This window comes from Adiantum capillus-veneris, chromosome 18, assembly GCF_014529385.1.
Source record: "Adiantum capillus-veneris isolate H3 chromosome 18, ASM1452938v2, whole genome shotgun sequence".
Lineage (NCBI taxonomy): Eukaryota > Viridiplantae > Streptophyta > Polypodiopsida > Polypodiales > Pteridaceae > Adiantum > Adiantum capillus-veneris.
Window position 1 is genome coordinate 104,882,681 of NC_140948.1, and position 72,089 is coordinate 104,954,769.

The 72,089-nt window shown below is 42.2% G+C and overlaps 2 protein-coding genes across 2 annotated transcripts; both read left to right on the plus strand.

Annotated features, from left to right (window-relative positions):
- Positions 1–13,902: 13,902 nt before the first annotated feature.
- On the plus strand, positions 13,903–17,496 carry LOC147436134 (cyclin-dependent kinase B1-1-like). Its single transcript, XM_086489042.1, has 8 exons — positions 13,903–14,267; positions 15,373–15,523; positions 15,633–15,694; positions 15,775–15,886; positions 15,985–16,078; positions 16,158–16,227; positions 16,305–16,443; positions 17,155–17,496. Exons 1-8 carry the CDS (start codon positions 14,071–14,073, stop codon positions 17,245–17,247), a joined length of 918 nt encoding a protein of 305 aa, XP_086345168.1. The 5' UTR covers positions 13,903–14,070; the 3' UTR covers positions 17,248–17,496.
- A 3,118-nt stretch (positions 17,497–20,614) lies between these two features.
- Positions 20,615–58,793, plus strand: LOC147436135 (uncharacterized). The gene is made up of 2 exons (XM_086487829.1): positions 20,615–21,975; positions 58,658–58,793. Exons 1-2 carry the CDS (start codon positions 20,615–20,617, stop codon positions 58,791–58,793), a joined length of 1,497 nt encoding a protein of 498 aa, XP_086343955.1.
- Positions 58,794–72,089: the final 13,296 nt, after the last annotated feature.

Consider the following 72,089-nt stretch of genomic DNA (forward strand, 5'->3'; position numbering starts at 1 on the left):
TGAGAAACCTGAGATTATTGAGAAACCTAATGGAGATGCTAATCACACTAGCATACAAATCCATAGCAATAAACCTAGCTAGCATACCATAGCTCTGATACCACTTGATGGGAATGGGATCGTGCTAGCTAAGGTAAATGATAGACAAACATCGTGCACACAAGCGAGTGTGTGTAGGCTATTGTTGTTCAAGGAAATTAGGTTCCAAGATAGATTAACTTGACTCATAAACATGATCTTGAGTAGTTGGCTAACCCATCACAAGCTCACCATAAACAAGAGAACTGTAATGAAAACTTGGAATGGTTGTTTATTCATGAAAGGAGCTTTAAGTAGCTCTACAACCTTACACCATTACGTGTGGGATAATTCCACCTCTTCTTTCATTCACCCATACTCTAGTGACTCTAGGACAAAGATCATACCTGACACTAGGGCCCTAGGGACCCTCAAAAAGAGTGGCCACAAGGGCGCACAAAACTGTCAAACAAGAACCCCTGTTGTCTGGCCAGATGGCGCTCCCTTGTGGCCCCTCTTGTTGAGGGCCCCTAGGGCCCATTTTTTCTTCTTTAGCACAAAAAAATCTTCTTTAACCACCATGAATCAATTCAAGAACCATTCACCAACTTCTAAGAGATTACAGTACAGAAGTAAAAAAAATTCATAATAAATTCATGATAGATATGGGAGCCAAGTTTATGAATTTTAAAAAAAGGGTCCTAAGACCATGCTAGGGCCCTAGGGACCCTCAACTAGAGTGGCCACAAGGGTCTCAAAATTGTCAAACAGGATCCCCTATTTGGCCCGATGGAGCTCCCTTGTGGCCCCTCTTTTTGAGGGCCCCTAGGGACTTAGCATGGTCCTAGGTGTCCTTTTTTTCCTAGAATTCATGGACAAAATAAACAACACTTGAAGCCAAAGTTGTGCTTCTGAAGACCATTTGAAAATTATACCTCGAGAAGTCTATGCTAGAAGAGCTTGAAAATGCAGCATACACAAGATTGGGATACTTCAACTCACCCCTAAGGTCTTTGGAAACATCCAAGAATGATAAATTTAGGGATTACTTATCAAAATATTGAATCTTACTTTATCTTAGCACAAGTTGTTGCTTTCTTGTTTTCAAAGAGTACATAATTGGGTAGAGCCTCACCTCAAGATCAATTTTGAGAAGATTAGTTCATTAAAGCTTCTATTTTATTTTATCTTCCTATGTGCCAAATCTGAATCCTGTTAGAGTCCACCAACTTGTAAGAGACTCAAATATATAGACCGGCTTGTAGATCTCTCTCTCTCTCTCTCTCTCTCTCTTGCTCTCTAAGAAGGAATCAAGTACTAACACAAGGAAATTCTCCTTGATCTGTAATCAAGCAACACAATTGTATTAATAAATCTTAAGTTTTGGATGGCACAAGTGCATGGTGGGAATTCTGCCAAGGTTTATTGCTCAGATATAATTTAGAGATTGGAATCTACTCTATTATAACTTTTTATGTACAAAATAGCCAAAGCAAGAAGCAATTTGTACTTAAAATGTTACAAATCTAATTTAAGTTCTTGACAAACTCAAAATATGGTAGAGATAGTGTGCTCTTGCACAACAACAAAAACAATAGACTTTAAATTGCTTATAATTAATCTTTATCAAGGTCTGGTCATGAAGAGTATATAAGGGGTAGTGTAGTCATAGTTATTGCATCGATTCCATGACATAGTGTAAAGAATTTCTTGCTCAGGGAAAGCTTTCTTATTTCCCTGCTAAGGTTCCCTCCATGTTAATATAATGGTTGTTGTGGTGGGAGCAACATTAAATTATACAATGAAATTGCTTGAGGAGAGCTTTGTGCCACCAAACGTGAGTCATATTATGCCAGCAGCTTGAGCCATTGTCACAAAGACCACCACTCAACTAACATAGTAAGAGGTCATCTTGTACCATGATGGTTTAGAGACCTGCTCAAACAAAAAAACACATGAGTTCTACAACACACTTTTTGGCTCGAGACTGGGTTTGAAATTTTGGTTTTTTGACGAGTGATTTTTCTCATGCAGGATGGCTTCTCCTCATAACACAGGCCTTACAAATGTGCGTTTTTTAAAAGAAAAATTATAAGGGATAAATCAGGCTCCATACTTAACAATCTTCCACTTGGAGAGATTGATCTCCACACCAAACCTGTGATTGCTTTCCATCATGTCTACTTATCCTTGAATTCCAATTGAAGATGAGCAAAAGCTCAACTTCTTTTTGTTAACCACTTTTGTTAACATGTCTACAGGATTCTCGCTTGTGTGCACCTTTCCAAGCTTTAGCTATCCCACTTCCAAAAGAGTACGTATGAAGTGGTATCTCACTTTGATGTGCTTTGTCCTTAAGTGAAAGGCTGAATTCTTTGCAAGATGAATAGTGGAAGGAGAGAGTTCTAGATAGTGGTAAATGTCTAGTAAAATCATTATCCGTGTACTGGTTCAATCTGTTCAATAAAGCCATCGACGTATTTAAGGTGGCCCTTGTAGTTGTATGTACCCCCACCCCCTTATGTATATGGTATGAGTATGAAATAATGAGGGGCTACCCCTATTGTATACGCTTATGTACAAAATCCATAACCTCCCCTCTTGTACACTCACGTGGTACTGTATGAAAAAATAGGGTGAATCGCCTGGGATCTTACCTCCACATCCACCTTCTCCTCTACTCCCACCTTCTCCTCCACTTCCACCTTCTACATCAGGTATTCCCTTTCCTTTGTTAACTTTTTTGCACTTCTTAAGATCTTCAATGAGCTATCAGCAGCGTAGGTAAGCGAAGCTTGTTCCTTCAATCTCTACTTGTATCCTTCCATCTTTGTTATAGAATCAAAACTGCTATGATACCACTTGTGATGCAACATGGGAGAAAAAAATAGATTGAGAAAAAAAATTTGAGAGAGTACGTAGAATAAATGGGACAAAATAGAGAATCTGCATTGATAGTTGGTAACTACAGAAGAAGATTAGCTCATATCATAACCTCTCGACCATCCCCGAGCTATCTCACTCTCACTCACATCTCATTCTCACTCAATCCCAATCTCACACACACTCGCAATCACAATCATGATCGCTCTCTCAATCACAATCACAATTGTGTAGCCTTCTCTGATGATAGAGGCCGTATCCTAGAATAGCTAGTCAAAAAGTGGCTATTTTCGTAGTCAACTCCAATCTTTTAGTAAAGTAAGGCAAAAAAAAATAAAAATCAAAAGGAGGCATCCTGCACACAACCACAAAAAAGACACTAAAAATATTCAATTTGTACAAATTTGGCAAAATACTTCAAAATTTAAGGCCGTTTTCAACAGCTCATAGGTCCCAATTGGCTTCAAATTTGTTCGAGATCATCTCACATTAAATTTTTCACCTTATTGTGCTCTTTGTTTGTTGTGTGACATTGAAAACTCACATCTTATTGGATTTTCTAAAGGCCAATGTGCAGGTTAATAATTTTTATAAAGCAATGCAAAATGGACAATTTTTACTTTTTTCTTAATCTATGGGCTTCAACAAGCACCAAAACCATGGAATCTAAAAATACTCTAAGAACTGTTGGAATTAGGGTTGCAAGGAAACACACACAGCTTGGAGAAGACGAAGGAAGCTCAAGGAACAAAATAGAGAGTGATTACTTAGTGTGCAATGGAAAGATAGATAGCCCTAGAGAGAATGGGCGTACATACAATGCAGAGGGGAAAAAACCTCCGAGAGAGGGAAAAAATGCCCCATTGGTCCTAACTGTGTTCATAGACATCACTACCACATGTATATAGTAACAAATCCCCCTTGGAGTGATGCGGTGAACGAGAGCTGGCACATGAGTAAAGGGCAGTGCCATGCCCTGAGGACATGATTAGTCCACAAAGGGGACTAAGCCCAAAGCTTTACAAAAAGCTTCGAACTTCTCACAAGACGATTCCTTTGTGAGAAGATCTGCAAGATTGTCCTATGTTGGCAAAGCCAAGATGATCTCTCTTGCTGAGAGCCTCTCCCTGACATAGTGGTAATGCACCTCAATGCGCTTTGTGCGAGCATGAAAAATTGGGTTCCTTGCACAACTGCCAATGCGCTCTGATTGTCAGTGTAGATAGTGTTGGCAGTGTCATGTCCAACACCCAAATCAACCATAAGGTGTCTGAGCCATACACACTCAACTGTAGCTGTGAAGATTGCCTTGTACTTAGCCTCACAACTAGAAGTGGCCACAATAGGTTGCTTCTTGCTCAACCATGATATACATGAATTGCCAATCATGAAACAAAAACCACTTGTGGACACTCGAGTGTCAAAACACCCAGCCCAATCTGAGTCTGAAAAAGCATGTAAGTTTGGCGGCAATGATCCCCCCTTGGGAGAAAACAAGCCAGGATGTAAAGTACCACTCAAGTAGAGGAAAATCCTCTTGACAGCTTGCCAATGCTTAGACCTTGGGCTATGCATAAATTTGCTGACCTATGAGACTGCAAACTGAATATCCGGTCTTGTGTTGCATACATAAATGAGGTAGCCAACAGTAATTTGGTAAAGAGTGACATCAGCAGGATCACCAACATCATGTAGATTGCAATAGGTTTGCAATCTTCAAGTCCAAACTTACATAGCATGATCTACAATAGATCTCTACTTCAAATTTTTTGTTAAGTTTTCTAACAAAATGTTTCAACTTTGACAATTATCTCATGAATTTTTACGTTATTTTGGTAATTTCTTCTTTTAATTTAGTATAAAAAATAGAGAATTTTGATCCTAATAATTATATAGACTATTTATATGATTAATATATTTTGTTCTAACTTCTTAGCTATCAAGGCTATTTATTAACTTTGAAAAATCTCATTGTTTTTTAAGTTTTTTTTTAAATCTTCTATTTTACTATCAAAATCAAAGAGTTTTAGTCCTAATAATTATATAAATAAAATATCTAATTATGATATTTTGTTTAGATTTTTAATAATTCCTTTTAGCTCTAAAAATTATCTCAAGAGGTATTAAGCTATTTTTTTAGCTTCTCTTTTTATTTTAATATTAAAAACAAAGAATTTTGACCCTAATAATTATCTAAATTAAATATGTCATTAAGATATTTTTATCTTAACTTCTTTATAGTGCATTTCATCTTTGAAAATTATATCATGAGTTTTTAAGTTATTTTCCTAATTCTAGTTTATTTTATTATAAAAATAGAGAATTTTGGCCCTTATAATTATCTGCAAAACTATAAATATAATTTTGATTTGATTTTAATGGTTTGCTAATAGTGTTTGAAAACTTTAAAAGTTATCTCATGACTTTCTAAACTATTTTGCTATGTTTTCTCTTAAGTTTAAAGCTAAAATCAAACAATTTTAGCTATAATAAATCTCAAATTATGAAAATAAATCTGATGTAACTTAGATAGGTTATTCATAGTATGCAAAAGCTCTAAAAATTATCTCATAACTTTTTTAATTATTTTAACATTGTTTCATTTTTATTTAAGCTATAATCATATAATTAATATTCCTAATTAGAGAAATAATACTTCAATAGTTCAAGTATATAAAATGAAGCCTATATATGATTTAAAAGAAGCATAATCCTTCTTAATTTTTAATATAAAAATAGACCTAAATTAATTGCCTTTGACTAATTCGAGTGCTTCAAGGTTTATCAATTTGCTTAGATCGCTAAAGTTTTGCTCATGTAGTGAATTTGAGGAGACTCTCTAGAGCTAGAGGATTTTTGACAGCGTCTTCAAGAATGAAGGAAATTGTGAGAAGCACTACACCTTTTGTAAACTTTGTCGGCAATGTTGGAATTAGGGTTGCAGAGAAACGCACACAGCTTGGAGAAGATGAAGGAAGCTCAAGGCACACAATAGAGAGTGTGTTACTTGGTGTGTAATGGAAAGATACATAGCCCTAGAGTGATGGGCGTATATACAATGCACGGGGGAAAAAACCTCCTAAAGAGGGAAAAAATGCCCCGGCGGTCCTACTGTGTTCACACACATCACTACCACATGTATATGGTAACAAATCCCCCCTGGAGTGATGCAGTGAACGAGAGCTGGCACATGAGTAAAGGGAAGTGCCATGCCTTGAGGACATGATCAGTCCACAAAGGGGAGTAAGCCCAAAGCTTTGCGGAAAGCTTCGAGCTTCTCACGAGACAATGCCTTTGTGAAAATATCTACAAGGTTGTACTGTGTTGGCACATAAGCCAAGTTGATCTCTCCTGTTGAGAGCCTCTCCCTGACATAGTGGTAATGCACCTCAATGTGCTTTGTGCGAGCATGAAAAACTAGGTTCCTCGCAACTGGCAATGCGCTCTGACTGTCAGTGTAGATAGTGTTGGCAGTGTCCTGTCCAACACCCAAATCAGCCATAAGGCGTCTGAGCCATACACACTCAATCGTAGCTGTGAAGACTGCCCTGTACTCATCCTTACAACTCAAAGTGGCAATAGTAGGTTGCTTCTTGCTCAACCATGATATACATGAATTGCCAAGCATGAAACAAAAACTACTTGTGGACACTCGCCTATCAAAACAACCAGCCCAATCTGAGTCTGAAAAAGCATGTAAATCTGGCGGCAATGATCCCCCCTTGAGATAAAAAAAGCCAAGATGTAAAGTGCCACTAAGGTAGAGAAAAATCCTCTTGACAGCCTACCAATTCTTAGACCCTAGGCTATGCATAATCTGCTGACCTGTGAGACCACAAACTAAATATCTGGCCTCATGCTGCATATATAAATGAGGTAGCCAACAATAGTTTGGTAAAGAGTGACATCAGCAGGATCGCCAGCATCATGTAGACTGAACTTCAAACCTATTTCCATGGGAGTGGCAATAGGTTTGCAATCCTCAAGTCCAAACTTACATAGCAATGTCTCTATGTAACTTTTCTGACACAAGTCAATACCACCATCACACCGCTTAAATTGTATGCCCAAATAATGATGCAACAATATGTTTGATAGCCTTATCATCCAATTTTTTGTGCTATGTTCGTGGCACCAAAGAATATGCCAAACAACCAAAAACACGCATGTGCTCAAAAGAAGGCTTTCTATCATGCCATGCTTCATATGGAGTAATAGACTGCAAAGCTTTCGTAGGGCATCTGTTTAGTACATAAGTGGCACACATGATGGCCTCAAGCCAAAAGAATGCGGCAAAGCTTGGCTTTTGACCATACATCGTGCCATTTCCGCGAGTGACCTGTTTTTCCTCTTAGCAACACCATTTTGCTGAGGTGTATAAGGCAGTATACATTGGTGTTTTATCCCACGATTATCCAAAAATGCATTGAATTCACGAGACATATACTCCCCCCCTCGATCGGAACGGAGGGTGCCCATAGTACATTTCGAGACATTTTTAGCCATAGCCAGAAATTGTTTGAAGCACATAAAAACTTCGGACTTCGCTTTAAGCGGAAATACCCATGCATGCCTGGAGTAATCATCAATGAAAGTCCCGAAGTACACATAATTGCCCAAGGACGGAGTTTGCATGGGCCCACAAACATCACTATACACAAGCTGCAACTTGCATGTGGCTCGAACTGAACCATCCTTTGGAAACTTAGAACGCTGCATCTTACCCAAAATACAGCCTTCACAAACATGTTTGACAGGTGCTTCAAGAGGCGGCCAGGAAGCAACCATATCAGATTTCTCCAAACGCAGCAAACTGGCAAAATTCAGATGACCAAAACGTGCATGCCAAAGTTTTGCATCTGAAATAGCCCTTGAATCTGCAACAACATTTGCAAAATTTTGTCCACACTTGTCATACAAAGTGAGCTTATACAGCCCACGGCACAAAAGCCCAGATGCAACAATTTCATCACCAAAACTGAGATCATGAACTGTACATCTGTCATCCACAAATTTGACTACAAGTCCAAGTCTAGCAAGCGCAGATACAGACAAAAGATTCTTCTTGACCCCAGGTACATAAAGTGCATCAACAAGTGTGAAAGAACTGCCATTAGCAGCATTAAGCACAATCTTTTCAACTCCCTGAACCGGATAAGAGGCATTGTTGGCACAAGTGACTGAATTCCCATGAGGGACAGACTCGAGAGAGGTGAGCAATTCACGATGTGAGGTAATGTGCTTTGTAGCACCACTGTCGAAATACCACATATGTGAATCTACAACAATTGTCATGCATGCATCATGGACAGCGGGATTGTAAGTGCACTCTGCACTAAAAGCCCATTATGCATCAACATCAGCATTACAATCTCCTTTTACAGAAGACTCAACAATGGCTGCATTTGTAGTGGAACCAGCATTTGCAATGGAACCACCCTCTTGCTTCTTAGCCTCTTTTGCCTTTAACTTACGACACTACTTGATCAAGTGATCATTAGCTTTACAATAATGGAAACACATCTTCTTTTTGCCCTTATCACCAAAATTGCTAGACGACGTGCTGCCAGCAGAAGCATTGGGAACAGAAGTTTTGCCACGCGGCGCAGAACCATAAGAAGTGGCTGCATTGCTGTTACCACCCTTTCTTTGAGAAGCAATAAAAGCCTGCTCAACTGCACGCTGTCTAGTCTTGTTTTTTTTGAAAAGTGACTCTTGCAACAGCAATGTGCATAATGCATCAAACTTAACAACTTCAGGATTTCCTTGGGTCATAAGTCTCCAAGTACTAGCAAAAGTCTGGTAAGAATCTGGTAAGGCATCAAGAACAGTTTGCACAAGGGAACTGTCTGAAATGACTTCACCAACAAAAATAAGTTGCTCATTGATATCCTTGACACTAGCAAGAAAAGTGTCCATATCATCTTCCTCATGCATAATCTTCGACTCTAGCTCTTTACACAACAAAGCAATTTTAGCCTCATCGCGGCTTGCGTAAAGACCAGCCAAAATATCCCAAGCCTGTTTTGCAGATTTTGCTGAATGGATGTGAGGAACAATGGTGCACTTCACAAACAACGCAATCAATGCATGAGCATGCGCATCCTTTACATCCCAATGAGCTTGTTCTGCCATAGGCAAAACAACTCTAATAGAAGCAATCCTTGCAGCAAGACCTGCAACATCCTCGACATCGCCTACATCCTCATAAGCAGGACATACATCAATGCCCTGCACAATATTCCATACGCCCTTTGACACAAGAACGTGTTGCATCATATAAGCCCACATAGGGTAATTTTCCCCATCCAACCTGGCAACATCAAACATCTTGAAGACATCTGTGTTGTTGTCAGCCATGGTAAATGTTGCACTTGATGTGAAAACTGTTCGAAAATAGGAGAAACGGAGCGGGAACAACACGTGCTATATAGCACAAACCATAGAAGACCGTAAGGCACTTGTTATGCAGAAAACAACACTGACGAAAATTCTACACAAAATGACAAAATTGCATGTGTAGACCTCACTAAAATTGGAGAAAGTGAGCAGGCGTGTGCTGGAGCAGCTGGCGACTAAGCCCGGGAGGACGCAACCTGCTCTGATACCAATTGTTGGAATTAGGGTTGCAGAGAAACGCACACAGCTTGGAGAAGACGAAGGAAGCTCAAGGCACACAATAGAGAGTGTGTTACTTGGTGTGCAATGGAAAGATAGATAGCCCTAGAGTGATGGGTGTATATATAATGCACGGGGAAAAAACCTCCTAAAGAGGGAAAAAATGCCCTGTCGGTTCTAGGGTGTTCACACACATCACTACCACATGTATATGGTAACATGCAAGCTATGAGTGAGCTTTAACAGTCCCCACGTTCCCCAGGCACCCCCTACTACTAAACTTGTCTCTGACATAACCAAATATTATTTTCCAGCTTGAAAATGAAGTTCTACTAACTTGGTCGCATTCCCTGCTTTAACTAGAAATATATGTCCATGTGGTCAGTCCATGTAGACAAAAAATCTATTAGGCCATGTGATATAATATCTATTACGGTCTTCGATGATTTATTAGATTTAAATAATTGTGCACTCTTTCAGAGGTGATTTGCAGGCCATATTACATTCAAATTCGATTCAATAAATTCCTCACTGAAGTAATGCCTCGTGTAATGCTATGCTAAAGATTCTAAAAATACCAAGAACTAGTCCTTTTTTATAAGAAGTCACCGATTTTTGTATCTAGTATTCTCAATTAGGATAAAGAGACATTTTGTTTATTCTCTAAAGGTGCAAACCTTACATAGTACAACTCTTAACAAGTGATAAGCCTCCACAAAGCACTCTTAGGAAGAGTGGTCGACCCATGAAAGTAGGGGCTTATTTGTACTTTAGTGGTATCATGTGTAGGCTCATGTACATCATGTGAAAACTTAGCATATAATCTCATCAGAGGAGAGTCATAGACTAAAGCCCATTATTCCCAACAATCTCACTAAGAATCTGGATAACTAGATGATTGTGGGTTTCACAACATGTTTTGACAATGGCTTGTGGAGAATCCAAAAAGGATCTTTGGTTTTAGCTATAGTGGGTTAAGGGTAGAACCCTTTATCCATGTAAGATTCAAGATCACGTTGTAGACATAACCTAGCAACCAAATACTTCTTTATGGCATAGCTTGTTAGGCCATTTGAGCCAAAATCAAATGAAAGTCTTATCTTGTTTGAGTTATTTTCTTTTGCTCAACTTTTCAAATTTGGAATTGTGTGAACATTGCATAATTTACGAAAAACAAGCTAGATTAGCTTATACTAGTTTGCTATGCAAAACAAAGCTTGAGAAATTAGCCCTACTATATTCAAATAAGTGCGCGCATATGCCTACTAAGTCACTAGGGTGACATAAAAATTCATTAAGTTTGTAGACAATGAAACCCTTAAGATTTGGGTATATCCTTTGAAGCATAAGGAAATGCATTACGTTATCATTAAGAATTGGATTGTGTGCATCCAAAATCAAATAGCCAAGAAGCTTAAATACTTAAGGATTGACAATGGTGGAGAGTATGTAGATATACAATGGTGCTGGAATGCCACTATAATAGCTAATTAATGCAACATCTAACTCCTCATGTAAAGCCTACTAAATTAAAAAGTCAACTTGGGTTTCTACGCTACCTAAGAGGTTTGCATCGAGCCTCAATTATAGAATTTTGATAGATTGTGGCGAGCCCTCTTGCTATGATGAGACTATGTTACATAATGACGAGCTTAATGGGAAGAGTGCTATGAAGTTAGTGTAGAAGAATGGAAGAAGAATCAAACTTGGGACTTAATACAATGGTAATGGGTCTACAAGTTGAAGAACACATGCAATGATGGAAATCCTAAGTACAAGGCTAGATTTATTGCCAAAGGTTTCAAGAAACAATAGGGAATGGGTTCTGAGGTCTTTTTGCCAGCTGTCAAAATTACTACTATGTAGATAATAGTTTCTTTGGTTGGCATAGAGGACATGGAGTTGGTCCAAATGGATGTTAAGACTCCGAACACATACATGCTCAATTTCATGAAGACATTTACATGTAGTAGCCAAAGGGTTTGTTGAGAACGACAAAGAGAAGTTGGTACGTAAGCTTAAGAGAAGTTATTATGGTTGGAAGAAGGCATAAAGGGAGTGTATCATATTTGGTGCTTTTATGAAGTCTCAAGGGCATATGTAGAGCAAGATTGATCATTACCTCTACAATATACATATGGGACTCCAAGATTTTAATCCTTTATGTGGATAATATGCTCATCACTAAGGAGAACAATCTTGAGGTAACTGCATTGAGGGCCAAGTTCATTAGAGCTTTGACATGAAGGAGTTGGTTGAAGCAAACCTATATATAACGTGCGTTCAAGGAATATTTATAAAACCCTTTATTTGTGAATTTATCACCAACAAAAGGGACCCTTTTTCTATTAATTTGTAAATTTTTTTCAAGATCATCCTTTTAAAACCCTTCTGTATGTGAAAATGTGAGAAAATATAGAGTAAAATAATCCCTATAGTTGAACCCACGTGATATGCTTTTTTTTTTTGTAGTAACCCCCCGAGGTTCTTTACTTGTCAAAGAAAGGGTATATTTACCATGTATCATAGCATTTACTCCATTGGCTTCATATGTGAAACTCAACCAAGAGGATTGTCCCAAATTTGATGAGGAAAAAATTGAGATGGCCAAGTTTCCTTATGCATATGCGGGTTGGTTCTTTGATGTATGCCATGATTGGAACTTGCACATTGATATGAGGTATCACTTCATTTGCGAGGTGCTTGAGGATTCTAGATGTGAATAAGGGAGCTCAAGGTCTTGTGGTGATTACAGAGAGGTCCATCCACATTTGCCTTGCTCTGTGTGTGTGTGTGTATGTGTGTGTTCATGCATGCACGACGAGTGTCCCCCCCCCTCACACACACACACCCCCGTCCCTGCGGCTCCTTAGGTAAAAAAAGGAGAGAGAAAAAAAGAAAACATGATGTTGAACTTCATGTAGGACCTTTCAAGGGGGGGCATGCAAGTTGTGAGGTAGCATTAGCCCTATAACGGCTGGCAAAATGTAAGGGTTAGATCGCACCCAGGGTGAGTGGGGGGAGGCCACCTTCTAATTTCAGAAAAGGAGAAAAGCAAGGCAACAATTTCGAATGGAAATTTTGCACCTACTAGCACTATTAGAAAGGTAGGGAATAGGCTATATTTTTGGGAGGGCTTTCCTCTCCTCGTTTGTAGGATGCACTCTTCGAATCAAAAGTTGGCACATGGTGTTCATTCATCAACCCTTATAAATCTCCCTTAGAAAAGAGGAAAGGAGGTGCGACCTATGATCTTACTTTCCCTCCACTAGAACGAGTGGGACTCAGCTCTGACATGGATTACCCACTTCCCATTTCTTGTCGATAACGAATGTCTAGAAGAGGTTTGAGGCAATGAACAACAACGAGCCACATGTGGGCATTCAAGTAGTAAATAAGGAGCATTTGGGATGCAAATGGCCGTGGGATGTTTGCAGGTGGCATGCAAAGGCATCTAATTGACACCCTCATTTTTTTAGAGGGGATCAACGATTGAAAATTGGCGTTGCTTTTCGACGAAGATCACAACCGTGAATCCAGAATGTGAACTTGATGTAAACTAGTAAAAACTTGATGTAAACTCGAAAAAATGTGAACTCATTGTGAACTTGCATGTAAACTAGATGTAACCTAAAAGTGAACTCTCCAAACTATGCACACTGTATTATTGTGGTGTGAACTTGTTGTAAACTCAAAGTAAACTCAATGTGATCTAAGATAGCGACGGGCCACACAATATACTGCTACCATTCTCCATGCTTATCAAAATGTGCTCAATAGCATAGTGGTAAAGCAATGGGCTTGGGACAGGGAGGTCAAGAGGTCGAATCCCACCTAACCCTTATCTTTCCTCCAAAAGAGTCGAACGGCCCTGATCAATAGTCATTTGGGACTGTAGATCCCCTCTAAGAATGAGGGTGTCAAATAGATAGGGCGCACACATGTGTGTGTTCGAATCAAAACGATCCCGAATATTGATCAAACGGCGTCGTGCGCACATGCCTCCGTTTGGAGCAGAAACTCTGACACATAGAAGCTTTTGCAAGCGCTATTGTGCAGAGGCTATCCAGAGGCTTTGCATCCAGTGCTATGAACTCCCGCCACAGAGCTTGGAGATGTCCGAAATGCTCAATTCCTCAGAGCTCCCAGAAAAGTGTTCGATCCCAATGTGTTGGTTCCTTATCTGCACATGGGCGTGCTAACGTGGGAGCCCTTTTTAAGCATTTTTGGCTCGTTCCCGTCCCATGTGCGCATCATAAGAGACGTGGTTGGGCTCCTACTACAAGAGCTAAACCTAAAATGGATTATGCAATGTGAGCTCACTTCAGGTCTCGAAGTCTCAAAGTTAACTATTGAAAGCAAATTCAAAATGCAAGAGGAAAATTGTCCCTCCAAAGGCCCGTTCAAAAATTCACAACGGCTCCTCCACTTACTTTACTCGCCATAGCCGCTCTCCTCCTAACTCGTTGTTCAGCCTGCCCTCTCCTCCGTTTCTCTCTCTGCTCTAATCCTTTGCCTTCTGTGTGTCTGTGTTGCTACGCGAGCTCTGCCATGGAGAACTACGAGAAGCTCGAGAAGGTCGGCGAGGGAACCTATGGCAAGGTTTACAAGGCCCGCGACAAGAAGACTGGCCGTTTGGTAGCTCTAAAGAAGACACGCTTGGATATGGAGGAGGAAGGTGTCCCATCTACCGCCCTGCGCGAAGTTTCTCTCTTGCAAATGCTCTCACAAAGCATTTACGTTGTCAGGTCAGCCATTTTTTGCACGATCTATGAGGATCCTGTCTCTCTGAGAGAGAGAGAGAGAGAGAGAGAGAGAGAGAGAGAGAGCCCTGCCATCAATCTTAGAACCTGATCTGCATGTCTTCAACGTGTCTTTGGTCTTGGGAATGGATGCATTGGGCGACGTCAGTTAATGGTAAATCTGGTCAAATTTCTGAATAGCTGCCTCTTTGGGTTTACCTCTGATGTCTGCAAGGATGCTGTCAGACCATTGAAATCTGGATGATTAGCTATTTATGTGTACATTTGGGCTCATAGGGCACCTGAAGGAGCTCATTTCTTGTGCATTTGAAGAGCTCATTTCCTTGGCAACTCTCTTCACATTGATCACTCATGATCATATTGTGGTCAGGCTACCTGAATTTAATTTTTGTTTCTGTTTCTGTTTCTAGTGCCTGTCAGGCTACCTGAATTTAATTTTTGTTTGTAGTGCGAGTAGTCAGTCTGTCAAGAAATTTGGGGCATCTGCATCATATGTGATCCAACAATTTCTTCAATGCATTTGTATAAATGGGTCAATCATTAGTTAATGCCACACATGGTCCCTTGTGAGGGTACAGATGAGATGTGCCAAGGACCTGCTCAAGTAGCATTATTGGGTTAGCAGAACAATTTGTGAATAAAACATTAGGATCCCAAATTCCATGTCAATGCATCTCTCATAAGTCTCCCGGGACTGCACAATGCTTCAAGAATTAAGCACCTGCTTTCTTCATAGCTTCGAACAGAGTGTTTCATACTCAATTTTTCATCAGTAGCCCACGTATAGCAGCCCAAAATTTATGTCAATGCAGCTTAAAAAGTCTCTGTAAATGGCATTCTACCAAAATTTCTCAACTGTTCGTGGGAAACTGTAAGTGGCTCAAAGAAAACATGTAGAAGCATCCTATTATTCATGTCAATTGAGCTTGAGAAGACTAGCTATAGGGAAATGTCCCTTGTTGGGAATATTTTGAAATGGACCTTTTCACCTTAATCTATTTCTATCTTAATATGTTTACATAAGAAATGCCACAGTTACTTGTGTGTGGAGTCTTGAATTTGCGAAACTCTTTCTTTTTCTGTAATGTAGGCTACTATGTGTGGAGCATGTGGAGAAAAAGGGGAAACCACTACTATACTTGGTGTTCGAGTACATGGACACTGACCTCAAAAAATACATTGACGTCCATGCACGTGCCCAAGGCCAGGGCAAGCCTCCCTTGGCAGCTAAGCATGTGCAGGTACCTCTTTGCTGATAAGCAGCATCATTGTTTTTTTAAGCCTTTTCAAAGAAATTACTGTGAAATTATAGCCACAGATTATGCTTACTATCCCATGGATTGTGAACAGAATTTCATGTATCAATTGTGCAAGGGAGTAGCTCACCTACACAGCCATGGAGTGATGCACAGGTTAGCATCAGCATGTGTTGCAGTTCCTGCTTGTTTTTTAACCATTGATTCCTGCTAAAAGTTTGTTATCAATGAGGCAGGGATCTAAAACCGCAGAACTTGCTGGTTGATAAGGAAAAGGGTCTCCTGAAGATTGCTGATCTGGGGCTTGGACGGGCCTTCACTGTGCCTCTCAAGAGTTATACACATGAGGTTCACATCTCTTGCTCATGTGGCATACTTCTTAAGTATAATATGAGGTATCTGTGTCAAGTGTTGCAACAGTGAATCGGCAAATTTGCTGTCTGCAGATAGTCACATTGTGGTACCGTGCTCCTGAAGTACTACTGGGAGCCACCCATTACTCTACACCAGTCGACATTTGGTCAGTTGGGTGCATTTTTGGTAGGTGGCTTACATGTTTTGGTGTGTATTTCGGCACATAATCAAAGTGGAATTGACCAACGTCTTTTTATTGTTGCAGCTGAGCTAACTCGCAAGCAGCCTCTTTTCCCGGGAGATTCAGAGCTCCAGGAGCTGCTTCATATTTTCAGGTCAGCAGCAAAATATCTAGCCTATCATCTCTTTGTGTTATCTGAGCTTTTCCACTGATGTATGGTGTGATATAAAGGTTGCTGGGCACACCGAATGAAGACACATGGCCTGGAGTGAGCAAACTGAGAGATTGGCATGAGTATCCACAATGGCAAACTGCAGACCTTGCGAAAACTGTACCTCATCTTGAAGCCAAGGGTGTCGACTTGCTATCAGTAATTGCCTTTGCCTTTCTCTTAGATGTGCAATTTTATCACTACTATATCTATGGCAGAGTTTCCTTGTATCTAAAGTCTTTCTGTGCATTGTTTCTTCTACGTTGTTTCCCTAGATTTCGACAAACAACTCAGCTTTGCCTCAGCCTGCATCCATTTCTTACAGGGCTTCCTCTATAATAAAAAATTCCTAACCGTAGTTGATGCATGTATAAATTACAGATTTTCCTTGTCAATCTGCTTCATTTGCATATCGAGCTTCCCTTCAAGGCCTTGCGGTCTGGAGTGTTGCCTCTGTACTAACTTGTTGCTTACTTCTACCTCCATCAGAGCATAGCTATCTTGCTGATGCTCTCCTGTAGACTGTGATGTGATCAAGGAGTTGCGCATTCTGTTGTCATGGTGCTTAGTTTTGTTCACATCACATGCACATGTACCTGCTCCCTCACATGTGCACATAAATACAGCTATACACATACAAACACATGCACATAAATACAGCTATACACATACAAATACACATGCACATGCACGTGCACCCACATATACATGGGCATGCACATGCACACATAGACTACATGTGTGTGGGTGCACGTGCGCGCACGCTTACACACATGCGAGCGTGCACACACACACACACACACACACACGCACACACACACACACACACACACCCAACTAAATACCTTGATGCCTTTTTGCATGGTACAGAAAATGCTCCAGCTGGATCCATGCAAGAGAATCTCTGCAAAGGCTGCAATGCAACATCCATACTTTGAGGACCTCGACAAGTCTCAATTTTGAAGAATGTAAGCTGGGTGTGATACTCACACATATCCCAAGCGATGCCTTTTTTGCTTCTCCGCTCTGGCACACACCCAAAAACATGACTTCGTTTCAGCATTTTGGTTCTTTCGGTTCATTTTGGCATGAACAGGAATGGGAGCTGCTTTACATGACTTGAGTGTGCTTGTATGAAGCTCTCATCTTGTGAGCAAACAAAGTCAAATGTATGGATTCCAAAGCAAGACCGTTTGCTTTTGTTTGCTAGAAGTTGAAAAGTTTATGTTGCTGAATTTGTTTTGAGCTTTCCACCTAAAATGATTAAGTGTGTTACCCTCTACAAATACCTTCATAAGAGCTCTCTCTCTCGCTCTCTCTCTCTCTCTCTCTCTCTCATCCCTTAGCTTGGTTTCATATCCTCTACTCGTGTTTCCGACATGGGTCTCAAAGGTGATGTAGAAATTATTATGTGATCACATGGTCTCAAAGGTCATTCCCTACACCTTCTCTTGGTCCCAACATGGTATCGAAGCTTTTCTACTTCGATCCTCAACTTGAAGAGAAGCCTCAACTTTTATTAAAGAAGAGATTGTGTTACATGTTGTACCTTTCTAGCCTCAACTTTTATTAAAGAAGAGATTGTGTTACATGTACTTTCTAGCCTCAACTTTTATTAAAGAAGAGATTTTGTTACATGTACTTTCTAGCCTCAACTTTTATTAAAGAAGAGATTGTGTTACATATTGTACCTTTCTCTCTTTCTCTTCGTGTTTCTTTGCTTGTGTTTCATCTCCACTTGTATTCCCAACATGGTATGTCAAATAACTAATATCTAATTCCCCTAAACGATTTTCTCATGTTAAACTCGTCATTTAATATGGGGAAATACTAGGGGAGAAAAGGTTAGAATATTGGTTAGGTTGGTAGACTAATCACACTAGGGAACCAAACGAGGGAAAATAGGAATCCAAAGGGGGAGCCATCTGCAAAAGAGCAATGTGCATCAATGGGCTTTAAAAACCCTACAGCTCAGTCCATTAAGACTTCCAAAATGCTAAGGTTCCAAAATTCAAAGGTAATGTCCAATGGTCAAACCTAGGGTAAATTGGATGCTTGTCGGAAGACTCAAAAGGCTTCCTACATCCCTATTTAGGAGGGGGCGAGCCATATATGTAAGGGATGAGAGAGAAACACACACACACACATACATACACACACACACACACACACACACAGTCTCTCTCTCTCTTGCAAGCTTCCTTTACACAAAGGGCATAGTGGACACATGTCAGCTCCCTAGCCTAGTTGTCCCCAAGGTGCACTCAAATCCTATTGGACGGCTAGAGTAAATTTAGTTTAATTTATATAAAAACACTTGATAAAAGAACCAATAGAAATTAAGCTCTTTAGAAGAGTCTCCCAAGGGGTCCAATGAGCAATGGCTTGCTTGATTCCTATTGGGCAGAAAACTAAGGGGTCCAATGAGAGATTAATTGAATTACTTAAGGGAAAATTATTGAAATACCCCTCTAATTTGTGGAAATCCCCAAAATACCCCTCACATCTCAAGAGTTCCCAAAATGCCTTGGTAAGGGAAAATTACCAAAATACCCCTCTAATTTGTGGAAATCCCCAAAATACCCCTCAAATCTCAGAATTTCCCAAAAAACCCTTGTATCTATTTTGGTTGGATTCTTCAAGATTTTCTAATCTTTATTCCTTTTTGAGGATCGAGATCTGTTTTTTTGTGCTTAGCAAGTAATTTGTTACAAGTTACCTCACAAAAAGGGCAATTATGTTCAAAAATAAAGAAACAATTCGTCTCCAGAGCCTACATAGCCAACTCAAATTCTAGTTTTAGCATCTTGTATTGATGGACAATCAGCCTTCTGATGGAAAGCTACAAAAACAATTATCTTTGGAGAAATTTAATCTCAAAACTGGGGGTAATTTGGGAATTTAAAAAATTTGAAGGGCATTTTGGGAATTTAGGACTAAATATCGGGGGTAATTTGGGAATTTTTAAAATTTAAGGGGTATTTTGGGAATTTCCACAAATTAGAGGGGTATTTTGGTAATTTTTCATTATTTAAACACCTAAAGCTCTCACAAAAGGGGAAAGGGAAACACATGTCACAAGGCTATCGCTTATGCTTCTTAATTGTCATTGGCTAAGCTTTGCAAGGGCCAATAGGATGCCAACATGAGCAATTAGCAAGAGGGGTCGACCAAGAGAGAGAGGGGGCTTATTTTTGCAATGCATTATCACACACACACACACACACACACACACACACACACACACACACACTCGCAATCTCATGTGTGAAGTAAAGAAGACTATCTCTCCTTCTCAAGCTTTAATGGAAAGCTCATCAGCTACTCCAAGCTTGTGAGAAGGGAGGCCTACACCAACAACCCTTGGCTTTGTGATGCAAATCCAACCAAGAGCCAAGCTCCAATGCATGCTCATCTCCTCTACCATGCTAATAACTAAGCTATGCTAAGCTATTATGAGTGATTATGTGAGGAGACATACTTCTTTCTTGTAAGAATACTCCTTCTTCCTTTCGATCTACTCTCATATCCCGCTAGCTCTGACCATCTTCGAAGGTGTGTGAGGTCTTGGGTTTGAGACTGTGAGGGAGTTGATGTTGTGTTTTACAAGTGTGAGCTTGGTGCTTGAAGCTTCCATCTTCATTGCACCAGCAAGCTATTGAAGAAGCACAAAATATTGTATTATAAAATGTCTCCCTTGATGGGGGAAACCTATAATACAAAGCCTTTTGGAGGGGGGACCGGCTACATGTAAACCTATCTAACTAGGTGTTATTCTTTTGGTGCTCTCTCCATCCAAGCACTCTTGCTATATGCTCATTAGGAATCTATTCTAATGAAATGCTCACTATGTCTATATTATTTTCCACTACACGCAAGTTACTAGACCATTAAACGTTATAGTGGTATCAGAGCACAAGGTTTCTCTTTTCTTACTCAAGAAGAGAGGTCCTCAAGCTAACTATAAATGGTTGGTATTATTAGATGCAATTCAGTAAGTAGAATAGGGAATTTTAGCCTTGCAGTGCGCCTGCTTCGTGCAGATAACAGGGCATCACCGTTGAGAGCTATGGTCTAAATAGTGGAGTCCTACGGGGCTTGCCTACGGTTTAACCACTATTTAGCTATTAGAAGCTTGACAGGAGCTGGTACTGTTTTGGTGGTGAAAGACCCTCTCTTCTATTTCTTGCAATTAATGATATTCGAGCCATGAGTACAGCAGCTTGAGTACAGCAGCTTGAGTGCTTTTCTGAAGGGGTTAAGAGGAGTAGCAGCTAAGGCTTGGAAGTGCCAAAGTACGCTTAAAATTTTTAACCTAAAAGTTGTTAGAATGGCTGACAATAGTAAAGAGAGTGAAATTAATGTTGAAAGCTTTGATTTTGCTAATGAACAGGATACTAATGATGCCCCTATGCTTGTTAATTACCTTGTTACTAGGCTTCAACAAGCCATGGGCAATCCATCCCTCCAAAGTGGGGTGCAACGGCAACTACGTGCTCATGGGATTCTCCAAACTCCCCACCAAGAAGAGAGAGTACCTAGGAAGCCTCCTTGTGAGACTTCCAAAAGAGGCCTCTCTCCAATAAGGAAAGAAGAAGAGGATCCGTACGAAGGGCTCAAAAATCTACTACTTGACGACGCATCTCCTTTGCAAAGGAGAACTCAAGTTTCAATGGTAGATCCCCCACTGAAAGAACGAGAAAGAAGTGAGTCTCCTGCCACCTCAGCGAATATGGCTCCACGAAGACGACAGGCAAAACGCTCTCTAACACCCCCTGAATGGAGAAGACCATCGCACACTTCTCCACACCATAATTCAAAGAGGGATGACAGAAAACAAGAGAAGAAAAAGGCGAGAAACAGGTCATCCTCTTCTCCATCTTCTTCATCATCTTCCTCTTATGAAGAAAGTGATGGTGCACACAAGGAGAAACAAGGGAAGAAAAAGGCGAGAAAGAGGTCACCCTCTTCTCCATCCTCCTCAAATTCTTCCTCTTCTGAAGAAAATGATGGTGCAACTTTCGAACCACCAAAAAGAAGAGGCCATAGGAAATCCTATGCCGCATGGAAGAGGTCATCCAAGCTCAAAAAGTTCAAAGAGGGAGGAAAGAACATCTCTTTCCTTACCTACAATGGCACCTTTGGTGCTACGAACAAAGTCTTGGCCTTCATCCAACAATTCGCTGCGACGTTTGGAGATGAGGGCTTCACGGAGTCCTCTAAGCTACGCCATGTAGCTATGCACTTTCAAAAGTCCGCGAAGCAGTGGTGGTCTAGCTTACGGGCAAACGATGAAACTCCACGAACATGGAAAGCTTTAAGAGCTTCCATAATGAAGCCGTTTTTGGCTACCGATGCCAAAGACATAGTACTTACCGAATGGCGAAGCTTGAATCTCTCTCCCTACGAATCTATTCACAAATATGTAGACAAGTTTTGGGACTTACATCTCAAAGCCACCGTCTTCGAAAAGATGGATTTTAAAGAGCAAAAACAACAATTTTGTGCGGGTCTAATTGAAGATATGGTGGAGTATGTTAACTCCCAAAGGCCACACACCATATCTGTGGTCATACACCATGACATGGTGGCTTCACGAACCAATTTCCAACAAGGGACTAAGAGAAATCTTAAGCCCAAGGAGAACAAGGACCGTAATAACGAGCTTGAGGGGAAGGACATTGTCCAAAAGTCTCCTAAAGGCAACGCCAACAACAACAAAGCTAAGGAGAAGGGAGTTTATAAAGGAAAATATAAACTCTCTCTTGAAGAGCTTGAGTGTTATCGTAAAGATAACCGTTGTTTCAAGTGCGGGAAGCAAGGGCATGTTTATCGTGCTTGTCCCCACAAGAATACACAAAATGAGCCTCCTAGAGCTACCTTGGTCGAAATCCAAGAAGAGGATGCTCACCACAAAGAATCTCCTCTATGCCATTCTTGGGAAAAGGTAAGAGAACATGATGCTTTTATTCTCTTTAACCTTGGTTCTTCTCACATATTTCATATCCACAGAGTTGGCCACCAAGCTAGGCATCCAACCCTATGAGATGGGAGATGTCCTACCTGCTGATGGTGCTTTCAAGGGGCAAGAAGCCTCAATCACTCCCTTAATTGGGAAATTGAGGCTCCATGTCCAAAGCTATGTGGACAAGGCGGACTTCTTATCTCTCCTCTCAAGCACGAGGATGTAATCCTAGGGGCACCATGGTTTGATAGTATGGCTTCCAATGTTAAATTCCTTGAAAGGCAAATCTACTTTAGGTTCAACAAAAAAGATATGTACATAGATGCTAAGGAGTTGGGTGACACCATACCCATTGTACATACGCAAGCTTTCAATAAGTCAATAAAGAGCTCTATTTTTGTGTACATGATTTTTGCTAAAGATTCTCAAAATGAACCTAATGCTTTAGCAAAAGAAAATATTAACAATCACAAGGAATTAGAGTTATCCAATCTTCTCAAGGGATTTCAAGATGTTTTTATTGACGACATCCCTTGTGAACTACCTCCTTAACGAGGCAATGATGACCATGCAATTGAACTTCTTCTAGGAAGTTCACCGCCTAATAAACCTCCTTATAGAGTTTCTCAAGCTCAACAAGAGGATATTATGCGGAAAGTCATGAGTTAGTTGAGAAGGGCATGGTTAGGTGTAGCTCATCTCCATTTTGTTCACCCGTGTTATTAGTGCAAAAGAAAGACGGCACATATCATATGTGTGTCAACTATAGAGCACTCAATAGGATCACTATCAAGAATTGGTTTCCCGTTCCATGGGTAAAAGACCTATTTGATAAGCTATAAGAGTTGACATACTTTAGTAGGATTGACCTAAAAAGTGGCTACGATCAAATAAGGATAGTTGATCAAGACATAGTAAAGACCGCCTTTTGCATTACGTTTGGTATTTACGAATACATTGCCATGCCTGTTGGCTTGACAAATGCCCCAACCACATTTAACCGCTTAATGGAGAAGCTATTCAGGCCTCACCGAACCTTTACTGGAGTGTTCTTTGAATCTACTCTAATTCACTAGACAAACACAAGCAACATCTTCAGGTAATATTTCAAGTCTTACGAGAGAATAAACTCTATATTAATCGAAAGAAAAGTGAGTAAGAGATTCAATATTTAGGTCACATTATCTCTCAAGATGGCATCCAAATGGATCCATCAAAGCTAGAGGTAATAAAAGGATGTCCTAATCCAAGGAATCTACATGAACTAAGAAGCTTTACAGGTATGTGTGCATACTATAGACGCTTCATAGAAAAGTTCTCCCAAATCGCGGGACCATTACATGACCTAACAAAGAAAAACATTAGGTATGCATGGTTTGCCACAAGGAGAACAATGTTGTTGAGAAGCTTAAAGAAAAGCTTACCTCTCAACCTGTGCTTACACTGCCGAATCTCTCAAAGCCATTTGAGGTCCAATGTGACGCTTGTGGTGATTGCCTTGGAGTTGTTTTGCTCCAAGAAGGGCACGCCATAGCCTATGAAAGTCGTGTTGGAATTAGGGTTGCAGAGAAACACACACAGCTTAGAGAAGACGAAGGAAGCTCAAGGCACACAATAGAGAGTGTGTTACTTAGTGTGCAATGGAACGATAGATATCCCTAGAGTGATGGGCGTATATACAATGCACGGGGGAAAAAACCTCCTAAAGAGGGAAAAAATGCCCCGGAGGTCCTAGTGTGTTCACACACATCACTACCACATGTATATGGTAACAAATCCCCCCTGGAGTGATGCGGTGAACGAGAGCTGGCACATGAGTAAAGGGAAGTGCCATGCCCTGAGGACAGGATCAGTCCACAAAGGGGAGTAAGCCCAAAGCTTTGCGGAAAGCTTCAAGCTTCTCACGAGACAACGCCTTTGTGAAAAGATCTGCAGGGTTGTCCTGTGTTGGCACATAAGCCAAGCTGATCTCTCCTGCTGAGAGCCTCTCCCTGACATAGTGGTAATGCACCTCAATGTGCTTTGTGCGAGCATGAAAAACTGGGTTCCTCGCAACTGCCAATGCGCTCTGACTGTCAGTGTAGATAGTGTTGGCAGTGTACTGTCCAACACCCAAATCAGCCATAAGGCGTCTGAGCCATACACACTCAACCGTAGCTGTGAAGACTGCCCTGTCCTTAGCCTCACAACTCGAAGTGGCCACAGTAGGTTGCTTCTTGCTCAACCATGATATACATGAACTGCCAAGCATGAAACAAAAACCACTTGTGGACACTCGCGTGTCAAAACAACCAGCCCAATCTGAGTCTGAAAAAGCATGTAAGTCTGGCGGCAATGATCCCCCCTTGGGATAAAACAAGCCAAGATGTAAAGTGCTACTAAGGTAGCGGAAAATCCTCTTGACAGCCTGCCAATGGTTAGACCCTGGGCTATGCATAAATCTGATGACCTGTGAGACTGCAAACTGAATATCCGGCCTCGTGTTGCATACATAAATGAGGCAGCCAACAACAGTTTGGTAAAGAGTGACATGAGCAGGATCACCAGCATCATGTAGACTCAACTTCAAACCTGTTTCCATGGGAGTGGCAATAGGTTTGCAATCCTCAAGTCCAAACTTACATAGCAATGTCTCTATGTAACGTTTCTGACACAAGGCAATACCACCATCACACTGCTTAAAATGTATACCCAAATAATGATGCAACAGCCCCAAATCTTTCATCTTGAAAGTAGCATTCAAATCAGCCTTAAATTCAGCAATATGTCTCTCATTTGGTCCAATGATCAACAAATCATCAACATAAAGAACCACAATGAGAAGTACATCACCCTCACGCTTTACATACAATGTGCTTTCTGATGGACTGTTACGAAAGCCTTGTTTGACCAAATGAGTGTCATCTTTCTCATACCAAGCACGAGGAGATTGCTTCAACCCATACAAAGCCTTGTTACATTTGCACACTTTGTCCTCTTGTCCTTTTATGAAAAAACCACGAGGCTGCGTTACATAAACTTCCTCAAATATGTCACCATTCAAGAAAGCAGTAACAATGTTTGATTGATGTACATCCCAACCAAAATGAGCTGCCAATGCACATAGAAAATGCACAGTAGTCATACGACAAGTGGGAGCAAAAGTCTCTTCATAATCTATGCCTTTTTGCTGTGCATAACCCTTTGCAACAATTCGAGCCTTATGGCGATCGATCTCACCATCCGGCTTGCGTTTCAACTTGTAAACCCACTTCGTAGCAATGGCCTTTTTGCCAGGAGGCAAATCACATAAAGTCCATGTGTCATTTTCTATAAGTGCATCATATTCTGATTGCATGGCAGCCCTCCAATTTTCTGAATTTTGTGCTTCATCAAAAGTCAGAGGCTCCTCAACATCATGTAAGCTAGACACAGCCAAAGCATAAAAATCTGATGCATAAGATGCATGGCGAGAGCCTGAACGAGTACGACTAGACAAAGGTGCATCCAATTTACTGTCACGCAAAGTGTGCACCAGCCATTTTGGCATACCTCTAGCCTGCTCATTTTCAGCCCTTTCCTCACCAAGTACATCATGTACATCTGCATCAGTAATAGGCTGATCTAAAACATTTTCAGAAACCCCCATAGGCTGTACATTTGCCTCATTGGAACTTACATTCGTATTTCCACCACCGAAAAGAGGCAACAAAGTGTCATAAATGTCCTGTGAGCTTACATTACTGTCTCTGGTACATGATAGCAAGGGCACCAAAGCATATGCCAAACAGCCAAAAACATGCATGTGCTCAATAGAAGGCTTTCTATCATGCCATGCTTCATATGGAGTAATAGGCTGCAAAGCTTTCGTAGGACACCTGTTAAGTACATAAGTGGTAAACATGATGGCCTCAAGCCAAAAAGAATGCGGTACAGCTTGACTTTTGACCATACATCGTGCCATTTCCGTCAGTGACTTGTTTTTCCTCTCAGCAACACCATTTTGCTGAGGTGTATAAGGCACTGTACATTGGTGTTTTATCCCACTACTAGCCAGAAATGCATTAAATTCATGAGACATATACTCCCCCCCTCGATCGGAACGGAGGGTGCCCATAGTACATTTGGAGACATTTTCAGCCATAGCCAGAAATTGTTTGAAGCACATAAAAACTTCGGACTTCGCTTTAAGCGGAAATACCCATGCATGCCTGGAGTAATCATCAATGAAAGTCCCGAAGTACACGTAATTGCCCAAGGACGGAGTTTGCATGGGCCCACAAACATCACTATGCACACGCTGCAACTTGCATGTGGCTCGAACTGAACCATCCTTTGGAAACTTAGAACGCTGCATCTTACCCAAAATACAGCCTTCACAAACATGTTTGACAGGTGCTTCAAGAGGCGGCCAGGAAGCAACCATATCAGATTTCTGCAAACGCAGCAAACTGGCAAAATTCAGATGACCAAAACGTGCATGCCAAAGTTTTGCATCTGAAATAGCCCTTGAATCTGCAACAACATTTGCAAAATTTTATCCACACTTGTCATACAAAGTGAGCTTATACAGCCCACGGCACAAAAGGCCAGATGCAACAATTTCATCACCAAAACTGAGATCATGAACTGTACATCTGTCATCCACAAATTGACTACAAGTCCAAGTCTAGCAAGTGCGGATACAGACAAGAGATTCTTCTTGATCCCAGGTACCTAAAGTGCATCAACAAGTGTGAAGGAACTGCCATTAGCAGCAGTGAGCACAATCTTTCCAACTCCCTGAACTGGATAAGAGGCGTTGTTGGCACAAGTGACTAAATTCCCATGAGGGACAGACTCGAGAGGTAAACAATTCACGATGTGAGGTAATGTGCTTTGTAGCACCACTGTCAAAATACCACACATGTGAATCTGCAGCAACTGACAAGCATGCATCATGGAAAGCAAGATTGTAAGTGCACTCTGCGCTAAAATCCCATTCTGCATCAACATCAACATTACAGTCTCCTTTCACAGAAGACTCAACAATGGCTGCATTTGTAGTGGAACCAGCATTTGCAGTGGAACCACCCTCTTTCTTCTTAGCCTCTTTGGCCTTCAACTTAGGACACGACTTGATCAAGTGATCATTGGCTTTACAATAATGGCAACGCATCTTCTTTTTGCCCTTATCACCAGAATTTCCAGACGAAGTACTGCCAGCAGAAGCATTAGGAACATAATTTTTGCCACTCACAGCAGAACCATAAGAAGTGGTTGCATTACTGTTACCACCCTTTCTTTGAGAAGTGACTCTTGCAACAGCAATGTGCATAATGCATCAAACTTGACAACTTCAGGATTTCCTTGGGTCATCAGTCTCCAAGTACTAGCAAAAGTTTGGTAGGAATTTGGTAAGGCATCAAGAACAGTCTGCACAAGGGAACTGTCTGAAATGACTTCACCTGCAAAAATAAGCTGCTCATTGATATCCTTGACACTAGCAAGGAAAGTGTCCATATCATCTTCCTCATGCATAATCTTCAACTCCAGCTCTTTACGCAGCAAAGAAATTTTAGCCTCATTGCGGCTTGCATAAAGACCTGCTAAAATATCCCAAGCCTGTTTTGCAGATTTTGCTGAACGGATGTGAGGAACAATGGTGCGCTTCACAGACAATGCAATCAATGCATGAGCCTGTGCATCCTTAACATCCCAACGAGCTTGTTCTGCCATAGGCAAAACAACTCGAACAGCTGCAATCCTTGTAGCAAGACCTGCAACATCCTCAACATCGCCTACATCCTCAGAACCAGGACGTATATCAATGCCCTGCACAATGTTCCAGACACCCTTTGACACAAGAACATGTTGCATCATATAAGCCCACATAGGGTAGTTGTCCCCGTTCAACTTGTCCTCAGCAGCAAACATCTTGAACACATCTGTGTTGTTGTTGTCAACCATGGTAAATGCCGCACCTGATGTGAAAACTGCCCGAAAATAGGAGAAATGGAGCGGGAACAACCTGTGCTATATAGCACAAACCGTAGAAGACTATAAGGCGCCTGTAATGCAGAAAACGGCACTGACAGAAATTCTGCACAAAATGATGAAAGAGCCTGTGCAGTACTGCCTGTAGTGGAAACGGATGCCGAAATGAGCCCAAATCAAAATTCTGAGCAGACCAAGCTCTTCGAGTCCTCCCAAAATTTTGGTCGACCTGCGATCGCTCGCCAAAGCTCACTAAAATCGGAGAAAGTGAGCAGGCGTGTGCTGGAGCAGCTAGCGACTAAGCCCGGGAGGACGTGACCTGCTGTGATACCAATTGTTGGAATTAGGGTTGCAGAGAAACACACACAACTTGGAGAAGACGAAGGAAGCTCAAGGCACACAATAGAGAGTGTGTTACTTAGTGTGCAATGGAAAGATAGATAGCCCTAGAGTGATGGGCGTATATACAATGCACGGGGGAAAAAACCTCCTAAAGAGGGAAAAAATGCCATGGGGATCCTAGTGTGTTCACACACATCACTACCACATGTATATGGTAACTAGTCAAAGGCTCGATCTTGATGAGCAAGCTCTAGGCATATATGAAAAGGAACTTCTCATAGTTCTACATGCCTTAGACTTGTGGAAGCACTATTTATTGGGGACTCCTTTCATTCTGCGGACGGATCAACCAAAGCCTTAAGTACTTCATGACGCAGACCAAGCTCTCCGACAAACAAATGAGAGTGGGCAAATTTCCTTTTGCAATTTCATTTTCATATTGCTCACATTGCTGGCAAGCATAATCAAGTAGCCAATGCACTCTCAAGACGACAGAGAGTGAATGCGGTTTCCATAGCAACTCACAATGATCTATCCTCTATGATAGATGAGTATGCTATTGATTCCAATTTTAGAGATGTGATTTCAGCCCTTGCACTAGGGAAGAAAGAGGAACCATTTACCTTACAAGATGGTTATCTTCTCTATGGCAATAGACTATGCGTTACTAACTCACTACGTGAGAAAGTAATGTATGAATCTCATGCTCCTCCTTATGCGGGGCATAGCTGGATTCAGTGTGCCCTAAAAGGGATAGAAAAATATTTCTATTGGCCTGCCATGAAAGCAAACATACAAGAGTATGTTTCTAAATGTGTGGTATGCCAAAAGATGAAGTTTGATAGTGGGAAACAACCTGGATTTTGCCTCAACCTTTGCCAATCCCTAATTCACCATGGGAGAGCATATCCATGGATTTTATCTTTGGATTGCCTAAGTCTATCCATGGGTATATAGGAATATGGATGATAGTAGACATGTTCAACAAACAAGCTCATTTTATACCTATCAAAAAGACTATTAAAGCCCATCAAATGGCAACTCTCTTCATATCACAAATCTTCAAGTACCATGGCTTGCCAATGTCCATAGTGTCAGATAGAGATCCTAGAATGACGAGTAATTTTTGGAAGGGTATCTTTGAGAATTTAGGGACAAGGTTAAACTTCTCTTCGACCTATCACCCTCAAACGGATGGCCAAAGTGAAATAGCTAACCTAACAATTCTTGATCTGCTAAAAGCCTACGTAACGAAAGTGGATCAAAGGTCCCAATGGGAGTACTTACCATTAGTGGAGCATGCCTACAATAATACTGTACTTACCTCCACGAGAAAAGCACCTTTCGAGGTAATTGAGGGAAGATCCAAAAGTCCCCTGCTACTTAAGGTAGACAAGAAGATCTTCGCTGCAGATGAGTATAGCCGAGACCTACAAGAATCATTCCAAAAGATTAAGGATAGGAAGAGAGAGATAATGTCATAATAACTAATATCTAATTCTCCTAAATGATTTTCTCATGTTAAATTAATCATTTAATATGGGAAAGTACCAAGGGAGAAAAAGCTAGAATATTGGTTAGGATGGCAGGCCGATCATAGTAGGGATCCAAAGGAGGGAAAATAGGGATCCAAAGGGGGGGCCATCTACAAAAGAGAAATGTGCATCAATGGGCTTCAAAGACCCTAAGGTTTAGCCCATTAAGACTTCCAAAATGCCAAGGTTCCAAAATTCAAAGGTTATGTCCAATGGTCAAACCTCAGGGTAAATTGGATGCTTGTGGGAAGACTCAAAAGTCTTCCCACATCCCTATCTAGGAGGGGGCAATCCTTATATGTAGGGGATGAGAGAGAAACACACACATACACACACACACGCACACTCTTGCAAGATCCCTTTACACAAAGAGCATAGTGGACACATGTCAGCTCCTTAGCCTAGTTGCCCCCAAGGTGCACTCAAATCCTATTGGATGGCCATAGAGGTGGACAATGAGAATTAGGCTAGAGTAAATTTAGTTTAATTCATTTAAAAACACTTGATAAAAGAACCAATAGAAATTAAGCTCTCTAGAAGAGTCTCGTAAGGGATCCAATGAGCATTCAACAGCCCAGTGGCTTGCCTGATTCTTATTGGCCAAAAGACTAAGGGGTCCAATGAGAGATTAATTGAATTATTTAAATACCTAAAGCTCTCAAAAAAGGGGAAAGGGGGACACATGTCACAAGGCTATCGCTTATGCGTCTTAATTATCATTGGCTAAGGTTTGCATGGGCCAATAGGATGCCAGCATGAGTAATTAGCAACAAGGGTCGACCAAGAGAGAGAGGGGGCTGATTTTCGCAATGCATTATCACACACACACTCACAGAATCTCATGTGTGAAGTAAAGAAGACTATCTCTCCTTCTCAAGCTTTAATGGAAAGCTCATCACCTACTCCAAGCTTGTGAGAAGGGAGGCCTACACCAACAACCCTTGGCTTTGTGATGCAAATCCAACCAAGATCCAAGCTCCAATACATGCTCATTACTCTACCATGCTAATTACTAATCTATTCTAAGCTATTATGAGTGATTATGCGAGGAGACATACTTCTTTCTCGTAAGAATATGTAGCAAATCCCCCATGGAGTGCTGCGGTGAACGAGAGCTAGCACATAGAGTAAAGGAAAGTGCCATGCCCTGAGGACATGATCAGTTCCAAAGGGCAGTAAGCCCAACGCTTTTTGAAAAGATTTGAGCTTCTCACGAGACAATGCCTTTGTGAAAAGATTTGCAAAGTTGTCCTCTGTTGGCACATAAGCCAAGCTGACCTCTCCTGCTTAGAGCCTCTCCCTGACCTAGTGGTAATGCACCTCAATGTGCTTTGTGCAAGCATGAACAATTGGGTTCCTGGAAGCTACCAATGCGCTCTGATTGTCAGTGTAGATAGTGTTGGTAGTGTCTTTTCCAACACCCAAATTAGCCATAAGGCACCCAAGCCATACAAACTCAACCGTAGCTGTAAATATACTGCCATGTACCGAGCCTCACAACTAGAAGTGGCCATAGTAGGTTGCTTCTTGCTCAACCATGATACACATAAACTACCAAGCATGAAACAAAAACCACTTGTGGACACTCATGTGTCAAAACAACCAACCCAATCCGAGTCAAAAAAAGCATGTAAGTCTGACGACAATGATCCCCCCTTGGAATAAAACAAGCCAAGATGTAAAGTGCCACTCAACTAGCGGAAAATCCTCTTGACAACTTGTCAATGCTTAGACCCTGTGCTATGCATAAATTTGCTGATTTGTGAGACTACAAACTGAATGTCCGACCTCGTGTTGCATACATAAATGAGGCATCCAACAATAGCTTGGTAAAGAGTGACATCTGTAGGATCACCATCATCATGAAGGCTCAATTTCAAACTTGTTTCCATGGGAGTGGCAATAGGTTTGCAATCCTCAAGTCCAAACTTACATAGCAATGTCTCTATGTAACTTTTCTAACACAAGACAATACCACCATCACACTGCTTAAATTGTATACCCAAGTAATGATGCAACATCCCCAAATCTTTCATCTTGAAAGTAGCTTTCAAATCAGCCTTAATTCAGCAATATGTCTCTCTTTTGGTCTAGTGATCATCAAATCATCTACATAAAGAACCACAATGAGAAGTACATCACCCTCATGCTTTACATACAATGTGCTTTCTGTTGGACTGTTATGAAAGCCTTGTTTGGCCAAATGAGTGTCATCTTTCTCATACCAAGCACGAGGAGATTGCTTCAACCCATACAAAGCTTTGTTACATTTGCACACCTTATCCTCTTGTCCTTTCTTGACAAAATTGCGAGGTTGCGTTACATAAACTTCCTCAAATATGTCTCCATTCAAGAAAGCAATAACAATGTCTGATTGATGTACATCCCAACCAAAAAGAGATGCCAATGCACATAGAAAACGTACAATAGTCCTACGACATGTGGGAGAAAAAGTCTCTTCATTATTAATGCCTATTTGCTGTGCATAACCCTCTGCAACAAGTCGAGCCTTATATAGATCAATCTCACCATCCAACTTGCATTTCAACTTGTAAACCTAGTTTGTACCAATGGCCTTTTTGCCATGAGGCAAATCACATAAAGTCCATGCGTCATTTTCTATAAGTGCATCATATTTTGATTGCATGGCAGCCATCCAATTTTCTAAATTCCGTGCTTCATCAAAAGATAGAGGTTCCTCAACATCATGTAAGCTAGACACAGCCAAAGCATAACAATCTGATGCATAAGATGCATGGAGAGAGACTGAACGAGTGTGACTAGACAAAGGTTCATCCAATTTGTTGTCACGCAATGTATGCACCAGCCATTTTGGCATACCTCTGGCCTGCTCATTTTCAGCCCTTTCCTCATCAAGTATATCATGTACATCTGCATCAATAATAGGCTGATCTGTAACATTTTCAGAAACCCCCATAGGTTGTAGATTTGCCTCATTGGAATTTACATTCAAACTTCCACCATTGAAAAGAGGCAACAAAGTGTCATAAATGTCATGTGAGCTGATCACTGTCTCTAGTACATGATAGCAAGGGCTGAATAGAATCTTCCACAAACACAACATCCCATGAGAGCAAGAAACGCTTTGTTTGCGAATGATACAACCTGTAACTGTGCGCTCCTTGCCGCACTGTCAAAGCAAGGGCCTTGCCTAACACTGTGTGCGAGCCACAGACGGCTCCAAGCACACAACTAGCTTACTAGTAAGCTCAAAAGAGGGCAATGGTGTGTCACTCACCGCTCTATGCTCCTTCCGTGGAGGATTCCTCACCGCGAAGAAGGAGACGTGGCTACGTCGCGCTCAACCGCTTCACCGCCGTCGTGCCGCCGCAATGCTTGATCGCACTCTCTCTTTGTCTCTGTCTCTATCTCTCTCTCTCTCTCTCACACACACACACACACACACACACACACACACACACACACACACACACACACACACACACAAGGAGGTGAAGAAGAAGAAGATGGAGATGGAGATGGAGCAAGAGCACTCTTCTATTGCACAAATGAGAGAATAAGTGAATTTTAGTTTTAGTTGGATTTTATATGAGCTCACCCCATTCACACTTGGGCGCCCATGCTTAGCCAACTAATCCCTTGAATGTCCCAGTTAGAGTGCGCCTCTCATCAGCGATCACTCTTACCCTTTTCCTATTGGACCGACAAGCCTGGTGCCTGACTCTACCAAATAAATAATACAATGTCCACCGTAGGTTACAACATCCGTCTCGTAGGTGATAGGGTGTCCGTGAGCCGTGAGGGTTAACATGCCTCCCTTCCTGATGTAGATTCCGTCCTCGGAAGCTATTGAGTTGAAGCTCGTTGGTCGAGGTGGAAGAGCATTTGAGATGAATGTCCTTAGCCTTCATTAGTCACTACAAAATCAAACAACATTGCACAGTAATTGCATTTTCATAAGCGATTAAAAAGCATATGCAATTTTAGGTAGACACATTGATTGGTAAAAGAATTTCAAACAATTTGTCAGCAATGAACATTAAATTGCAATGTAATCAAATGCATAAACAGATGTAAAGGTAAAAAATTTAACAAGTCTGGGGTCGCTAATTTGACGGTCGAAAGGCACTAGAGATCGAATATTAATACCATGGGTAAGCTTCTTAATTTTCTGTGGTCAATTAAGTTGTTTAATCGCGAGAGCCAAGTATTCATGTTCGAGGGCTGACTAGAGGCTATATCTAGAAGACCTTGTAGTTAAGCTACCATAAAAGGAATTTCTCATGAAATCATCGCCTGACTGATGACTTTTTCTTTGACCCCCCAAATTCTTTTCACAGTGATTCAATTTTGATGTGTGTGCTTATTTTGTATGCCTTGGGTTTTTTGCTTTTCAAGAAAAAGCGCCCATACTGGGAACCTCTAGGACTCTAGTACCATAGGCGATACATGTGAGTGAAGTACCCAATCAAGCTGAGATTTCTCTTCCAGCTTAAGATTTTACATTGTGGCACTTTGATTTTTTGTTTGTTCATTTTCAGCATTTTAATTTTGTAACTTTGGGGGGTCATATAACACTGATACACCTCCACAGGCTCATCACACTAGTAAACTCCCTTTATAATACTTAAGCGAAAGGTCTATAGGGTCAAGCCCACTAGAAAGCCCTAGTACATTTCACACAATGCTGCCTAAATCGGATTAAGAACCTAAGTAACCATTGATTATTAGGAAGGCATTCCCCATGGTATTAAGAGAAGATCTCTAACACCTAACTTGGTCAAACTAGCTTAGTCGGACTGCTTGATTTTAAAACCTAGACAAGTGATTATGACAAAAAATTACATTGAATTAAATGTTTGATACTAAGCAAATGCGGTGAATATTAGGCTACCAATCACAATTAAAGCAGACAATCATAGATGCAAAAAAGATAAGGGGCAATGCTAATGGACAAGAAACACCTGTTTGTGTCGATGGTCGCGCTTGATTTGAAGAGTGAGTCGAGATAAAGATTCCATGAAGGTCCAAATCCTATCAATAGCAACACGCTCCTATACACACTAGGAAACAAAAGGAATACCTCCAGGAGGCACATTAGTGGGAAAAGGTACCAACACTTATTGAACACAACAAAAAACATAAGGAACCCTAACCTAATTATTTGCACTCCCCTAGAGAGTCAAGGGAATAGGATATTGTAGAGTTTGGGGGGAAACCCTAAGGCTAAACCCCTATCCTCATCGTCGAGATAAACAAAGTCATCATCCATGAGACCATATGTGCCATCCGTGTAGTCCTGTAATTTTCTTCTTCATCATAGGTGCCCATGTTTACTAAGAAGGTCACTAGACGCCTATAGTCATCTTGGTCAAAAGGGTAGGCTTGTGCAATGGGAGAAACGCTCTCTACTAAGTATGGATCAGACGTGGTCAAGAGACGTATCAGCCATTCTAACTCCTCAAAATTCCTCTCACATGCAAGCACTGGAAAGACCATTTGAAATATTTGTGAAAAGTAACGAGGGTACCTCTCGCCCAAGGTAGGAGTGGATGACTCTAGCGTACTAGCCATATCTGTACACGCAAATAGATGATGGTTAGAGTGCAAATATTACAAGGGTCGTGTTCTTGTGCATAATTTGTTTTATGATTTTGTGTTATGGCTCTTGCTCTTTTACTTTTTTATCTTGTTTTTGTGAGTATAAGGCTTTCTATATACATTCCCTAAGATTGGAGATTAAGAGGTCAGGGAGAAAGGTTGAGAGGGAAGCAAGTGAATGATGACTGTCAGCAAACACTCCCCCCTTCCTTGGGTAGATCATACCGTTTGAAATGAGCTCGTCACCCTTTGAAACCAATCGTTCCAGTTGGTAATAGGTGAGGATTTTTTCCAGTAGTTTTCTATTACCCTAGGTGCCTCGTCAAGTTGCAAGGGTGGTAAGGTACTCTCCCAGGATTGAACTTGAAGTGGTTCATCAGGTGATTCTGGAACACTGGGAGGTGTGGATTCTTTTGTAGCTTCATGGAGGTCCACTACTATAGATGGAGGCTGTGTAGAAGCTTTTATCTCTATGGATGTATTACATGAGGAGCTAGAAGATTCATGGAACTCCCCCCTTCCTGAGCTAGGTGGAATAAATTGGTTTTGCCTTGGAGCCCAAACTAGCTCTGGACTAGGTGTGTAGCATTCTGTGATCTTTCCCTTCCCACGGTCTGCCATTGGCTTTAGCGTTACACTGTTTGACTCATATGGGTTTGTTGTCGATAGGGAAGGACACATTTTACGTTTAGGTACCCAAATTTGCTCATTTCCATCATAGTAGCCTTGGGCTTCTAATAGTTGTTTTGGAATCCATCGTGATTTGGTCTTGACTCTCCTACGGCGCGCTCTTGGTTTTCCCAGGAAATTTTTTCTTGGAATGGATGGGAGGGTTGAGGTAGTTGGAAGTAAGGCCTTGGGGACCCATTGATATGTACTCTTAGGTCGTGCAGGTTGAGTACTTGCAATATTACTGCTTGCTGCAACTACAAGTGTTGAAGTGCTAGGTTCATGGGTAGCTGGCAAAGACGAGTTAACCACCTTGGCTTGTGAATGTTGGCTATCCTTCAACTTTGCTAGAGTTTGCAACGTAGGTGACTTTGCTTGAATGATAAGGGTAAGAGTAGGTGGTCGCGTCGTGACACTACCAGTATCCCAATCAATAGTGCATTTGGTTGCCAACATCCATGTGCGTCCCAGGTTTACGTTGCCTTCCATAGCTCCCGCGGGCATGACTAGAAACCTCTGCACTATGCTTCCATTCTCATAGACAACAGGGGTCTGAAGGACTCCAAGAATAGCAGTTTTCTTTTTATTAATGCCCTTGACTTGCATCGTACTCGGGGATAGGGTCGGTTTCCCTAATTGACACCAAACTCCATAGGATAACAAATTGTGTTTAGCTCCCGTATCTAATAAGGCATTGTATAGTACTTTCCCATAGGGGCTATTTAGCTCAATTGGGTATCGTAGCGGTGGCTCAGATTCTAATGAGTCATCATCTGTGTCCTCGAAAAATGCTTGCGTGATTCCCAGATTAGCCTCTCGTTGGCGTCTAAGACGTTGTTGTCGTTCTCGAGCCTCAACTCTTGCTTGGATTTTTCTAAGCTCTGCTTGTTCCTTGGCAGCCTTCTTTTGATGGATAGCTTGCAACTCTTCCTGGCTTAGAGGATCATAATATCTTTTGAATTTACTCCCATTAAGGAATCCAATGGTTTCAACTCCATCTAGAGTCTCCACACTAATGGTACCTTGCGGGGTAATTTCACACACTCGATATGGTCCCTTACCAGCGCATTTCAATTTCTTCTTTTCATTACGTACTCCGTACATAAGAACTTTATCACCAAACTTGATGTCTTTATCCTTTAAAGGGCTATCAAACCACTTCTTTCTCCTATCCTTCTCCACTAGAGCATTTTGCACAGCTAATTGCCTCTCTTCATCTAGCCTTTCCAGGATATATAATCGCTCAACTAAGGGGTTACCATCCCAACCTTCTTGAGAAGCTACTCGAAGACTAGGAATGACAAACTCCCATGGCATAACTGCTTCTTGGCCATACACCATCTTAAACGGTGTGCAATTAATAGTAACTTTATACGCAGTACGATAAGCCCATAAAGCTGATGTAAGCTTTAGGTCCCAATCAGTGCGATGAGCCTCAACTGTCTTTGTCAAAATGGAGATGAGAGTTTTGTTGGTACTCTCAGCTTGGCCATTTGCTTGGGGATAATAGGGTGTAGACTTGTGGTGAGATATCATGAAGTTTGATGTGAGTTCTTTTATTACTTCATTTATAAAATGAGTTCCATTGTCACTCACAAGTTCAAAGGGGCATCCAAAACGTGTGATAATGTTCTCAAAGAGGAACTTAGCTGTTGTTTTTGCATCCGCCTTTCGTGTTGCTTTTGCTTCAGCCCATTTGGTTACATAGTTGGTAGCCACAATGATATATCGTGATTGCGTGTTACGTGCAGCTGGACTAATCGGTCCTACAAAGTCTAAGCCCCACTTTTCAAATGGTTGGGTTACCTTGATGGGATGTATAGGCATCCTATCACTTCTTTGTGGCTTCTTGAAGCATTGGCATTCATCACATCCCTTTGCAAAAAGTGATACATCCTTAAACAGAGTGGGCCACCAATAGCTTGACTGTAAGATCTTTCGGGCAGTCAACTTTCCTGAAAAGTGACCACCAGCTACGCCCATGTGTGCCTCTTGTAGAATATATAAATACTCATCCTCGCGGGCATAGCGTCTAAGAACATCATCTTTTCCTCTCTTATAGAGAGTAATGAATCTATCGAGCAATTGGTTGTTGTTGAATCGCTCGTTTGGATTGCATCGAGAATTCAAATTCTTTAGGCGACTAATTAAGTCTCTCACGGATTCACCTTCTTCTCGTTGGGCTTTCTGGAGCTGAGAGGCTACACCCCAAAGTACTCCCTCTCGTATGTGCTCTTTCAAGAACAATCTCCTAAGAGTAGAGTAGATCGTTTTCTCTTCTACTCTTAAGGTTCTATACCAATCTTCAGCCTTTCCGCTTAGGGTCAAACTCAAAGCCTTACACTTATGTAGCTCATTGTGCTCTTCCAAGGAATCGCACACATGTTCAAAGACTTCCATATGCTTTCTAGCATCTCCGTCTCCACTGAATTTCTGTGTGAGCTTAGCTACTTGAACTGCCTTGCTCCTAGGCTCTCTATCAAGTGCACTACGCATGTTTTCCGCAATAGAGCGACCGATAGTTTGAGAAAATGCTGCCAAATCTCCTATTTGAGCAGGTATAATGGGTGTATGTGCTCCTGGAACCACATGTGAGATGGGAGTTGGCCTTGGCCTTGGCATACGCACGGCTCTTGGGTCCCATATTTTGTATGGTGGTGTACCAGACGGTGGTCCAAGTTTACAGGCGTGGCCCTAGGCATAGGGGGTGCCTGATATGGCATGTTATTATTAAATGGCATGTCTCCACTTGTATAAGAGCTTGGATAATGCCATTGTGGATTGTAAGCCCTTGGAATAATCGGAGGTGTAGGAGCTACATGAGGCTGAGGTACGATAGGTGCACGTGATTGATACATACATGTAGGTATAGTTGGGGGCACTGTGCTACTAGGCATCAGCGCAGTATTAACAAATGAACTCCATGGTGTACTTCTTGTCATGCTCACCACTGGGATATGCATGGTAGCCGTAGTGTCATTAAGAGAAAGATGAGCTAGATCTGGGAAGGTAAAGCTGCCACTTGTGGGCTCAGATTGTACCAAGGCTCCTGGTGAAACAACATATGGAGGATCAATGGGGCTCACTGAGGGAGTCTCCATTTGTGATAGGGTTGGTTGGTTGGCCTTTCCCGTATCCAAGAATCTCATTAGGCCTGTTGAAGGCATGTTGATCCCTGTGTTCTATCTTTCTAACTCGACAATCCTATGGAGGACATCACAGACTTTCTGTTGTTGCTCATCTATGCTAGTAGCACCCGATGTGGATTGTAGAACATCTAACCAACCCACATGATAGGTGTGTCCTGTGTACCGATCAGTTAAAGCTTCTGCTTGTAGGTCATACTCCCAATTTTCGTTTAGGAATATCCCATCTAGGCCTGGCGTGCTGGAGGTTTCCCTCGAAGTGGAAGCATTATTGCTCCCCATCGCTTGCCCCTCCGTGACTGCTACCTTGGGAGCACTCGGTTGCTCGGCTGGCATGATTGTTGTCATAGGAGCCTTTGCTTTCAGGGCTCGACTTTGTTCTAGCCTTCGTATGTTCTCAATTTCCCTCTCCCTTGTTGCTTGCATATAGCGTTCGATCTCTTGCACTTCGGCAAGACTCCTACCATCGGGTAGTAGAACCTCAGAGGGAGATAGTCCTAAAGGATCAGGAGGTGCAGTGGATGGAACATTCACATGCACACTCTCAGGAAGCATAGGGTCTATTTTAGGCATGAATGACGAATTTACTTCCCCACTCCCTTCATTTATTTCATTAACCGCATGTTCGGAGCGAGTTTCTCTACTAAGGGTCTCTTTTAAGCGGCTAAACACGCTAGACCCGGGCCGTGGGCCCATGGCATGCATGTCTTGACTTGAACTATCAGGGTTTGGTGTAGGATACCCCTCCATGACTTCGTAGTCAGAGGAAGAATCACTAGACGCTGTGGGCGGGATGAAAACACACACAGCGCCTCTATAACGACCCGACACACACTCTTGGGAAGATACACACACACACTATGGGGCACCACTCGGCTTACACAACACACCTGGCCGAGACAGGGAACACACCTCTGGAGTGAGAGGAGAGAAACTATCCACTTGCCCACTCCACACACACACACACACACACACACACACTATGGGGCACCACTCGGCTTACACAACACACCTGGCCGAGACAGGGAACACACCTCTGGAGTGAGAGGAGAGAAACTATCCACTTGCCCACTCCACACACACACACACACACAAACACACCCAAAAAACTCAGCTCAAAAGAGGAGAATTTCTGATGTTTAGATATAATTGAGCTTGGGCCAACACCAATGGGGCAAACAGCTCACACAATATGGGTAAAATAAGCCAGATACAATCACAAACTGGAGCAGAAACTTCGCTCATAGGAGAAACTTACACAGAAAAACAGCAAGAAAAGAGTGAGGAATTTGGCAAAATGGACAGCGCCATCGCGTCCGGAACGGCCCAAAACCCCAGTCTACAATGTCAAAGTGCTCAAATCCGACCTCGGATGAGCAGTTTACGGCCAAAACAAGCTCCAAAAACCCCAAAAACACACCTGCGGCTGTTCCTCCTCTCTTCTCCAGTTTTTTCTGGTCTTCTCTCTGTTTTTTCAGTTCCCACACTTAGCTTTATTAGTTGGGCACCCTTGGCCTTTTAGATGACCTCAAACGGACCCCGAACAGGCCAAAAACTGACCTCGCAGTGCATAGTTGTCACCTTTTTGCATCATTCGCACACCTGGCACTCAGCTTTTTTCCAATAATGCATCTCGCCACCACGTGAAGTGGCCCCAAAAAAAGGTCCTCATGATGACCTTTCTGCATAATTCTCACAAGCAAACACCCACGTTGTGTCCGTCCTCATCTGCGTGCAAATATTGACCTCGTTCGCCCTCCTGACGCCACTAGATGCCATCTGACGCACCTGCTGACCTCACGTCGTCGGCCAGCGGATAGCTTCCTCGAGAAGTTTTACGCGCTACCAACTCCTCATTATTGTATAAAAAACACACAGGTACTGGTAATAGTGAAAATCGCTGCACTATGTACATGTTGTCCTACCTGTACACATGTGGGCCCCACATAACCACCTGGCTAAGGAAAATGGGCAATCCTTTATTTGATGCACCATGCATGTATATGTACATATGCGCAATCCCTTGCTCCAAAAAACTCCTGACATAATTTGCCCATCCCCTAGCCTGCTAGATCATTCATGATCAGCAACAGCAAAGAGAGATATGAGACTCGCCGCATCACAGGTCTCCTCATCCCTCACCAACACAGCTTGATCCACAGACAGCTCATCTTGCTCCACCATCATCAACCTGGCATGATACAACTTAAGACGCAATCCATTTACCCTTGACGCATGTAGAACACCATCCAGGTTAGCCAGCTGATATGTGCCATTTGGAAAACACTCCACTACCTTGAAAGGGCCTTCCCACTTAATCTGAAACTTCTTTTGGAAGGTGTTGTCCAGCTTACTATTGTAGCGCAAAACCAAGTCATGTTTCTTGATACCCTTACTTTTAACCTTTTCATTTATCTTTGCCAAAGCCTTATCCTGCATCTGCCCATAATGTTCCAATGCGCTCATCCTATCCAACTGGACCTCTTGTAGCTGCAAAAGCCTTTCTTTGAATGCATCACTAGGCGGCCCAAGCAACTTCTCTAACATCTTGACCGCAGGCAACTCTACCTCCACAGGCAATAGTGCTTCCTTTCCATACACCAAATGAAATGGAGTAAACCCTGTACCTGTCTTCACCGAAGTACGGTAAGCCCATAATGCACTAGGCAATTCCAAATCCCAATTCTTTCCTTGGTGCTCTGTCACTTTAGAAAGAATTTGTACCAACTCACCATTGAACCTTTCATTTAAGCCATTACACTGCGGGTAATAAGGAGTGGTATGCTGGTGCCTAATCTTCATCTTTGTGCATAAGAAGTCTAGCAGTTTAGCTCTAAATCCTGGCCCCTTATCTGAAAGTAGCTCTAATGGCACCCCAAACTTGCAACATATTTCATCATACACAAATTTTGCCACATCCTTTGCAGTGATCTGTTTTACTGCTGTAGCCTCTGCCCATCTAGAAAGATAGTCCACTGCCGTCAAAATATAGCTTTTGCCCCTGCTTGTGATAGGTAACGGGCCTATTGCATCAATTCCCCACTTTTCAAACACATCAAACGCCATAATGGTTTTTCGTAGCTCTGGCTTCAACACTCTCTTCCCAAATGCTTGACACCTATTGCAAGACCTACACCAATGGTGAACATCCTTGTGCAAACTAGGCCATACATACCCCTCTTGCAAAATCTTATGCAAGGTGATCTTTAGAGCAAAATGGCCACCACATGCGCCTTCGTGATTCTCTTCCAACACTCTGTAAAGCTCCTCCCGCCAAGGTACACGTCTCAACACGAGATCAGCCCCTTTCATGTATAAGACATCACCAATCAATTTGTACCTGTATGCTCTACGCACAAAGCCATACTTCTTAGACTTCTGAATCTCCTTTGGAATGATTCCTGTTAGCAAAAACTCCTCTTCTTGAGCCAAACTTTCCCGGCCATGATAAAGAGGTAAAGTGGTCCTCAACACAAATAGCTCCCCAATCATGCCTTGAGCTGCTTCATGTGCCTCTCCATTTAGAGCACGTTCAATGTGTCTGATACTCCATGCTTCAAATTTTTTTAACAGGCCTTTAATTCTGAAGCACATTTCCTTCAATGAGGTGTTCTTGCTCTTCCACACACCCAACACTTGCTTCACCACTAACAAGGCATCACCTTTTATGCTCAACCTTCGAACCCCATGCTTCAAACAAATGTGTAATCCGGCTTCCAATGTAGCATATTCAGCCTCATTGTTACTATGAGCATCCAATTTGAACCCTCTCTTGCATACTAGCTTCCCCTCTGGATCATAAAGTGCTATACCCCCTGAAGCTGCATCATGGCTCTTTCTGTATGAACCATCAAAGAACAACACATGTGCATTGCTGATCTGTGGCACTTCTTCAACTACCTTTCTCACCACCTCTTCCTTAACAATAAGGGGATTCTCCTTGTAGGTCAACAAATCAGCTAGGGTAGCCCTTGTACTATCTTCCACTAGAAAAGAGAACTCAAACTCTTGCAGCTCAATTACCCATTTCTTCACCACATTTGACATGTTAATACCATTAATTAACTGTGGCAAAAAGGCATAACTCGTCAAGAAAACAAAAGGCCGTGGTAGCAAGTAATGACGAAATCGTCGACAAGCAAATATTACACTAGCCATCACTAGCTCTACTTCCGATAACTTTCTCTCCGCTACCAACTTCACTCGGCTTGCACAATACACTGGCCTCATATAATGGCTGCCCTTCCCCTTTTGCAATAGCATGGCTCCAATGGCATCATCCCCTACTGATGGATTTACATAAAAAACTTTCTCCCAATCAGGAGCCTGCATGGCTGACAACCCCCCTAACACCTCTTTCACCTCTTGAAACACTTCTTCACACTTGTCATCCCATTGCAATGGATCATGCTTTGCCACTTGTTGTAATGGATAAAGAAGCTGTGAAGACAATGGAATAAACCGTGCCATGTACTTCACTTTGTGTATAAAGGTTGCCAATTGCTTCGTACTCATAGGTGATGGAAGAAGAATAATAGACTTCACCTTATCTGGATCAGCCTCAATGCCATTTTCTGACACCATATGGCCCAATAACTTCACCCTTGGCTGTGCTAGATGACATTTCTTTGGATTTAGTTGTCCTCCACATTCATCATATCGAGCCAATACCATCTGCAACTTCTCATGATGCTCAGCCCTACTGCTATAGACACAGAAGTCGTCCATAAAAGCCTTAACACAACTACCAATGAATGGTTCCAGCACCCAATTTGCTCTTTCTTGATAGAAAGATGGTCCATTTGACAACCCAAACGGCAACACTGTGTAGCAATAGCAGCCCCATGGCGTAATAAAAGTTGTCTTTGTGCGGTCTTTAAGAGCAATCTTCAATTGAAAATAGCCTGAAAAACCATCACACACACTGTACCTCTCATAACCTGCCACTGAATCCAAGATCTGATCGATGAATGGAAGAGGATATGGGTTCTTCTTTGTGGCTGCGTTTAAGGGCTTAAAATCTACACAAATCCTCCACTTCCCATCCTTCTTTGGACTGACTACTACTGGACTCACCCATTCTGTGGTCTCCACGGGGACTATGAACCCTGCCTTCAATAACTTGTCCACCTCTTCCCGCAAGGCTTCCATTTGCTCTTGACCCATCCTTCTTAGCCTTTGCCGCACTGGCTTAGAACCTTCTTTCAGCTCTATATGCATCTCTTCGCCCTTGAACCCTCTGATCTCTTCATATGAAGTAATGAACAAATCAGGAAAACTAGCCAGCATATGCAAATATATATCCTTCTCCATAGCTGAGAGGTCTCCACTAATCATTTGCGTCATTAATTCCTGCTTCTTTGACAACTCAACTTTAGTTTGCATCAGCCCTTCAATCACTTCATAAGGCCCTTCACTTTCATCTTCAACTTCCTTCGCAAATGCGACTAAACCAATCTCCTGGATTTCTTTGTCCATCAAAAGAAATGCAACATCAGCATCCTCATCACTGCTGGTAGTGCTATCACTATCCTCATCTGTCACCGTGGAAGAGTCTTCATCACTAGACTCATCCTCATCTTCATAAAGCTCCTCTAATCGTTTCCTTGTGTCCATATTATAAAGCTTCTTGGTACCTGTCTTTCCATAGAGGCTAATTGTACCATGTCGCCAATCTTGAACAGCTCCCACTGCACGTAACCATGGTCTGCCCAGTATAATAGGATATGCTCCCAACCCTGCTGGCATCACATGAAAATCAACCACTGCCTTTGCATCATATGCCTCCACTTCTAAGCTCTTTACAACACCCAAGCATTTTACTTTTTAATGGTTTGCCAATCTGATCCGAAAACCTGACACCCCAGCCACTGTGATACCCATCTTCTCAACGCATGAGTGTGTTATGACGCATATTTGGGCTCCGCCATCCACATAACCTTGTCCCAAATTTTTCCTTTTATGCCACACATCTACTATTGGACAAATGTCTGGTAGCTCGTCCATTGCCAACACCTTCACTGAACCTCTCTCTGGCTCTTTCTCCATTGGGTTAACCATCCTCTTCCACTGTCGCTTTAGCTTAGGCACCATCTCTATAAGCTGCCCAAAAGTAACATCTGCCTTCCTGCTCGTCAGATCCTCCTTCAAGTCATAGCTTAATTGCCCATCCCCTAGTGGAAAATCTGAAACATGAAACTTTCGACGAGCTCTCCTTTTCCTCTTGGCCTTGACATCCTCGCCTTCATGGCTCTTTCCTTTCTTCTTACTAGGACCTGAGGCACTTCTTCCTTCCTTATCCTCTGTGGTCCTCTTCCCAATAGGCATCACTAATGTATCCTCTAGCTTTGATGCCTTCTCCAAGGTGACTACACTTAGCACTTTTGTCTTCCCTTTTTCCTCCTGGGTCAGTCCACTGGTTCCTTCGTCTCCCTTAATTTCGATGCCATAATCATTTGACCTAGTTAGCACCTGTCTTGGCAATGGATACATGTCTCCCCCCATCCTTGGTGGCTTATCACATTGCGGGCTGATGTGACCCAACTCTCCACAATTATAACATGTGGGCGTCTGCCTCCAAAACCTACCATTGCTTTGTCCAACACCATTCCTAGGTCTTTCTTCACCTCCTGGCTGATTTGCAAACCGCCCTCGACCTCGATTATTTCCCACTTGACCTAGCATGTTTAGGCTGAGATTCTTCATCAGATCAACCACTTGCCTCATGTCTTGCCTTAGGCCATCATCTTGCACTGCTGTAGTGACCACTGCTGGTATAACCTGAGTAGTAACAGGAACCACTGGTTCATGATGAACCCCTGACATGCGCCTTTGTAAAGACTCTATAGGCTGAAATTCAGACCTCATTGGCAAAGACTCCACCCCTAACTGGCTCATTTTCCTCAGCTTCCACTCTTTGTTCCTTGCTACCTCTAGTGCATCTTCATATGTCCTAGGCTTCTTTAGCTCTACTCTCCAACGTATATTCTCCCAAAGACCAGCCAAGAACCTGTCCTTCTTCATCATGTCAGGCGGGGGTACCTGTGGTGCTAAAGCCTTGCACATTCGCTCCCATGCCAATGAAAACTTACGTATGTACGCATCTACTGGCTCACCTTCCTTTTGCACCAAAGCCTGTACTTCTTGCCACACTTTGTCAGGGCCTTCTATCTTCACAAACTCCACTTCCAATCCATGCCTTAGATTGTCCCAACTCAATCTTATAGGTGGATCAGCCATACGCAACTCCTCTTCAAATGCTTTGGACCAAGCTCGTGCATCACTCTTCAAACAAATTTGGAGAAGGCGTAACATTTGCGTAGGGTCATGAATCTGGTTGCTAATGCAGGCAACCTCCATCTTTTCCAAAAATTCTTCCACATCTTCATCACTTCTTCCATGAAACTCGGGATAAGAGAAAGCCATGGCTACCCAAATTATGATGCTTTGAGAACCCCTTCGAACACACGTGCAAGAACCCAAAACTTCTCACTACCCAATCCCCAGAAACTTCAATGGAGCTCAACTTTAGATAAGGACAAACACATGCACATCAAATGAGTTTTCATAGTTGATCATCGGAATTACAATAGGCAAAGGACATTCCAAGATCTCTCGTAATCTTCTTGGCCCAAACATAAAGACTATGCGCTGCTGGAAAAAGATCTTCCTGGACACATGAACATTAATCTGAATTCTTTGAGTTAAATGAAAGGGAGTGAACTGAGGGCCATTTTGATCATCCATTAAAGCCAACCATGAAGCTCCCAAGAAGGCACACCTGACTCAACCTCTGATTTTGCCAAAATTTCAGCAGCATAACAGCATAAATGGCTCAAAATACCAAAAAACCAGCCATCATAACTTGGGAAAATTTCGACAGAGTTTCCCCAGAAGTAGAGCAGTAGGAACCCAAAATATAGACTGTCTATGTATGCATAAACTGTCAACAATAGAACCCGAGCATCAAGTAGGATTCACTAGTATATAGCCTATGGCGAGGTCACAAAAAGGGTGCTCCAGCTACCTGTATCACCGAAAGGATCTCCACATTTGAGAATCCCCCAGCTCAATAAAAACCTCACGCTATCGACCCTCACACGAAGGCTAATGCAAATCGCATATAGTCAAGTCTCAGAAATGACTATCTTCCAGACCAAGTCTCAGAAATGGCTAGGACTGCCAAATACAACCAAGTATGGCTCCAGAAATGCGTACAATGGCAGTTTCCACAAGTAACGTACAATCCAGTAGACAATGCGCTCAAATAGGCGCCAAGTGATGCATTCCCACAACAACTGCAAGTGACATCACTACTAGTCCAGCTACCTGTACCTGTGTGAATCACCTGTACCTGTCCCTGTCCCTGTTCCTGTAACCTGTAACCTGTAACCTGTAATCTGCAACCTGTAGTCCCGAATCTCGAAGCTTGAAGCTCGAAGCAAAAGGTACTCGAAGAAGATCCTCAGTGGGGGCACCAAAAGAATGTGGGCGGGATGAAAACACACACAGCGCCTCTATAACGACCCGACACACACTCTTGGGAAGATACACACACACACACTATGGGGCACCACTCGGCTTACACAACACACCTGGCTGAGACAGGGAACACACCTCTGGAGTGAGAGGAGAGAAACTATCCACTTGCCCACTCCACACACACACACACACACACACTATGGGGCACCACTCGGCTTACACAACACACCTGGCCGAGACAGGGAACACACCTCTGGAGTGAGAGGAGAGAAACTATCCACTTGCCCACTCCACACACACACACACACACAAACACACCCAAAAAACTCAGCTCAAAAGAGGAGAATTTCTGATGTTTAGATATAATTGAGCTTGGGCCAACACCAATGGGGCAAACAGCTCACACAATATGGGTAAAATAAGCCAGATACAATCACAAACTGGAGCAGAAACTTCGCTCATAGGAGAAACTTACACAGAAAAACAGCAAGAAAAGAGTGAGGAATTTGGCAAAATGGACAGCGCCATCGCGTCCGGAACGGCCCAAAACCCCAGTCTACAATGTCAAAGTGCTCAGATCCGACCTCGGATGAGCAGTTTACGGCCAAAACAAGCTCCAAAAACCCCAAAAACACACCTGCGGCTGTTCCTCCTCTCTTCTCCAGTTTTTTCTGGTCTTCTCTCTGTTTTTTCAGTTCCCACACTTAGCTTTATTAGTTGGGCACCCTTGGCCTTTTAGATGACCTCAAACGGACCCCGAACAGGCCAAAAACTGACCTCGCAGTGCATAGTTGTCACCTTTTTGCATCATTCGCACACCTGGCACTCAGCTTTTTTCCAATAATGCATCTCGCCACCACGTGAAGTGGCCCCAAAAAAAGGTCCTCATGATGACCTTTCTGCATAATTCTCACAAGCAAACACCCACGTTGTGTCCGTCCTCATCTGCGTGCAAATATTGACCTCGTTCGCCCTCCTGACGCCACTAGATGCCATCTGACGCACCTGCTGACCTCACGTCGTCGGCCAGCGGATAGCTTCCTTGAGAAGTTTTACGCGCTACCAACTCCTCATTATTGTATAAAAAACACACAGGTACTGGTAATAGTGAAAATCGCTGCACTATGTACATGTTGTCCTACCTGTACACATGTGGGCCCCACATAACCACCTGGCTAAGGAAAATGGGCAATCCTTTATTTGATGCACCATGCATGTATATGTACATATGCGCAATCCCTTGCTCCAAAAAACTCCTGACAACGCGATATGAGGATCTTGGGTCGCGCTACCTTGAGTCCCGGCCGAAGGTCCAGAACCTACGGTGGAGGAATAATGGGTGCCCGCGTAAATGGAGGCACTACCAATATGATCGTGCTCTAACACTCGTCCAGAGCGTAGGTTCATATGAATTGGATCCCCTAGAAGTGTCAGTGAGTGCCCGTGAAGGCTTCTCACCTAGTAATTTTGGGTGTTTTGCAACCCAAGTCTTTTCTTATTTATTTATTTTTTGATTTTTTGGTCCTTTTTTTCTGACCCAGCTATAGAATAGAACGTATGATAGCTCAAAACGAGCGTCTCGGTCAGAGGGACGTGCCGTGCTTTAGAGCCCTTCGTTTGGTCACTTTATGCCCTCGGAATTCCTAAAACCGTCAATTTCTAGTAGGGAACTAGGCCCAAATTAGAAAGTCTAAGGGTGTAAGTGGGAAGAGAAGGGAGGAGAGTGGAGGACTTGCCCCACATGCTCTCATTCCCTCTTGAGGGGGTAGGGTATATATATAAGAGTGAGTCCAATATATATCATAAGACTGAGGGCTGAGGCCTGGGCTTGGGCTTGGGCTTGGGCTTGGGCTTGGGCTTGGGGAAATGATCCCGATCCCGATCCCGATCAAAATTTTAGTGTAGCCCCCCAGTCACTCACGCGCGCGGTTTAGGTGACCCTTTCTTGGCCACACACACTGTCAACACCTACCTAACCTCTCTGTCAACAGCTCACTACCTTATCTACTTACTAACAGTGCTGCTAACCACTAACTAATATGTTAACCACTCTGCTAACTGCTTACTAAACAGTGGGCTAACTGTCCACCTACTTCCTCTCTCACTACCTTGCTGTGCAAAGACTGTGTGCAGGCAAACCTTGACAGAAAACTGTGTACAGACTGTGTGCAAACAGAAATTGCTAACTGTCTACCTACTTATTCATTCACTGCGAACAAGCTAACGACTACTAATTGTGCAAAGACTGTGTGCAAACGGAAAACACAACATTATGCAGAAATCACAGAACTTGCAGACAATACAAAAATTAACAACCTGCAGAAAAATAACTCATTACTCTTCCTCTTCCTCTTCTTTCCTACTACAAACAACTCATAGAAGAAGCACAAAGTGCCTCTTGGGCTTAGTGCAGGGCGATTCCCCGGTAACGGCGCCAAAAATGTGCGCTCCTTGCCGCACTGTCGAAGCAAGGGCCTTGCCTAACACTGTGTGCGAGCCACAGATGGCTCCAAGCACACAACTAGCTTAACTAGTAAGCTCAAAAGAGGGCAATGGTGTGTCACTCACCGCTCTATGCTCCTACTGTGGAGGATTCCTCGCCGCGAAGAAGAAGGAGACGCCGCTACGTCGCGCTCAACCACTTCACCGTCGTCGTGCCGCCGCAATGCTCGATCGCACTCTCTCTCTCTCTCTCTCTCTCTCACACACACACACACACACACACACACACACACACACACACACACACACACACACACACACACACACAAGGAGGTGAAGAAGAAGAAGATGGAGATGGAGATGGAGCAAGAGCACTCTTCTATTGCACAAATGAGAGAATAAGTGAATTTTAGGTTTAGTTGGCTTTTATATGAGCTCACCCCATTCACACTTGGGCGCCCATGCTTAGCCAACTAATCCCTTGAATGTCCCAGTTAGAGTGCGCCTCTCATCGGCGATCACTCTTACCCTTTTCCTATTGGACCAACAAGCCCGGTACCTGACTCTACCAAATAAATAATACAATGTCCACCGTAGGTTACAACGTCCGTCTCGTAGGTGATAGGGTGTCCGTGAGCCGTGAGGGTTAACAGTAACCTTTGCTTTCAGCACTATAACCAGCAAAAATACATTTGACAGCCTTATCATCCAATTAATTTTTTGCGCTATGTTTGTGGCACCAAAGCATTGCCAAATAGCCAAAAACACGCATGTGCTCAATAGAAGTCTTTCTATCATGCCTTGCTTCATATGGAGTAATAGACTACAAAGCTTTTGTAGGACACCTGTTAAGTATATAAGTGGCACACATGATGGCCTCAAGCCAAAACAAATGCGAAAAAGCTTGACTTTTGACCATACATTGTGTCATTTCCGTAAGGAACAGGTTTTTCCTCTCAGCAATACCATTTTGATGAGGCGTATAAGGCACTATACATTGGTGTTTTATCCCACGACTAGCCAAAAATGCATTAAATTCATGAGACATATAGTCCCTCCCTTGATTGGAACAGAGGGTGCCCATAATACATTTTGAGACATTTTCAGCCATAGCCAAAAATTGTTTGAAGCACATAAATGCTTCGGACTTTGCTTTAAGCGGATATACCCATGCATGCCTAGAATAATCATCAATGAAGTCACAAAATAAAGGTAATTGCCCAAGGATTGAGTTTGCATGGGCCCACAAACATCACTATGCACAAGCTGCAACCTGCATGGGGCCCTAACTGAACCATCCTTTGAAAAGTTTGAACATTGCATCTTACCCAAAATGCATCCTTCACCAACATGTTTGACAGGTGCTTCAAGAGGTGGCAAAGAAGCAACCATATCAGATTTTTGCAAACGCAGCAAACTGGTAAAATTCAGATGACCAAAACGTGCATGCAAAAGTTTTGCATTTGAATTAGCCTTTGAATCCCCAACTGCATTTGCAAAATTCTACCCACACTTGTCATATAAAGTGAGCTTATACAGCCCACAACATAAAATGCATGTTGCAACAATTTCATCACCAAACCTGAGATCATGTGTTGTACATCTGTCATCCACAAATTTGACTACAAGACCAAGTTTAGAAAGTGCAGATGTAGACAAAGATTCTTCTTGATCCCAGGTACATACAATGCATCAACAAGTGTGAAAGAACTACCATTTGCAGCAGTAAGCACAATCTTTCCAACTCCTTGAACCGGATAAGAGGCATTGTTGGCCCAAGTAACTGAACTCCATGAGGGACATACGCAAGAGAGGTGAACAAATCATGATGTGAGGTAATGTGCTTTGTAGCACCACTGTCAAAATACCACACATGTGATTCTGCAACAATTGACTTGCATGCATCATGGACAACAGGATTATAGGTACACTTTGCACTAAAAGCCTATTCTGCATCAACATCAATATCACAGTCTCCTTTTAGAGAAGACTCAAAAATAGCTGCATTTGTAGCTGAACCAACATTTGCAGTGGAGCCATTCTCTTTCTTCTTAGCCTCTTTGGCCTTCAACTTAGAACACTGCTTGATCAAGTGATTATTAGCTTTACAATAATGGCAACACATCTTCTTTTTGCCCTTATCACCAAAATTTCCAGAAAAGTTGCTGCCGGCAGAAGCATTAGGAACATGTGATTTACCACTCGCAGAAGAACCATGAGAAGTGGCTGCATTATTGTTACCACCTTTTCTTTGAGCAACAACAAAAGCCTGTTCAACTGCACGTTGTCTTGTCCCATTTTTTCTAGAGAGTGACTCTTGCAACAATGTGCATAATGCATCAACCTTAACAACTTTAGGATTTCCTAGGTCATAAGTCTCCAAGTACTAGCAAACTTCTGGTAATAATTTGGCAAGGCATCAAGAATATTCTGCACAAGGGAATTTTCTGAAATGACTTCATCTGCAAAAATAAGTTGCTCATTGATATCCTTGACATCAACAAGGAAAGTGTCCATATCATCTTCCTCATGCATAATCTTTGACTCCAGCTTTGTAAGTGTGTTTCTCTCTTTCAAACATTGCCTTCTTCTGTTGAGGCTCCTCTTGGTGTGCAGCTGCTGCTTTTTCTTCATCTCTTCTATTCTGGACCTTCTCTCTTCATTATCTGAGCTTTCACTGCTATGAGCTTCATGGGAGAGCTCTGCCGGTTCTTCAATTAACTTGTAAAATCTTTTTGATGACGGGTGGTTCTTGGAGAAGGCTGTGCTGGTATGCTATTCTTGTCAGTACTTCAGGCGCACCCAGATAGGTGATTTTACCTTCTTTCTTGGTGCCCTTTAGCGTTGTCAACACATACTGCACATGATCAATCGGTTGATTGGTTGTCGACTTTAACACTTGTGTGAATGTAGTCGCAACTGCATGATTAGGTGTTGTGTACCTTGGCGGTCTCTTTGCTAGAAAATGGAAGTGTTGATGATAAAGACATGCTGGTTCTTCCACTTGCTTTTAAGTGAGGTCAGCAAAGGTTGCCGCAGTAGTCTCCTTAGTGAAGGTGCCTGCTATCTTTTTGTCTCGTGCCCTCATTGTCATCCCCTCTATTGGCAACTTCAAAGCCTCAGCCACAATTTCCTTTGTCATCACTAATTCGACTTTCTGCCCTTGTTGGTCAGTAATTTGGGCTGATCCATCTTCCTTAATTGTAGACAAGAGCTGATAGGCATTCTGGAAGTCTACGCCACATGGTTCCTTGTCCTAGAAATCTCTGAGGCCGAGCTTTCTGCTAGCCTCCTTTGTGTCTGGCTTTGTCGTGACATCATAGATTTCTTTTGGTAGTAGTTGCAGATGTACTTGATGTCCTTCTTCACTTTTGAACCTGCCTGTGAAAACTCTGGTGTTGTTTTCGTCAAGCTGTTCTCTGGACAAGTATGTTGCTTTGGCCATCTTTAATGAACTGGGGTCCAGTTGGTATGGTGGCAGCTCTTGCAGCTTCTCTTTTTCAGAGACCCTCTTCTTGGCCTTCTCCGCAGCTTGCATTACTCCTGTTAAGTGAATAGAGTGCCAAAGTTAGAAAATTTTTGCAATTCCTCTTTGAAATGCCCTTCAATCTGAATTGTTGACAAATTGATTCCAATTTGCTTCAATTCAATTTTTAAACATGCATAGATGCATAAAAACATGTAAAGATCAAAATCATAAAGTCCAAGCAAAATTTTGCAACAAAAGTAAATAATCGCGATTATTTACAGCTGAATAATTTTTTTGACTTTTTGCATTTTTGGCATCATAGGTTTGAAATATATATCTATTAGATACTTTGAGTGAAGTGTGGGCTCATTTGAGTGCACAGCGTGGAAATGGTGCCAGATTTAGGCTTTTCGACTCTGAAACAGTAGATACAAAGAGATTTTGAGATTTTGAGCTCCAAATTTGTTCAAACTTGGTCAGTGGGCTTAGGAGATCATGTGCTTTGGTCTCATGAAGTCAAAATTGCAATTTCCCCCATCTTGGTAAAAAAGTAAATAATTATGCTTATTAACTTTTTCGTCAAAATGAACATTTTTTAGTGCAACTTGGTTCTACGCATGATGTACCCCCTGCGTATGAGATATGGTGTGATTTGGATCAAAAAATGTGATTGATAACTCAAAAATTGAATTTGAAGAACTTTCTTGCGTTTTTTGACAATTTTCCAAGTTATCATTGATCATTTTGGCTCATACTTGAAATGTGGCATGTAATAGGTGTGTACAAGTGATAGGTGATGTGAAGGTACCATTTTCAAGCCAAAAATTTACAAAAGTAAATAATCGTGATTATTTATATAGCAGTCAACTTTTTTTGCTCAACTTGACAAGTTCTGACCTAAACATATTCAATACACCTAAAACAAGTCCTAAATTGAATTTGATAAACATATTCAATACACCTAAAACAAGTCTTAAATTGAATTCACAGATTTTTGTGACTACATAGCCTGTGGAGTTGGTTAGTCACTTTTGAAGCTATGGACTTGTCCGCTACATAATCCTGAAGCTATTCATCCAATTTTGGTCCATTTGGAGTTAGTTTGACTTCGTATGCCAAATTTGACGCTTTGTAGTCTTCGAGTTGTTTTCTGCTTTTCGAGAGCTTGCCTTGATTGTTTTTACAAAACCAACCATATACATTGTGTATAGACCCAGTCTATAAGCTGTCTGTGGAGTCAGGATCCAATTCTGGCATCTGGCAAAAACCTAGCTTTTCTACTTGGGACTCCCCTCGATCCCCGTCGAATGGTCATCTGGTGATATAGAAGTGTTCTATATATGGGGGCATGCTACAAGTCAAGTCTTGTCTGATTTGGTTGAGCTGACAGGCCGCTATGGTCAATTTTTGGTTGTAGGACTTCGTGCACTGCTCGGATTCTAGGATTTTTTCTTGGGGTTTAGGTTAGCTACCGGCCATACAAAATGGATCATTGATAAGTGTAGAACTTACCCCTCATGTCTCGTGTGAGACGGCGCTGTAAACGAGCGATTGTGGACTCCGAAAATCGCGCACGAAGAAGGTCAAAAAGCTCTCTCTCCAAGGGCAACAAGTGGAAATGAGGTGATTTTAGACTACCCTAGATATCTATACTCGGACTTCCCAAACCATTTTCCCCCAAACTCCCCTATTAGTCCTACTAGGCCGTGAAATCTATGTTAGACTCAAAAATTTTCTCAATCGGGTTCTTGTAGCTCATTCTGCAAGAATTCTGCAAAAGTAGGTCTTGGCCGCGTAATTTAGGCTTCCCGCTTCCATTTGTTGATTTGATTGAATTTTTTTGTGCCTATCGCCTTGTCCTTCTGATCATCAGCGTATCTCCAGTTTTTCCATCTGAGCTCAATTGCTATTTATTATCAATTTTTGACCTGTTTATTGAAAAATAAAAGAAAATAACAAAATGCGCTAAAAAAGCAAAGTGAAAATCCAATAATTAAGAAAATCCATTGAAAAACACAGCTTTGGATTTCTCGATTTTTAAGTCCCAATATCAAGAAAAGTGATGAAAAATAACCAATAAAGACTATTTTTGATTATTTTTTGATAGTATATACACTATTTACACTCATCGGGGAGATGTTATCAATTAAATTTTCCCTGTTGATGATTTGTAAGGGCATTATCAGATAATTTTGCAAAAAATCACATGTTAACATCAGACTTTTTCCTCCCTCTTCAAACATTGCCCTTAATTACTTAGTTCCCTTCCACCCCTCCTAGATGGTGTGCTCCGGAACGACTGTGTGCATTGGATGAACAATCGTGTCTATGCATAGCCTTAGTTGGCTCTACCATGCTTTGAAGATCAATGCAGTTAAAACCATTATGGTGTGCAAGAGTTGGGTCTTGAGTAATTAATTCAAGGGTTTCTTATGTCGAGGTTTTCTGATGTTGTCTACCAAAGAGAAAATCTTGTAGCTTGTGTGCTCTTTGCTTGATTGTACCGTCAGGATGCTTTGGTATACTGATTTCCTGAGTTGTTTATATCAATAGTGATTGTTTCGAGCTTTTACCCACCATTGGTATTTTGGTTTGTCTTGATCAGAATGGTGTACTTGAGTCTTCTGAGACTTAACTCTCCATTGCTTGATTGGTTTTACAGTTTGCAGAAAACATAAGTGCTCCTTTTTCTTCCAAATCCATTTTGTTTTAGGTTCCCTGTTCGAAGTTGTTCTTCTTTGTGTTTTGAACCTTGGAACTGTCTTTGGTACTGTAGATGATGTTTTGGGAACCCAGATTTGAATCGGCTTGTTCTTAAGCTATGATTTTAGTACCCAAATTTGCTTGACTCCTTGCATGCTACTTGTAGCATTTGCTTGGGGATAGGATGGAGAAGATTGATTGCTTTGTGGTTTTCTCTGTTGGTAACCTACTTTCCATTCCTCCTTGCTTGGTGCAATTGGAACAATGAGTTGTCCGTCTTTAGGTGATAGCTTGAGCTGGTTGGTATGCCAATCGGGTACTGCCTTGTACGTCCACATCCATGAGATTCCAAGAATCATTGTTTCATTCATGTGTTCATTTGGTAAGCATACAAATTGATGAGGGCATGAACATCCATGTATTATCAAATTTAAGTTGACTACTCCCAATGTTGGTGTTGGGTTCTTGTTGCATCCTAATAGTCACTATTCCTGCTGCCAAAGACTGACTTGTTGCTTTTTTATATGTGAAATAATTGACTGTATTTACTCAAGCTCCTGCGTCGACCAATGCATTTGTGCTATGATTGTTCAGTTGTACTATGATGCGAAGGTCCATTCCATCTAACCATTCATCATCCGTTGATACTGCATCTTTTTGCAATTCCCATTGTCGGTCATCTAGTTCCAGAGTGTTGATGGGAATAGGTATTTGTTGATTTTTGAGGGCAGCTTTCCTTTTGAGTACTCGATGCCGAGCTTCTTCTTGGGCATCATCAATAACTTGCTATTGTTTTATCTTTCTTTGCTTTGCTGCATGCATCTTTTTTAGCAATTCATTTGTTAGTGGCAAATTGTACTTCTTTAAATAACATCCACTAATTCAATTAGCCATTGGTTCACCATCTATGGTGGACAACTTGACTGCTCCACTTGGAGATACATCTTCAATGATAAACGGTCCGTTTTATTTTTTCTTGAACTTGGGAATGTGTTGTTTAAGGGAATAGACTAAAACTAAGTCTTCTTTTTTTGTTGTTATTAGATGGGAATCAAAAAATTGTTTTTGTTTCCGCTTTTGTGCATAGATGTGAGCTACAACTGTTAGCCTTTTCTCATCAAGCTTTTCTAAATCTTCAAGTCTCTCTGACAATTCATGTCCAGTCCACTCAAGATCCTTAGCTACCCTTAGTGTGTCGGCAATAGAAATTCTATTGGCAGTATGGCATCAAGACCATAAACAAGGTTAAAGGGTGTAGCATTTAAATCCTTTTTGAATGTGTTAGCGGGTCGCCGCGACAGACGTTTGCAACATAACTGTTTTGTACTAACATAATGTCAATATGCAAGGAAGCGACTCGCGGTGGGGTACAGAGACTTAATGAGGGTGTCAATCTCACCAAAGTGAACTCGAAGACTACTCGTTCGTACAACAAAAGCAAATCAACCACTTCCTAGTCAGACAATCAATATGCATCCCTTCTCAACACTCAACATAATCATGCCGTTTCGGTATCCAAACAAATCCTGAATGTCATGAAACTTAAGGAGAGGTATCACAACACTTATGGGCTCAATCCTACCAAGTTTTGTCACCATCTGGGAAGGTACATAAATCACGATCCATCACAAAAAATGTGCAGAAAACTGAAACAGAAGTACTTGGAAAGATCCTCCTTAAGCATAGAAACACTTATCCAAGGTCAAAACATAAAAAAAAAACCATTTTAACTCCCAAATCAATGCATTTAGCTCACAAACAACTCGTCGCGAACAACAACAGAATTGGAAATGATTACACTTAGATGGAAGAGCAAGAGACAAGGAACGCAATGTACTATTCGGAATAGAATTCTGATTAACCGTTCAGAAGAAATGATGATTACAAAGTGTAGACACAAGAAGCTTTTCGCAATGCACGTTTTCTTCTCCAAGCTAATGATAATTATCCTTTCAAAACTAAGGGTTTTGACTTCAAAAGTTAGGAGGCTTTGCCATGGCCAACCGGCCTCTTAAAAGGGGTAGACTCAGAGAACATAAAAAAGAATATGGTCTAATCTTCTTCTGATTACAACTCATTTTAGGCAGAATTACAGAGTTTTTGTCGAAAAAATAGAGTATCCGCCGGGTTTGGTGTGCATACACCTGCTCGCTGATCGAACCATTTCTTTCTCCAGAGGGGTTGATTGTCAAGGACTGTTTCAATCTGAAGAGCTGTAATTGGGACATCTCTGTAATCCCCTCTACTATTTGGTTCAATTTCTGGGAGCATCTTTTGCTACCATAATCGAACCTCTTGCTGCATCAATGGTAGAGTGATCATTTCGTGCCCAAAATGTTTTACAACCTCATCTGGAGTGATCATGAGGAGGGTAGCTGATTCCAGCACTTTCAATTCATATTCCAGATATGCCTTGTGCGACGGGTCTTTGACTTCTGAGATCCAACGCTGAATTTCATCTTTGGCCGACTCCGAGGTGGATGTCGTGGTTGGATCTGCAGACTCTTGCGTGCCTTTCCCAGTGCTTGTAGTTGCTAACTCCGTTTGTTGAGTTTCAAACTCGAAGTGATCTGATCTTTCTCCCTACTCAAATTCTCCGGTGTCCGGCTGATCCTTTGTCTGATTGGCTTTCAGATCCTCTACTTTCTTTCTTGCCTCAGCCAGCTGCTTTTTCAAGTCTTTAATTTCCTCATCTTTTGCCTGTTTTGCAGGGCCCTATGACCTGCTGTCATGATCTGTCTATCATATTTTTCTTGTTTTAGGGCTTCTTTTAACTCCTTGATCTCTTGGCTCAAGGAAGTAGAGCCTGCTAGCATAGTCAAAGAGGAGGGTGTCTCCTGTATTGCCAAAAGTTGAGTGAGAGACCTGCTAACCACGGCGTATGAGCCTTGTAGCTTCTCATTCTGTTCCTTTTCCCTGGTTAGCTCCTCCTCAAGGCGTTTTTGTTCGATCTGTAGAGCCGAGTTCACCTCATTGAATTGCTGCACTTCTTTATAATAGTAGCTTGCATTTTCTCTTTCTCTCTGCAGCTCCGATTGCGCCTGGACTTGCGCGTTCTTTAGTGCCTCTATTTGTTGCGTCAATTGCTCGTATTTTGCTGTTGTTCTAGCTACCTCCTTTTTGTTATCTTCCAATTCCAACTCCTTGAGGTTATAAAGAGCTCTTTGACATTGAAATTGGAGTTTGATCTGCTCTAGGTGACTCTCAATATCAAAGGAGCTAACCATATCAGCTCCTTCTTTTATGGCCGCTTGAGTGCGTTGCGTTCTTGGCCCCTGTTGATCTGAATGCTCGACCACCTCAGTTTTCTTTTCCTCTTGTTTTAAACCTTCTCTTGCGTCAGAGGTTATGGCGGGCTGCGTCCGTGACTCTGTTTGTTGATTGCTTTGCTGTTCCGTCTGCTTTTCGTCGGCTTTTTTCTCCGGCTGTCCTGCACTTTTGTTTTTTTCTTGTTCTGACCTCTCTGAAACTGTCTTAGCATCCTTGGGCAAACTAAGGTCTTGGTCTTGTTCTTCTTGTCTCTCGTGTTGTTCCTCACGTTGCGAGAGACTTTTCTCCTCTTTGCTTTCTGCAGATTTGTCAGATGATTCTAAATCATCGACACGTTGCTTCTTTGATTCTTCTTGCTGTCTCTGTTCCATCTTTCGTTTGAGCTCATTATGAATTCTTTGCCGCATGGCACTAGCAATTTCTCACTTCTCTTCAGCTTCCTTTCTCTTTTGTTGCTTGATTCTTTCCAAGGCCTCTGTCTGCCTGCGTATTAGAAGCACATCCTTGACTTCATCATCTTCTTTCTCATCATCCGCTCCCGTCTCTTGGGTTTGCTGATGATCTTTCTTTTGTTGGCAATGATTTTCCCTCAATGCCTGTGCCTCTTCCATTGTTCTTCTGGCATGAGTGATGGGGATAACTTCTGCCAAATGTGTAGCCTTTTTCTTTAATCGAGTGTATCCCAGGGTGTAAGGGGTATCCTTCTCTTCCTCCGAAGACTGGTATTCCAAAGGAGTATCCCGTGGGTTGGATCCCTCCTCTTGGCTGCTGTGAGCATCCGACTTTGTTTCCTCACTGTTCGAATCCCTTAAAGGTGCACTTTGCCTGGTTTGTTTGACTCCAAGATTTGGTCTTGTAGAAGGCCCTGGCAACTGGTCTCACGGCTCTTTTGGATTTGTGGATTAGGTCAATTTGCGCTTGGGCGGGTGGTAGATCATCAATCATACCCAATGCTTGATAGGCTATTCGTGTGAGCATGGGCCCTCCGTTCATGTAAGCTTTACTTTGTTGGCCACCCTTTAAGTTTGCTTCTATAATCGTGTCAAGGAGGTAGTTGCTTGAATCTTGCAAGTTTCACCATTTTGCGAGTATACTTTTGCTTGGTTTTGATCCCATCACCCTTCTTAGGTTACCATTGCTTGTTGATAGACTTCGAGGAAAGTTTGAAGTTTTTTCAAGTTACTTTAGTAGTACTTTTGACCAAAAGACCATTTACAAACTGACTGTAGCAATCCAGGTGGACCTGATGATCTTTAGAGCATTGTTTGTGATCATTTTGCAACCCCAGGACTATTGGTACATTGTCCAGCCATTGAAACTCTTTGATCCTGATTTTGGCAAAAAGGTACATGGATCGCGATCCATGTTGGGAAGCACTTTGCAAAAACAGACATGGGGTTTTGTTCCTAGGCCTCTATAGTTGCTCCTCTAGGAGTTTCCTTGATTTTAGGGTTTTGGGAACATGGATCGTGATCCATGTTCTAGAACCTTTTTCCACTGTTCTTAGTTTGGCTGTTCTGCCAGGTATTTGGATGAAATTTTTCTTGTTTTTGATGAGTTTTGGACTCCCACATTGGCCCTGAGAGTTTGCCAATTTTGTGACCTTGTACTGCTTTGATTTGCAGTATGGGTCACACACACATGCTCTTGCAAGGTTAATGATCATATCTGTCAAATCTGGTGTAGTGAGATCCACCGAGGTGGACGAGGTGGCCGCAACAGGCAGAAGCAATTCCAAAAACATTATGCTTCTGTGGCTCTCTCTCTCTCTCTCTCTCTCTCTCTCTCTCTCTCTCTCTCTCTCTCAATGCAAATAAACTCTTGCTGCCGTTTTTTTACTATATGATCCCAATCTACCCGGGATGCCCCATTTATACTTACCTTCATTGCTCATATCTTACTGGGCACATCACCTGCGGTTCGAACTGTTCGTCATTCTAACACTCGGTTTACAAATGGCGTCCGATCTGCAGTTTTGATCCTTCAGAAGTTGGTCCAAAATTAATTTTGTGTTAAATTTTTCCATATTTGCCATGTTTGTAGTCCTTGCTTTGAAGTTTTGACGTTTGCTTTCAAAAGTCAATTCTGACTTTTCTGTCTCGACCTATCATCTTTTTGTTGAGTGATCACCTGTCATTTTTTGCATTTTTGTAAAAGAAAATTATTTACAATGATTATTAGTCAGCCAAAATTAGTGTCAGCTCCCTTATATACATACTCTTATTCCGGTATTAGATCGTGACGGTATGGCTCATGATTATGCCAACTAAGAGTTTGTCAGGCTCCGAAAACTTGTGTTTTTAAGGAAACGGAAAAGAAAGGAAACAAAAAGAAAAGATATAGGATGATAGTAATGGTATATACAAGTGGTACTCCAACCGCTTTTCCCCCCTTCCTAAAGTGAGTCATCCACGACGAGCATGTGTTAGAGTGCATGGGAATAAAGCACCTGTCTATGCATAGCCGTATAGTGTGGCTCTATGATGCTTATGGAGGATATGCATGGGAAAACAAATTGCTGTACAAGATATAGGTGTTGAACAATATGTTTAGTGGCTACTGGTGGCGAGGTTCCTTGGAAGCTGCGTGGTCCGAACAATAGTAATTGTAGAAGGCGTGCTCTGTGTTTGACTGTGAACTGCAAAGGTTTTGATGTTGCTGATGGTGGCGGTTGTTGGCATTTCTTGGGTTGCCATCGGAATTCTCGAGGTGGGGATCCACTAGAAGAGACATCGTGAAGGCAATGTTGTTTCGGTTGACATACCCATTGAGTGTGGCTGGATGTCGAAGAGAGTGGTCCACCGGTTTAGGCCGTTTGACAATGGCGGTGGGTAATTTGTGATGGTTTAAATTTTTTGTAGGCAATGTAGGTTTACAGGTATTGATTTGGCGCTTAGGTATCCACAATTGTATGGGCTTGGTTTCCATGATTGATTTCTTGACCCATATAGTCGTAATGTTGGTGGATGATTGCTGAGCTCTCGCCTGTGGCAAAGGTAGAGGTTCCCATTCATAGTCCGTTTGTATGAATGGCATGGCTAAAGATTGGCCCTCATGTTCGATGCGTAATGTGTTGTCCTGCCAGTTTGGTGTTGCCTGATAAGTGCGCATCCACGGCACGCCTAGAATAACTGCTTCGTTGAGATGATGATCTTTGACTACATGAAATTGATGTGGATACTCTGTTCCATCAATGTTGATTGGCAAATTTATGTGTCCTAGACTGTTCATAGTACCTCTGTTGGCGACGTTGAACCCCATAGTGTTTGGCATTAGAGGTTCCTGTGTGATTTTTTTGAAAGTGGAGTAGTTAACCACATTAGCTCTGGCTCCTGTATCCACTAAAGCTCGTTCGGTGGTGTAGTCAGCAAGCCGCAACTGAATACGTACATCCATTCCTCCTAACCATGTAATCGCCATTTGTATGGATGCTATCGGAGCATGCTGATTGGCCATTGTCGGTTGTTCTTTCCTCTGAAAGTTTGATTGTTCGTTGCGTTTCAATATTCTGAGTTTGGCCTCCTGCTATGCGTGTTCCCGAATGCCCTGTGCTTGACATCTACGTTGAGCTGTTGCATGGAGTGTTGCGAGTTCGTCTGGTGTAAGCGGAAGAAGATATTTCTTTAACCTGCAACCACTCGTCCAATTAAGCATCTCCTCTCTTGCCAATGTTGCAAGTTTAACGGCACCACTTTGCGATATATCATGGATCACAAAAGGCCCCATTCCCCGCCTTTTGAGTTTCTTGGAGTGCTGTTTCAGGGTGTACATGAGAACGTAATCCCCATTCTGGAACTCCTTACCAATCACGTGCCGATCATGAAAGGCTTTCATTTGCTTTTTTTGAGCATATATCCCAACGATCGCTTTGAGTCTAGTTTCATCTAATTGTTCTAGGGTGTCTAGTCTCTCCGATAGCTCATGGCCCGTCCATCCTAATTGTGTTGCCACCCTAAGGGAATTTACTAGGAATTCCAATGGTAGTATCGCATTTAATTCCGAAGACCAGGTTAAATGGAGTCATGCCAATGGAAGTTTTAAAAGCTACACAGTAAGCCCATAAAGCGGCGTGTAATTTCTAATCCCAATCATTTCTTGAGTCACTGACTATTTTGGTGAGCACGGTGCATAGGATTTTGTTAGTGCTCTCTGCCTGTCCGTTGGCTTGCGGATGATAGGGTGCTGACTTTTGGTGGACCACCATGAATACGTCAAGGAGAGTCTCAATGATGTTGTTCACAAAGTGTGTTCCTCTATCACTTACTATTTCAATTGGTAGTCCATACCGCGTAAAGACGTTTTCGAAAAGGAACTGAGCTGTAGTCCTTGCATCATTTTTTTGGGTTGCTTTGGCTTCCACCCACTTCGTCATGTAATCCGTTGCTACAATAATGTATTGTGCATGTGTCCTGTATCCTGGAGGGTTGATGGGACCAATGAAGTCAATGCCCCATTTGGCAAAAGCGCGAACTCCCATCATCGGCCTCAGTGGCATGTCATCTCTTCGTAGGGGTGGTTCGTGCGTTGACATTCGTCACATCGTTTGACGTATGTTGTTGTATCCATGAATAGGGTTGTCCACCATATACCTAAGTTTAGCACTAGCTTTGCCGTTTTATCAGCGGAGAAGTGTCCTCCGGGTTGTCTCCCGTGTGGGTGATCTAGGATGACGTAATATTCGCTTTCTGTAGCACATAGCCGTAATTGTTCGTCTTTCGCCCGCCTATACAGTTGGTTGGCAATGAGAAGATAGTGTTTGGCCTCTTCCTCAACAGTTTTCCTTCTTGATTTGTCCCATTCCTTTGGAAAGGTTTTGTTTTTCAAGTACTCAATGATGTGAGCACTCCATTTCGGTGCTTGCACTACTCGAAACATTGTGGCATGTTCCACTAGTGGCTGTATTATACATTTATCGCAGGATTTGGCATATTGATGGACACTGTATTCCATGTTTGGCCAGTAGATGCCCAGTCTTTGTAACCATTGGCCTGTCTATATTTCACCAGCGTGAAACCCCGTGCTTTCTATATGAGCTTGTTTGAGGTAGTAGGTGGTATCTTCAGGTTGTACACACAGTCTCAATATTCTATCCTTATCGTGTTTGTACAGCCATCTTGCTGAAAGGATGAGATTCCGTGTTTTGTGTATCATTGAGGTTTGTCTTTCTATCTGCAAAGAGCCGATTGTGAGTAGTGGCATGACCTCTTCACTCCATCGCGGCACCATTTCTATGTTGAACAGATATGAATCAGGAAGTTCATCATCGACACCCGCAGGTGCTTCCCCATGAAATAGTCGTGAAAGATGATCTGCTCTCTGGTGTGTGGTCCCCTTTTTTACAACCACCGTGAAGTCAAACTCAAGCAACAGTATAAACCAACGAACAATTCTTCCAGTGTTGCAAGGTTTGTTCACTAGATATAGCAGTGCTTGGTGATCCATGAAGAAGACAAACTTGTTTGCTAGAAGGTAGTGTCTAAATTTCTTGACAGCATAGATCATTTCCAGGCCCTCTCTTTCGTAGTGGTATAATTTTGCTCTGCGTTGTTTAGTTGTCGACTGAAGTAGCAAATGGGAAAATCCATTTTCTTCTCCCCTGGCTGGGCTAATATGCACCCAATGGCATAGGTTGACGCATCCACATGGACATGGAAGATTTTGCTCCAATCAGGGGCTTGCAAAATTGGAGCTGAAATCAAAAGTTGCTTCAATTTTTGGAAAGCCTGCACACATTCCTCCGTCCATTCAAACTTAGTTATGAGGGCGTACAATGGCTTGGCTATTACAGCATACATATATATGAATCGTCGGTAATATCAGCAATGCCCCATAAATTCTTGCACTTCTTTTATCTTTGTTGGTCTCGGTAGTGCAGCAATTGTCTTCACCTTTTCTTGATCAGTTAAAATGCCGTTTTTTGACACTATGTGGCCAAGAATTCTACCCTGTCTCACCATGAAGGCACATTTTTTTGGGTTTAAGCAAATATGATACGTTCTGTATTTTTCAAAGACTTTACCCAGATGAGTGATGTGGTCACTTTGTTGGTGGGAATGAACACAAAGATCATCCATGTAGATCTCCAAAAAATTGTTTGAGATATTCTTTGAACCTATATGCAAATATACCCCACTCTGTCGCAAAAGCTATCTTATGCTGATCTTCCGCCTTATTCGTCAACTCGTTGTAGCCTGAGAACCCATCCAAGAAACTATAGGCCTCTTTCCCTGCTACCCTCTCAATAACATGATCAGTTATTGGCAGTGGATAGTTATCCCTAATGGTGGCTGCATTAACTTGCTTGAGATTTACAGAGACCTGCAGTTTGCCATTGTTTTTGGGTACCGCCATAATTGGGGACACCCCCTCTGTGTGCTCAATCTTGTAGATAAACTCGGTGTCCTTTAATTTGTCTATTTCCTCCTTGATTTTCTGTGCAAAAGTTTCATTGTACGTGTAAGGACCATGCAAAAACATCTTTATATTGCTTGAGCGTATCGACTAGAAGTTTCTCTTCCTCTTCCGTAAGGTCCGTGGCAATATAGGCCGGTTGAGGCTCCTCTCCGGGTTCTGCTAAGTTGATGCGTTTTGTGTTTTCAGGCCCATCATATGAAGTTCTTGGTTCTTTGGGATCTCGTTTGGGTTTTTGCACCACTATCTTCCTATCCTGAATGGTATACTTCTTATAGTGGGATGGTGCATTGAATTTATCATCATGTGATTCCTCGTCAGTTTCCATTTCAGTTGTCCAGACTTCTTTCAATGCCCGTTTTAAATCATTGTATTTGACTTTGTGTTCCATTTTGGACAACTTAGATGGTTTTTTGGTATTATTCTCTTTTTTTGGTTTATGTTTTGATGATGTTTTGGTTGAGTCATGTTTCATGTATCGCCTTGATATCCTATCCTTGAGGTAGTCAGTCGCTTTGACTAATCTCAAGTACTGCGTTTTATCAGTTAACATAGGTACTGAGTCTTTGTGGTGCTTGTTGTGGTTGTTTCTGCATTTATCTTGATACGTGCGTTGTCTTCGAGGGTTTTGGTTTGGGAAATCATAGTAGATCACTCGGAGATCCTTCCGTTTGATGCTATGACCCGAGCTACTGGACAGCTCATCGTCCGCGTTATCCTCTAGCACCCTATCAGTCGAGTCTTGAAACTCTTCTTCGTCATTCATTTGGACAAGGTCCCTTACAGAGATTTTGTCCACTATGCGTCAGCACTCGGCCATCCCTTCCTTGTCAGGTACGTCTTCCTCAGTCTTTGGAGTTAGGCGAACATTCATCATCTGAAATGGAATGATATCGTACCCTTCCTAGTCACAAAATTTGGTGAGGGTCACTTCGTTGACACAAACATCAAGTGTAGCTAGTATTTGTTGCCATCCAAACGGTTCGAACATCTCTTCTGGAAAAGGCTCTGGTATGTATGCTTCATCTTGTGGAGTCCTATCAAGAATGCAATCTTCCTTTTTTAGACTTCCAAAATTAGAAGCTTCTCCTGTCCATTGGTAAGATTTGTTCTGGAGCCAGGCCGGTATTCCTCCTTCCTGGTCAGTTGTGGAATGCAGGTCTTCTCCTGGGGCTATGTCTACATCTTTATAGCTATGATCGGTGACACTAATTTTTGTAGTGACATCCTTGTTCCTTAGATAGATATAGTCGTAACCCCAATCTTGAACCATTTTGAGCTGACGCATGAATGGTCTGCCCACAATGATGTCGAAATTACTGCTCTCATCGAAATTCATGATAGCAAAGGTGTGTTCGTATGCAATTCCACAAGAGCCTGTTACTACAATCTGCTCCAAGATGCCAATAGGTCTCTCTAGGTACCCATCTACTAGTTGAAGTTTCATTCTCGTCTTCCTTAGAGCAAGTTTTTCCCATTTTTTCCACATTGCTTTGGTGGCTATGGCAATTCCGGCTCCACTATCCAATATCGCTATCGATTTTACATCCTTGTACTCTACAGGTAGGGTAGTATTTCCTTCTTCACCTTCACAATAATCCCCTACCTTGTTGATTGGCACTGGCACTGGCTCATGTTTAGTCTGCTTCGAAGGTTGTGTTTTTAACGTGTTTCGAGAAACCTCGGTTGAAGGAATTACAAGCCCTATTTTTTCCAAATTTTTTGTGACCTCTTCCCAAAGATGCAATCTAATGTTCAGCAACTCTGACAAAGTCAATGTACAATGGATAGGTGATGACATCAGCTCATGAAGAGTTTTAGTGTCCATCATCTTAGGATTGGCTTTCTATTGAGATGGAACTTTCCTTACCTGTGATCGAGTTTCAGGGTTACCAATAAATGAAGGTAAAGTCTTCAACGACTGCGGTTTGCTGTCTTCCGATATCGATGTGGCTGCATCTCCATACAATGGCTGGATGTCATTTGGGTAGTGCTCATGCTCTAGGTGGATTTCCGGGATAGGAGCTAACATAAGTGTGGCACTCCCGTCCTTCCTATTCCTAATCTGTTCCCATAGCTCTTGAGGCCATTGTTCTTCTACCTCCGGAATTGGTAGTGGTGCCTGAGAATGCGTTCCATCTGTTGTATTGGCTACTACCCTCGTGTCCCAAGGTGTTTCGTCGACTGGATTGGGTAGGTTATTCACTCCAATTCCCCTCTCATCTAACTCCCGAATCTTTTCTCGTATGAGTACCTCAATTTTCGGAGTCGTAGGAATTGATGGTTCCATAAGCACTGAGCGGCTTGAATGAGCTCCTTGCACATCTTGAGCCTCTCTTTCTCATACCTTGGATGAGGGTCCCGTTAACCACCGATCCTCTTGGGTCTGGTTAGGCTTTAGCCTTGCTTCATAAGCTTTCAGAATTGCGTCCAAGGGTTCAACCACCTTGTCTACTAGGACTGACCCCCCGGATGGCAGTTCCGACAGTTTCTTTGTCTCGTTGTTACCATGAAGGACTCTTTCCCTTTGAAGTTGTTCCTCCATTTTCCGCAATTTGGTTTCCAATGCCATTTTTTCCTTTTCTCTTTTGTCTTTCATTTTGTTTGGTTTCGGCTTCTAGGATTTTTTAGGGGTTCGGACGGACAAGTTGTCTATCTCAGTTTGGCTGGCCGGAACACTCTTTGCTACCTGATGTGCTTGAGCTCTAATGACCGCCTTTATTGGAATGTTCCGTTCTATTTCTGATCCACTTGAGCTTGGCACAATCCCTATTTTGTTCATGGTTGCTTTTCCTTTGTTTTTGGGGTTTTTCGGGCAGTGTGGAATAAGATGGTCCGTCGTGCATCCGTTGCAGAATCCAAAAAATTTCACCCGCTCTCCTTTGTTTGGACACACTCTAGCCCAGTGATCCCCACCGCATTCATAGCATGGTCCTACAGGTGGTGGAGAAGCTTGAGGAGCTCCCATTGGTTGTCCTATTCTAGGAGGGTAGCCTCTAGGTTTGTAGCCCTGATTTGCCATAAACATTAGCATATTTTCATCGACCAGGTAATGATTTTTGGTTGGTTGTGCTATGTATGAGGGATCAGGAATTTCTTCTAGAATTATCCATGGATTATATCCGTCTAGAGCATATGCATTCCTATCACTTTTCCTTTCATAAGTACTGTCTAAATCTTCTAGGTGTGAGATTACCTGGATCATACTCTAATCAGATGGTGGTTCTATAGGTTGAGAAATCCTTACCATGGCCCTATTTTCCTAGGGTAAAGGAGGTTGATGTCTCAACATCGGTTGAGCTTTTTCCTGACCCAACATTGCGTTATTTGGCCCCACTTGGTACCTTGGAGGGGATGGAAGTTGTTGTCCTCCAGGTGGTCCATATTGTCTCTCTCTAACATAGTTCCGATTGTAGAAACATTTGTGAGTTTCATGATTTGTCCATTTTTGTTCTGTAGCACACCATTTCAATATCCGCCATTGTGCGTTAGCTCCTGGCCTTTGTTGAAGGTTGCACCACTGGGTTGGATGGTCACCCCCATAAGTATCGCATTTTTGGGTGGGCGGTTGTCGTGTGTTTGGGTTCGTCCTGTTTCTTTGGTTCATCCTCCTGATCACTTCCTCGATCACTCGATCAACGTCCGGTACAGTTGGGTTTTTTCCTCCCGATTGTGTAGTGGACTCACTCGTAGTTGAAGAGGTGCTACTAGTCCCCTGATCTGTGTCTTCAGTCACCTCCCCATATGCTTTGCAGTTATTTACAAGATACAATGCCTCTTTCGTGACTTGCTCAAAGGTGACATAGGCTTGCAGGTGCAAGTCCTTCTTGAGTGTGTCATTTCGCAGTCCCTCTATGAAGAGGACTGATAGTCTTTCATCCTGAGGTAGTTCTCGACTAGGGCATCTTTCAATGTACTGCCTGAAACGAAGCGATGCTTCTTTCACTTTTTCCTTTTCCTTTTGCCTAAATGCATAAATCTGGGAGACAGTGTTATGCTTGATCCCTCTTTTTGAGAATTCCTCAGCGAATTCTTGGAGAAGTTGCTCAATGCTTGGGAATTCTAAGCTGTTTAATGGTTGAAACCAAGTCAGGGCATTTCCTTCCAATGTCAACCCAAATCCTTCATAATGAGTGTGGAAATTACTCACCTGTTCCGCTCTCAATACTTGTTTGAAGGTTGAAACATGGGCATACAGATCGCCAGATCCATTATACTTTTTGGGTAAGCATTTTGCCACTTGGGATGGTCGCATACACCTGGCCTCTGCAACCATTCTAACAACTCCTGGTCCCCCTGGGATGGCTTCTCTTGGTTCGTCATCTCCTCTTGGAACTAACAATGGTATCCTATCGGCCCTACGTTCATCAATTTGATCTCTTGTGATAGTCGGAGGGATTCCAGTGGTGTAAGTGAATTCAGGAACAGAGTTGCCCCTATGTGTCTTCATGGAAGCCCTAGTCGCCGTCGACCCTAAGGGTTCTGCTCTCAGCACTCATTCATGTCCATAAGAATCCTCCACTCTTGTTCTCAAGGGACTCTCAAGTACATTCTCAGGTTTGATGTGAGTGATCGTGGTTTTTTCAGCTTCCGGATTTACATAGTATTGGTGGAGTGGTCCTCCAAAATATGTATATCTCTCTAACTCCTTTTGGTCCATTGGGGAGTACTTTTAGCCATACTTGTCCATTAGGACCACGTGAATACTTCTACCCTCCATGTAAGTGTAAACATACAAGTTTTTTCTGTCGGTTAATTCCTTGATGCGGGGCTCATCACATCTGTAATAGAGTGTTTGGTCTTTATTATTGAACTTATAAATCCCCACATATGTGTTGTCTGTGTTAAGGTGCTCAGTCTCATTGGTGCGTCTGAGTACCGCGTTTTGTTTCTCCATTTTGGGTGGTGCATCGGCCGATTCATTATCTACTTTGTCCTTGGTGACAGTCATTCCCCATTTATCCACAATATACGGGTTATGAATCACTAAGTACATCATTCCCTCTCGGTCGAAATACCTATCCCCGTCATAATCAACATCTACAAGGTCTCTAAACTTGCTCGGCCTATTTTCCAACTTAACACAATAGTCGTCCATTCCATCCTTATAGATTTTGGCTTTAAGCACATTTCAAATTGAAACTTCAGATACAACAACTTTACATCAAATGTGGGCTGTGAAGGACCTGCACCCATCAAATCTGTTCCCTTAGGGTTTGACTTGTTAGAATCTTCAGTCACGAAGCCGTATGATCCATCAGACGAAGTGTCAGAGAAATTCTCCTCCAAAATGGGTTCCAAAGGTGGTAGTGGTCTCTGATTCACACTTTCTTCTGTTGAGTGATTACTCCCTTGATAAAAAATGTGGTTCCTATTCTGGTACAATCTTCCTGATCACAGATTCATGAAGAATGGGTAACAAGAAAAATACAAACCGAGTTACCTCATTAAATAGTTTGAATTCCCGTTTGTTCCTGCTTGCTGGAAATATCTTCTAGTACCTGTAACCTGTCAAGAATGTGCTTGATAGCTGTAAGCTTACAACTGTTCTTGTCAGTTTTTGCTTTTGTTCGACAAAACTTGGCACACAATTCCCTACACAACCTCCACAATTTTGATCCAATTTCAATTTTGAAAGAAGCACCTGGTTGTTATGGCCTAGCTCCTTGTGTGGTAAGTTTCTGTCTTTGTTTTGTTGGCTCAGAGGTACATGGATCACGATCCATGTTGGGAAGCCATTTGAACTTTTGTTGATACCCTCAGCTTCAGCATGGTTAAGGGATCTTATGGTATCAAAATTTTTAGAAATGAATCTTTGGATTGGAAGCTAAGTT

Excerpts from the sequence above, each read along its gene's own strand:
- LOC147436134 (XM_086489042.1), top strand. The coding sequence starts at position 14,071 with ATGGAGAACTACGAGAAGCTCGAGAAGGTCGGCGAGGGAACCTATGGC. Across the intron at positions 15,524-15,632 it reads TGGCAGCTAAGCATGTGCAG|AATTTCATGTATCAATTGTG; the intron begins GTACCTCTTTGC and ends GATTGTGAACAG. Across the intron at positions 15,887-15,984 it reads TCAAGAGTTATACACATGAG|ATAGTCACATTGTGGTACCG; the intron begins GTTCACATCTCT and ends TGCTGTCTGCAG.
- LOC147436135 (XM_086487829.1), top strand. The coding sequence starts at position 20,615 with ATGGCTGACAATAGTAAAGAGAGTGAAATTAATGTTGAAAGCTTTGAT. Across the intron at positions 21,976-58,657 it reads GGGAAGGACATTGTCCAAAA|GCAGAATTACAGAGTTTTTG; the intron begins GTCTCCTAAAGG and ends AACTCATTTTAG.